This window comes from Mustelus asterias, chromosome 1 (genome assembly GCF_964213995.1).
Source record: "Mustelus asterias chromosome 1, sMusAst1.hap1.1, whole genome shotgun sequence".
NCBI lineage: Eukaryota > Metazoa > Chordata > Chondrichthyes > Carcharhiniformes > Triakidae > Mustelus > Mustelus asterias.
In genome coordinates, this window is record NC_135801.1 from 151,430,895 (window position 1) to 151,502,983 (window position 72,089).

At 43.8% G+C, this 72,089-nt stretch overlaps 2 protein-coding genes across 2 annotated transcripts; one reads left to right on the forward strand and one right to left on the reverse strand.

The window, feature by feature from the left end:
- Positions 1 to 8,718: 8,718 nt before the first annotated feature.
- dctn3 (dynactin 3 (p22)) lies at positions 8,719 to 24,062 on the reverse strand. The gene is made up of 7 exons (XM_078220622.1): positions 23,939 to 24,062; positions 18,567 to 18,651; positions 15,774 to 15,860; positions 12,404 to 12,487; positions 11,993 to 12,051; positions 11,172 to 11,231; positions 8,719 to 10,531 (listed from the first exon to the last, which is right to left on the reverse strand). Exons 1-7 carry the CDS (start codon positions 24,020 to 24,022, stop codon positions 10,442 to 10,444), a joined length of 549 nt encoding a protein of 182 aa, XP_078076748.1. The 5' UTR covers positions 24,023 to 24,062; the 3' UTR covers positions 8,719 to 10,441.
- A 180-nt stretch (positions 24,063 to 24,242) lies between these two features.
- On the forward strand, positions 24,243 to 28,169 carry rpp25l (ribonuclease P/MRP 25 subunit-like). Its single transcript, XM_078225899.1, has 2 exons — positions 24,243 to 24,345; positions 27,520 to 28,169. Exon 2 carries the CDS (start codon positions 27,563 to 27,565, stop codon positions 28,115 to 28,117), a length of 555 nt encoding a protein of 184 aa, XP_078082025.1. The 5' UTR covers positions 24,243 to 24,345; positions 27,520 to 27,562; the 3' UTR covers positions 28,118 to 28,169.
- Positions 28,170 to 72,089: the final 43,920 nt, after the last annotated feature.

Genomic DNA, 72,089 nt, shown 5'->3' on the forward strand with positions numbered 1-72,089 from the left:
TTAGAATATTCATGGAAGACTTGACAAAGTCAGCTGGAACATTATGTCTTCTAATGTTACAAATACACTTCATTGCAGTGTTAATGTAAGACTATTTGTGACACCAATAATAAACTTAAATAATCATTGCCTGGAACTTGTGTTGGAATTATATTTTATCCGCTGCCTAGCTCTTATGCAAGTCTTTATGTAGACAGCAAAGGAGGGAGAAAATAGATTGACCATGTTCTATAAAATTTGGAATTGACTGGTGGGAACCAATAGATGCGAGTATCTGGTGCCCTGCAGCAATGACAAAAGATGAGGTAGCCATTCAGACAAAACCTTCCAGTGTTGTAGATATAACTGGCACATAGGAAAATGGTCATAGTTACCAGAGGCCATTCATCAGTCCAAGGACATTGCTGTTGTCAGGGCAGCGCCCTTGGCCAAACTATCCTCTGATATTTTATCAACAATTTTATCAATGTCCATAGTTCAGGGCTGATAATTCATAGAAACATAGAAGATAGGAGCAGGAGGAGGCCATTCGGCCCTTCAAGCCTGCTCCACCATTCATTAGGATTGTGGCTGATCGTCCAACTCAATAGCCTAATCCTGCTTTCTCACCATAGCCATTGATCCCATTCACCCCAACTGCTATATCCAGCCACTTCTTGAATACATTCAATGGTTTGGCATCAACTACTTCCTGTGGTAATGAATTCCACAGACTCGCCACTATTTGAGTGAAGAAATGTCTCCTCATCTCCATCCTAAACGGTCTACCCTGTATTCTACGATTGTGACCGCTGGTTCTGAAGACCCCCACCATCAGGAACATTCTTCCTGCATCTAGGTTATCTAGTCCTGTTAGAGTTTTATAAATCTCCATGAGATCCCTCCTCATTTGTCTGAACTCCAGTGAAAACAATCCTAACCTAGTCAATTTCTCCTCATAAATCAGTCCCGCCATCTCTGAAATCAGCCGAGTGAACCTCGAGAGCAAGAAAATCCTTCCTCAGAAAAGGAGACCAAAGCTGCACACAATATTCTAGGTGTGGCCTCACCAAGGCCCTGTGTAATTGCAACAACATATCCCTGCTCCTGTACTCGAAACCTCTTGTAATGAAGGCCAATATACCATTTGCTTTCTTTACCGCCTGCTGTACCTATATGCTTCCCTTCAGTGACTAGTGCACAAGGGCACCCAGATGCCACTTTACAGCCATTCAGGTAGTAATCTGCCTTCTTGTTTTTGCTTTCAAAGTGAATAACCCCATACTTACCCAAATTATACTGCATCTGCCATTGATTTGCCCACTCACCCAACCTGTCTAGATCATGCTGAAGAATCTCTGCATCCTCATCACAGTTCACCCTCCCACCCAACTTGATATCATCTGCAAACATTGAGATGTTACATTTTGTTCCCTCATCCAAATCATTAATAAATATTGTGAATAGCTGAGGTTCCAGCACCGATCCCTGTGGCACTCCACTAGTAACTGCCTGCCAATGTGAAAAGGACCCATTAATTCCTACTCTTTTTTGGTACTCAGCTTGATTCAGAACTTCTCTGATAATGGCTCTGCTTCCATTGTGGGATTATCCTAGGAGGTGGGTTTAACTCAGTTGGCTGAACAGTTGGCTTGTGGTGCAGAGCGACACCATGTTCAATTCCTGTACCCACTGAAGTTATCCGTGAAAGCCCCGTCTTCTCAATCTTGCCCCTCGCCTGAAGTGTGGTGATCTCAAGTTAAGTCACCACCAGTCACTTCTCCCCCTATAAGGAGAGAGCTGCCTATGGTCATCTGGGACTATGGTAACTTTATCTTTATCCCTGGGAAGGAAGATTGTGGGAAAAAAATGATCTTTGTGTGATCAGAGAAGTTCTGAATCAAGTTGAGTTTTACGTTTTTAAATGGGCACAAACCCGAAGATACTTAGCCACAAATAGGAATGGCTGCAGGGTGTTTCTCTAAGGGACAATGGAACCCCTCCCTGTGTTTTCAGACAAGGTACTTCTAAAAGCATCCAAACACTGATTACCATCTTCGGTAAAAACAAAGGAATGTAACAACTATATCATCTCAAAGACCCTGGGTGTAATTGCCTAGATCGATTAGTGTATTCCAGTTTCCTCTTGAATTATACAAAGAATAGGGTTAAAAGAGAGCTACCCCAGGCCTGTCTTCTTGCCTGTCAGTCTATGTGTGTTCTGTGAGGAAAAGCAACTGGATATTTTCCAACTGTAGGTCAGTGATACAGTAACCAAAGCAGGACCCTTACAAAAATAGCCATCTTTTGCAGGAATATTTAAAACTCTCTCTCTCTCTGACTGTGGAAGTCAATCAGCTCGCAAAAAAAGGATTGCAGCTGGAAAAAGGAACTGAAATATCTCAACCAAACCACAGAACACATGAATCAAAGAATCATTTACTTGGCTACAGGAGTCAACTATAACGCCTCACAAGTCAAGGACTGTTCCGTATAACTTTTAAATTATATTTACTTACTATTCGACTCAATTCTTACTTCTAATCTGTATGAATGTAGGTGCATGTGTTTTATTATTTCTCTTTACCTTTTTAGTGATTAATGAGCTTACTCTATCTTAACTCAAGAAAACATGGTTAAAATGGCTTCTTTTTAACCATAACTATTGGGTCTGGAAAAGGTACCCAAGGGAAAGGGAACCTTGCTAGATTAAAACTTATCTGCAGAGGGTCAGTTGAATAAAGGCATGGAGACAGTCTTCTCTCCTCCCCAGAGTGTGAGACAATCTGGGGGTAGCCCAGCCAGATGGTGACAAATCGAGGAGTCTCACCTGGGTCAACAACTTTTGGGGAACCTCAGTTGGGGCTAGTTGTTACACTACTTGATTATTTGCTTTTTCAATCTATTATACTGACCCTGTGCTGAGTCTATCGCCTCCTTCAAATTGCTTCTCAGTGTCCAACACCTCTGCTCTTTGGAAGGGCCTGTGACTTAGGAGAAGGCAATTGGTGCTGTTGCTCGTGTTGCAGTGATTTTGACCTGAAGTTAGTTTTCCACACTGTACTCTCCTGAACTCGCATCTCCCAGGCTGGGAAATTTCTCCCCGCTGTATCTGCAGTTCACACTGTCACAATGAATTCTTTATTGCCACCTCCCAGCTGTAAGTGCCTCCCCTAGGAATCGATGGCTTGCTTTGCACAGGGTCTCACTTGCCTGATAATCAGAAGGTGGTGGGGTGGGGGTAGCATTGACTCTCTGGGTTCAGAAATAACAAAAGGGGAAAAGTGGGAGTTCAGGAGCACAGCATTGGGGCCAGGGCTTTCATTGTCTGGGTATATTCTGCTTCCCACCGAGAGGATTCATTGAAAATCAAGAGTGAGAACTTTGGCAAATTATTATAGTCCTGACCCTGATATACTGTCAATCTGGCTCATTATAGCATTCTTGCTGTCTGCGGTCAGCTATCGCAGAGATTAAACTTGAAACCTACCGCTGAACCAAACAAATCCCATATTTATGAACTGAAGGGAAGTGAAAAATATAAGTTTGTTTTTTTTGAAGTTGACAAATTATAGTAACATTATAATAGTATTGACCTTACAGCCAATATTTTTGCTGTAAAGTATATTTGCATCAGCTACATAGTCACTGAGGATTTCAATACAACCTGATTTCTCATTTCAATCAGATTGTTATCCCTTTGACAGCAAATCTTTTAACTTACCATGATTACTACTACAGTGCCAGTCTCTGTATTTTATCTGGAATAATCTCCCAAGAAATAGTTTGACTCCGAGGCAAAAGCTGTCTGCGTTTGATCTCTGTATCTGAGGAAGTGTGACTCCATCCTGCGTGAGGGCAAGAAGCAGTGGTTTCCAGATGGAGCAGATTCAAAGATTACATGAAAGAAACAGAAAGAACAATGCTTCTCCAACCATTTCCTTCTGAAATGCTTAATGTTCTTTGAAAATTGTTGCAAGAGGTTACTTGTTCAGCTTTCACATTTGACCTTTTAATACATAGGCACAGCTAACACAGAATTGTATCCATCTTCCAAAAATATACATACCCAAAAATTTCCATCAAACTGCAATACTGTCAGCAGGGGGTTTCTTCAAATGTTATTGATCACAGTAAACGCTTTTGTCCAAATAAAACATTACAATACTTCAAAAGTTTTTTCCAAGTTAAAAATGTACGATTTTTCCTGAATAACAAAGTTGCTATAGTAAGAATTCAGTTTCATGTGATCAGATGTGAAATGTGTTGCAGTTTTTTTTTAAATCCATTTACAGCTTATGAATGTCTCAACATTTTGAGATGCAGTTTTCTCAAAATTTGGAGTGATTTAGTGCTTCAACAATGTTGCAATTCATCACGTTTGAACCTAGAATGTTAGGGCCAACTGATCCTGGAGGACATCAGAACCAAAGCTAATCCTTACACATGCAATAAATGTTTCTAAGAATGGTTATGTAACTCCATGTTTGATTCTCTCTAATTATGTTGCCCACCACAGTACTGAAATGGTTCTTATCAAAGTCACGAACGAGCGTGACAAAGGTAAACTATCCTTTCTCCTTCTTCCTGACCTGTCTGCAGCCTTTAACTATATCTTCCTCCAATGCCTCCCCTATGTTGTCCAGCGGTCCAGTTCCATTCTGTGCTGCACTGCCCAGTTACCTTATCTATCCAGTTGTAGCCAGAGAGTCACTTGCAATGGCTTCTCTTTCCACTTTTGCTTCATTACTTCTGGATTCCCACAAAGGCCTTGGTCCCCTTCTATTTCTCACCGACATGCTATTTGTCAGCAACATCATCTGAAAGCACATCAGTTTCTACATTTCTGCTGACGACACCCAACTCTACCTCACCACCATCTCTGTCTATCCCTTCACTGTCTCTAAATTAACAAAATACTTATCCAACATCCAGTACCAAATGAGAAGAAAGTTCCTGCAACTAAGAGAGCCAAAGCTGTTGTCTCGGGAAATACGTCAGGTCAAACGAGATGATTTGCAACCTTAATATTGTATTTAACCCAGAGATGACCTTCCAGCCACCTTTCCTCACCATCAACTGTTCACCTCTGTGAATTCGTCTAACTCTGCCCCTGCCTCAGCTTGTGCCTCATTCATCCTTTTCTTACCTCTAGACTTAATTATTCCAGCACACTTAGAGACATACGTAGAAAATATAAGGAGGAGTAAGTCTAGGATCCAGCTGCAGAGGGAGGAGCTAAGCCCCAGGCCATGAAGTTTGGAAGTGAGTCTTGTAGGAATAATGGAGCTGTAGTGTCTGAAGAGGAGTCTGACGTAGGTATCCTTGTTATCTAGGTGTTCCAAGGTTGAATGTAGGGCCAGGGAGATAGCGTCTACTTGTTGCGACAATAGGCAAACTATAGTGGATCCAGGCTGTCTGGGAGGCAGAAATTGATTTATGCTATGACTAACCTTCCGAAGCACTTCATAATGATGGATGTCAGAGCCACCGGACGGTAGTCATTAAGGCACATTGCCTGACTTTTCTTTGGTACTGGGATGATGGTTGTTTCCTTGAAGCAGGTAGGGACCTCAGACTGGTGTAAAGAGAGGTTGAAGATATCTACGAAAGACTCCGCCAGCTGGTCCGCGCAGGACCTGAGTGCCCATCCGGGTACCCCATCTGGGCCAGTTGCTTTCCATGGGTTTTTAGAAGGCAGCCCTGATGTCGGATACAAGTTAATCCGAGGCTTCCGGGATGGAGGGCGTACTCTCGCTGATCTCTTGCTCAAAATGGGCATAGAATGCATTGAGCTCAACATAGCAGCTGGTGTAGAATTTAAATTCAATTTCTAATTCTGGTACATAAAGCTAGGCATGACGTGGAGATGCCGGCGTTGGACTGGGGTAAACACAGTAAGAAGTCTCACAACACCAGGTTGAAGTCCATCAGGTTTATTTGGTAGCACAAGCCACTAGGTTTCGGAGCACTGCTCCTTCATCAGCTAAGTGGGAGTTGTGCTACCAAATAAACCTGTTGGGACTTTAACCTGGTGTTGTGAGACATAAAACTAGGCTCAGTAATGGTGACCATCAATTGTTGTAAAAACCCACCCGGTTCACTAATTTCCTTTAGGGGAGGGAAGCTCCAGATCCACAGCAATGTGATTGACTCATATCTACCTCCTGAAATGGCCTAGCCAGCCTCTCAGTTTAAGGGCAATTGGGATGGGAAGCAAATGCTGACCATCAGTGACACCAACATCCCATGAAAGAATACATAGTTTTCTTATGCATTCACCATGATAATGTTTCAATCAGAGCCGATTATGGTGTTGACTTGTCAACCAATACACACCCCTTCTCTCATATAGCACAAAGTTTTTTTTTAATTCCTTCATGGGACATGAACATCACTGGCTGGCCAGCATTTATTGCCCATCCCTAGCTGCCCTTAAACTGAGTGGCTTACTCGGTTATTTCAAAGGGCAGTTGAGAGTCAACGACATTGCTGTGGCTCTGGAGCTGTTCCCTTTGTAATTTGGCATTCTTGAAACTGCCCTGATGAGTACAAGATGAAAAGTCTGTACAGCTTTTTTTTTCAACAATACTAAAGTCCTGTGTACTTCAAAGGTAATGCATGCAAGTGCTTTGAGGCAGAGAAAGTAACTAAGTACAATGTACTTCAAAATCAGGTTTTTATCTTACAATTTTGTTTGAAAACTAGTTTGGTGAGTCATCTCTCATTGGAATGTTACTGACATTGACACTTTAAAGCAAGGAAGTTAATTGTAACCCAGTGGGATTAAGTTTGCTATTTACAGTTAAATTGATCAAATTAGAATAGGACCTTCTCATGCAACTACATGGAATCTTGTGTTTATAATTTATTGGATTCGATTTGTGTATTTTAGGTTGTGCATTATCCTCTTAAAGATTGGTTCACAGCTGCTGAGAAGAACTTGGCGTTTATAGTACTTGAAACTCTGAAGGTGAAAGTAAATAGTGTTAGGATGTACTGGCTGAACAACTAAATACAAAATAAATATGACCCTTTCTCAAATCAGGCAGTCATCTTAAATATTCTGTTTTGATTCCCTTACATGGTGGGCGATGGAAGCCTCAGAAAAGATTCAGATGATAACCAGTAGATTGCTGCACAGCTTTAGGGTCACCAATTACCATAACAGAGCAGACTGGGACTTTTTAAACAGTAGAATCAGATCTTTAAAAATGACAAAAATTACACAGTCCAATTGTTAACATTATTTGAGATAGGCAGACAAGGAGGGAAGCAGGGAATTTAATTATTAGCTACACAAGCAGAACGCTTGGTTAGTCTAAAGTCTGAGACCATTGGAACAAGCTGCTAGCATATGCATTCTGTGGGTTCACCACAATTGAGTTGAGTGATCAGCAGAACTGAAAACAGGAAGATACTTGCAGCTGTTGGAAGACAGTTGTCTCAGGCCCAGGATATTGCTAGAGGTACTATTGGGTCGTGCCCCAGGCCCACCGATCTGCAACTGTTCTTCAATGACCTTCTCATCATCATAAAATCAGAAATGGGAATGTTTGCTTATGATTACACAATGTTCAGCACCATTCACAACTTTAGATACTCAAGCAGTCCATTTTCATATGCAGCAAAATCTGGACAATGTTCAGGCTTGAGCGAATAAGTGGCAAGTAACATCCGTGCCACAAGAGTGCCAAGTAATAACCATCTCCAGCAAGAGAGAATTTAACAATCTTCCATTCAATACCATTGCTAAATCCCCCACCATCAACATTCTGGAGATAACCACTGACCAGAAACTGAACTGGACCAGCTATATAAATACAAAGGCAGGTCAGAGGCTGGAAATTCTGCAGAGGAAGCTGCCTTTTGATTTTCCAATCTCTTCCACCATGCCCAAGGTACAAGCCAGGATTTTGATGGATTACTCTCCATTTACCTGAGTCTAACTCCAGAAACATTCAAAAACCCTAACACCATTCAAAACAAAGTAGCCTGCTTGATTGACATCCCACCCATCATGCACAGTGGTGGCAGTGTGTCCCAGCTCCAAGATGCATCACGGCAATTTACCTAGGTTTCTTTGAAAGAACTTTTCAAACCCCTGACCTGGACCATCCAGAAGGACAAGGGCAGCAGGATGCATGGGAGCACCACCATCTGTAAATTCCCCTCCGAGCCACTCATTGTCTTGACTTGGAACCATACTGCCATTTCTTCACTGTCGCTGGGTCAAAATCCTGGAACTCCCTCCCCAAGAGCGGTTAGCACCACCTTCTCAAGGGCAATTAGGATTGTACAATAAAAGCTGGCCTCACCAGACATTTGAAAACATATTTTCTTTCAAAAAGTGGGTGATGGGAGTGAGTTGTGCTTCACAGTCAGAGCCACAGGAGGCAATTCAGCCCATCTTGTCCATGGCAGCCTGAGGAAAGCAGGTGTCCTTTGGTCTGGTCTGTGGTCTCCTGTGACTTACTTGATCGCCTTTAAGATCAGAGGGGAATTTTCTGTTTTCACATCCTTTAAATGATTCCTGGCAGGGCCGGGTGACACAAACCTACAGATCCTAGATAAAACTCCATTTAAACTGCAGCCATTTCAGCAAATTATTCTTGCATAAATTATTGGGGGGGTAGGGACAAGGCAGAGTTGGAAGCTTTGTTACAATTTAAATGTTGATACCTGCCATTGCAGTTCACACCTTAGCATTTATTTGTTCAGAAATGAGTAGCCTCAAACGGCAGTAATAATAATTTTTAATAAATAAAAAAATGCTCCAAACATAAAAGAAACTCCATAACAAAGAAAGGGAAAGTTGATTTTAACTTAAGGCTCCAGTTGCTAGGGGACTGACATCCCACTGTGGCACCACTCCTTCACATCTTGAATATTTCTTCATCTAGTTTATCATACTTTACATTTTAAATGGATAGTACAGTACAGGGGAAAGAGAAAGAATTAAGCAGGGACATAATAACAATGGCCAGGACCTCAAGGATTTCTGTTCCTGCTTTGGGAGTCCAGGTTGTGGTCTCTTATTTCTTAACATGTCTGCCTAGCTGGGGAGGAGGTGGGATGATGGTCTGCAAGAAGCTACACCAAGCCCGTACACAATTGTTTAATTCACCAGCTGGTCTGATCTTTTTTTCATACATACATATTATACCTAGTTGACCCTAAAGTGTCACATGCAGCACCTATAAACTCAATAGATGCCTCATGGTTTACTGCCCAGAACTTTTGTGATGGCAGCCTGTAAAAGGCTACCGCCACAATGACTGAATCTAGTAGATTCAGTGAACAGAATTCCTCAATGACCTCTGGGAATCATGCAATTATAATAATAATTTGGTTATTTTATATTTAATTGTTTTATTTAAAGCGAGATTGTGTTGGTCATAACCACTTCACAAGTGTTTAGTGTTTTTATCCCAATAGGTAACACTAGATGCATCGCAGTAAAATTGGATTAATTCCACTATTCCCATAGGCCAATTTTAAAGTAGGATCCTTTCATGTTAATCCGTGACTGCTACATGGAGAATGCTTGCTCTGGTCTTAAAATCTGAGCTCGGTCAGGGTTAGTCACCACTCTGCTGGGAAACTGCCTGAAAGTATCAAACTTTCAAACCTTCCCGATTTACTCAGGAATGCCCTCTGTTAGAGGGGACACCTGATATATACCCATGGGAGTGGACAGTGTGGAATTTCTTGACAATGTCTAATTCAAAGACAATCCTTTCTTAGCATCACCCGGTGGCCTTATTAGCTATTTTTGTTCAAGATTTTAAAAGGAAGCATTTGATGTATTCTGGTGATGTTGTGCTTAGCCCAAAACCAACACCCTTTCAAATTATATTCAGTGGATCCTCGTGGTGTCTGTCCACAATTACTGGAACTTTTGTTCATTTCCCCCGTCCGTACCATTGTATTGGTTCTCACAGAATACATATCAATTACCAAAGTGATACACAAAACAGGCAAGGATTTAGTATATACATATACAATCCTCTTCACAAATTCATCCAAAGAGATAGTAAACTGCAAAAATTCTATGTTACATAGGTTGCACAAGAAAAGCTTTGCATCATATCTGCACTAATCACCCAGTCTTTTAACACTGTAAAAGAATGGCAATAATTGGCAAATGTGAATGACCAATTTTTTTTTGAATATGAATAAAATTACATTTTATGGTCAGCTTAAAGTTTTAAATATTAGAATGTAAATCTAGGGTTGTGACACTCAGAATCAGGACATTCATGTTGCCACTCTGATTACTATCATACAATGCTAGCTCTCCCATCGCAGGAGACTTTAAAATATATCATTGTAGGGAATATATTTTCAAACAATATTATTTTTAATATTACTAATTACATTTACAATACTATATAGATAGCAAAAAGAATGGTTTGCTCCGCCACCACATAACATTTCGATCCTCCCGTGCTATGCGATATCAGTCGGCAAGTGGCTTTATTTGCTTTGCGGCTTCAAGTTTGGTTAGCAGTTCTTCCCATTGAACAAATTGCTTTGAGAGGAGTAGAATCTGGGAGTTGCTGTTAAGGTGAAAGTTGCTGCAGAATCTTAAAAGAACTTGAATTTTAAATTTCAAATGTTTAATCCAGCATTTAATAAACCAAGATGATAAAGTTCCCCACTTATTCGTTATTGAGACATTCACTTCCAAATTAATTAATTGGCATCCAAATTAGTTACATGTTAATAGTGACTGAAATTCAAAAAACACCACGCAGAAAAATATGGAGTTAGGCGCAGGAGAAAATAACTCCACTCTCGTTTCCTTCTCTATGAACGGTATGTTTTGTCTGTATAGCGCGCAAGAAACAATACTTTTCACTATGTTAATACATGTGACAATAATAAATCAAATCAAATTCGGGATAAGGTAAATATGTTTTTTTTTTAAAAACTCAACGTTTCAACTCAAATACAAAACATACGATAATCAGTTTCTTACCAGAACCTTTAAGTTCGCAAGAAATGCAGTTACAAGTTCAAGACTTTAAAAAAAATCCACCCCAATCCAAACTACACCAGTTGCTCATACCAGCCTTTAAACTGCAGAAAGGAGTTAATGCAACTGCATTGAATGAATATGAATTGTATATAGTTAACATAATCTGGAAGACCAAATGAAAATTTGGATCATAGAAACCAAAGGATACCATTTTGTTATACTCATCAAGCATCTTGCTTACATCCTCTGTGATTGCGTTACATTGATCCTACATAAAAGACACGAAGAAAAGATATAAGGGTATTAAAAACTCATCTATACCGAGGAAAATAAAGTGATCAATAAAAATTATCAAAGAACTGGCAGATTAGTTTACTCATTGGTTGCATTAACTTAATTTCAAAAAAATTAAAATAATGGAGTGGCATGGTAGCACAGTGGTTAGCACTGCTGCTTCATAACACCAGGATCCTGGGTTCGATTCCTGGCTTCGGTCACTATCTGTGTGGAGTTTGCAAGTTCTCCCCATGTCTGCGTGGGTTTCCTCCAGGTGCTCTGGTTTTAGGGCGGCACAGTAGCACAGTGGTTAGCACTGCTGCTTCACAGCTCCAGGGACCTGGGTTCGATTCCCGGCTTGGGTCACTGTCTGTGTGGAGTTTGCACATTCTACCATGTCTGCGTGGGTTTCCTCCGGGTGCTCCAGTTTCCTCCCACAGTCCAAAAATGTGCGGGTTAGGTTAACTGGCCATGCTAAGTTGCCCCTTAGTGTCCCGGGATGCGTAGGTTAGAGGGATTAGCGGGTAAATATGTGGGGATATGGGGATCGGGCCTGGGTAGGATTGTGGTCGGTGCAGACTCAAAGGGCCGAATGGCCTCTTTCTGCACTGTAGGGTTTCTATGGTTCTATGAATTAAGAGAGCACAAGAAAGTCTATTGTAGCACAATTTTAATTAGAATTAATCATGAAAATTCATGCCATGCAATAAAAGTGATTTGAGAAATGCTAAATATTTGCAGTGCACACAGTACCTGCTCCTGAATTTGAACCTGGGTCAGTGCTTGCACCTTTGAGGAGTAGTTTGGAACAGCTGCAGAAATACCAAACAACAAATTGGATTTTTGCATAATATACAAACTTATATCCCGTTATGTTCAGGAGATTACAACCTCCAAATATTCACAGCAGTGTGGGGTGGAAATGAGAGCAAAAGAAGGATGGAGAGACAGGAGGATGGACAGACAGGAGGCTGAAGGGAAGAGTGGGAGAGGGTGAAGACAGTTTCTGTGCTAACTAACCTCTTCATATTCTCAAATTGTGGTTTTAAGAACAGACTAGTGCTCAGGAGGCAGTGAAGAAAATCAGAGACATAGTGCTACTTGATTTATCCAGACAATGATTAAAAGGATTGCAATGGATGGGATGGTTTCTCTCGAACCTACCTTTAATGTGCTCACTCTCAAGATATGGCTGATGTTTTTTCACAGATTCTAAAAGACGCACTTGGGAATGGATAAAATGCTCCTCTATAGTGCAAGAAAAACAAAGTTAAGAAAGTTTCTTCCAAGTACTCCACAGCATAGTCTTTTCTCAGAATAAAATGCCAAATATTATCAGATTTAAACTCATGCTGTATAGAAACCAAGAAGTGTACATTTTATTCATAATAGTCACTTGAATTGTAAATGTTTAGGATGCAATTTTCATGTTGCCAATTTGGTTTAAAAATCAGGGGAGATGGTGAAAAGCTACATTATACTCTTGCTGTAGTGCGCTACTATAGTGAATGAACGCATGCTCTATCCCTCAAAGTTCAGTTGTACTGGCAGCGCTATGACCACAATTACTCGTCAGTTCACTGCCGCCTTCAATTTCACTAACATCTGGAAGGAGATGATAAACTTGCATAAGTAATTAGCACAGCAGCGGATACCTAGGAACACCACCACCTGTGAGCTCCCCTCTAAGCCACTCACCATCCTGACTTGGGAATATATCGCTGTTCCTTCGCAGTCACTGGGTCAAAATCCTGAAATTCCCTCCCTAATGGCATTGTGGGTCAACCCACAGAACATGGACTTCAGCGATTCAAAAAGACAGTTCACCGCCGCCTTCCCAAGGGCAACTCAGGATGGGGCAATAAATGCTGACCTAGCCAGCAATGCTCATGTCCCACGAATGAATAAAAGAATTCTGACTACAACTGAAATGTTTGCAGATATGACATTTTGGGGTGCATGGCTATCACTGAATACTCAGCCAGACCCAGCCATAACATCACAAGTATAAGTAGTAAGCCCGAGTAAATCCACTGTCAAGTTATGATTGACTGCAGCTTGCTAAGAGGAGCACAGTAATCCTGGTACAAACCGCGTTTTGTATTTGCTGCGTTACACTTATGACAATTTAGCCTACAATGAACATTTGATTCATATAAAATTCTTAAGGGGCTTGGCAGCTGTTAGAACTATCAATATATTCAAAGCAAGGACCTGGTCATTTAGGTCTCAGGTGAGAATTGCGAACTTTAAAAATTCTCTACCCGAGAAAGCTGTGAGTGCTCACATTTCATGAATGTATTCAGTACCCAGATTGGAAAATTTCTAAATAATAGAACCTAGAATCTACAGTGCAGGAGGAGGCTGTTTGGTCAAACGAGCCTGCTCTGACAACAATCCCAACCAGGCCTAACCCTCTAACCCCACATATTTACCCTCCTAGTCCTCCTGACACTAAGGGGCAATTTATCGTGGCCAATCAACCTACCCTGAACATATTTGGAGTGTGGGAAGAAACCGGAGGTTTAATAATAGATTCACAAAAGGAATGTGGGGATATGGTGGATAAATGAAGTTGAAGTAGATGAACAGCCATGATTTTACTGTTCAGCGGAGCAGGTTTGAGGGGTAGTGTGTCCCACTCCTGCTGCTTTTTCTTATCTCCTTATTGATGTCCCTTGACATGTCTGTTACAGTAAGGCCTCGTTGGATTTTCACTATGAAGAAGCATTTTTATTTACTTCTTTATTGTATGAACTCAAAGGATCAAACAATAATTTGTTTGAAATTATTTTGAAGTAAACTCTCAAGTAGACAATAATCTCTGAAAGCAAAATTATCTGTGCAAGACTGCAAGAAACTACAAAAGGTCGTGAATGTAGCCCAGTCCATCACGCAAACCAGCCTCTCATCCATTGACACTATCTACACTTTCCGCTGCCTCGGAAAAGCAGCCAGCATAATCAAGGACCCCACGCACCCCAGACACCTCTTCCACCTTCTTTCGTCGGGAAAAAGATGCAAAAGTCTGAGATCACATACCAACTTACTCAAGAACAGCTTCTTCCCTGCTGCCATCAGACTTTTGAATGGACCTACCTTGCATTAAGTTGATCTTTCTCTACACTCTAACTATGACTGTAACACTACATTCTGCACTCTCTCGTTTCCTTCTCTAATGAACTGTGTGCTTTGTCTGTATAGCGTGCAAGAAACAATACTTTTCACTGTATACTAATACATGTGACAATAATAAATCAAATCAAACTCAACATAAATGAGTGGTTGTAGAGGATTGCCAGGTGGATGGTTCACCCTGGCCTCCACCTCAGATGCAAGTCTTCAGCCAATTTGATTTATTCCACATGATATCAGAAAACAGATCAAGGTATTTGATGCCACAAAGGCTATGGGCCCTGACAACATTCTAGCAATTGTACTGAAGACCGGTGCACCAGAACACGCTGCCCCAACAACCCCCCAAGCCAAGCTGTTCCAGAACAGCCACACCACTGATATCGACCTGATGTGGAAAATTCCCAGTTATGCCCTGTCCACAAAAAGCAGGATAAATCCAATCCAGCCAATTATCGCCCTAGTCTACTCGATCATCAGTAAAATAATGGAAGGTGTCAACGACAGTGCCATCAAGCAACACTAAACTCAACAATAATCTGCTCACTAATGCTCAGTTTGAGATTCACCAGTCACACAACTCCAGACCTCATTACAGCCTTAGTCCAAACATGGACAAAGCTTATCTTGAGAGGTGTAGTGAGTGATTGCCCTTGACACCAAGGCAACATTTGGCAAAGTGGGGCATCAAGGAGACCTAACAAAATGGAAGTAAATGTGAATCAGGGGGATACTCCACTGGTTGCGGTCATGCCTAGCTGAAAGGAAGATGGTTTCAGTTGTTGAAGATCAATCGTCTCAGTCCTGGGACATCATTCTGAACAAAGCAGCCTGCTTGATTGGCACCCCATCCACCATCTTTAACATCCACTCCCTCCAACACCGATGCACAGTGGCAGCAGCGTGTACCATCTACAAAGATGCACTGCAGCACTCACCAAGGCTCCTTCGACAGCATTTTCCAAACCAGTGCCCTCACCCACCTAGAAGGACAAAGGCAGCAGATGCATGGGAACACCAACACCCGAAAGGTCCCCTCCAACTCACACGTCATCCTGACTTGGGACTATAGCTTCACTAAAGCTAGGTCAAATCATAGAACTATGGGCATTCCATACCACACTGACTGTTGCGGTTCAAGAAAGTGAATCACCATTTCCCCTCGGACAATTAGGGATGGGGCAATAAATGCTGACCTATCCAGCAACACCCACATCCTGTGAACGAATAAAAAAATTCTAAGTGCTTTTTGACATTTTAAAATGTTTTAAATGTGCTTTAGAAATTCGCTTTCTGTATCAGTTTCCTCTATCAAAATATACTTCCAATTGGCTTAATAAGTATTATTTCTGCAGTTAACCTTTCAGACTTAGTTACTGATACCTGCTAGCACAGTTACCTGCTAGGATGAACTCTAGTTTCATGGCATCTGGGATAGCAATTCTGTCAATGTATTGAGGGTCCAAGTACTTTATCAGGTCATCAACTGAAATTATAGAAACACTACAATAAACAGTCAAATTCTATATTAAAAGGGAAAGGATAAAATGTAACAAAATTACATTGGTTTCCAGAAACAAACTGCTTTCATTACTTTTAAAACAGCAAACTCAAGATTGAATGAAGTGTGATCAAACCTTAAAGATGCCCAAATTATCATTAGACAATGACAGCTGTGGCCAAGATTTTGCTTCTACAAGTGGCAACAAGGCGTAGTTGAAAAGTCACTTGGTTGATTACATATCATAACCCAAGGCTTCAACTTAATTTGCTTTGATGAACAAATGTTACTAGATGACCACAGGAACAGAAAAATGCCATTGAGTCCCTTGAACCTATTTAGATCAGAAATAGCACGCAGACTAAAACGGTGCCCAACAGCTTCTTGCATCTTCCAAGAAATCATGCATCAACGTGCAAAAACTCAAAAAAAATTAAAATTGAGTAAAATTAAGGTATAATGTGCACATCTAAATAAAAGATGAGATTTGCCAAATATCACAACTGTTATACCACTACCTGAAGCGTTCTAATAAAATGTATAAACTGTAATACAGTAAGAAGTTTAACAACACCAGATTAAAGTCCAACAGGTTTATTTGGTATCATGGGCTTTTGGAGCGCGGCTCCTTCATCAGGCAAGTCACTCACCTGATGAAGGAGCAGTGCTTCGAAAGCTCGTGATATCAAATAAGCCTGTTGGACTTTAACCTGGTGTTGTGAGACTGCTTACTGTGTCCACCCCAGTCCAACGACGGCATCTCCACATCATGGCTAAACTGTAATATGCATTGTACAATAAAACAAATGGTTACCAGAGATTATAAGATAAGCTGTTGCTCTATGTTGGACCGCAAAACATTTGTGCTCAAACTGAAAAAAATCTTTTTAAAATAGTATCCTGTATGAAGAAACTGAACTCTCTACTAACATGGCTATTACGAAGCACCTTGGTAAAAGATTTTAAACAAGGTACTAACTAGATTCTAAAAGAGCAAATGGAGATTTCTTTCCCTTCAGATCATGGATAGATAGCTGGGAGCTATTGCTTTCAATTCCAGTGCCATATGGGAGCTTCAGATCACTTCATGTGCATTGGGAGACCAGAAGTTGAAGTGTCTACAAATGCCTGAGCACAAGCTTAGGATTTCCAAATTTGAGGTGCAGATGGGAGTCACAGGAAGCGTGAGAATTGGCCTGGATTCTATGTTCCAAGAGCTGGCCACCCCACAGGCAGCAGGAGCTCAGGATAGTTGATGGATAGCCACCTAGAAGAGTAGGAAGCAGGAGGAAGTGTAAAGGTCTTCAGGGGGTGCGCCACTCAAACTTATACTCAGCATTGGAGACAACGAATGATGCCACTTGAAGTAAGGGAGGAGGGCTTTTAGCTGCAAGGTTAGATTGATCTCCTTGGAGCAAAGCAGGTAGAGGTGCAATCCAACTGAGGTGTACAAGATGGTGACAGGTTTAGATAAAGGTGGACAAAGAGAAGCTGTTCACATTAGCTCCTAACTTTTGTGCACCTAGTAAATCCTGAAAAGCCCAGTCTCGGAGATGCCTAGTACTGTGTAGGACTATAACTGTATCTTTTCCAATGCATTAACTGAACTTCAAAAACCTTTGCTGTATCCACAGTTCCCACCTGAATTTGCCATGAGGAATCCCTCAAGAATTCAATGGCTAAGATGACTTCCTTTGCAATATCATAAAGGTATTTCACCTTTCTTGCAGTATCTCCACTTAGTAGGTTTATCCAATCTACTTGTCTTAAGTAGATCCAGTTTCTTCGTGCCTCTAGCAAGTCTAACACCAGCCAACTCTTACCCTTTTAATTTATTGTTCTTGGCTTTACTATCTCCTGGCCTTAAAACAGATTTCCAGCATCTTCTTCACTAAGGTTGCCACCTACAGGTTAATCCCCAATCTTCAGTTCTCTAGAAAGGCTAAAACAGGCCAAGATTGGTTTTAGGTCTAAGGAGATTAACACCATTCGACCGCACAGACTCCCAAATTCTTTTCCTCAGGATCTCAGAATTTTGTGCCTACATTTCCATCAGGTTTTCAAACCCAAATTTGCAGGGTTACTTGACTATCTTGGGGGAGGCGATGGCCCAGTGGCATTATCGCTAGACTATTAATCCAGAATCTTAGCTAATGTTCTGGGGACCCAGGTTCGAATCCCACCACAGCAGATGGTGGAATTTGAATTCAATGAAAAATATCTGGAATTAAGAATCTACTGATGACCATGAAACCATTGTCGATTGTCGGAAAAACCCATCTGGCTCACTAATGTCCTTTAGGGAAGGAAATCTGCTGTCCTTACCTGGTCTGGCCTACATGTGACTCCAGAGTCACAGCAATGTGGTTGACTCTCAATTGCCCATGTCCCACGAATGAATTTTAAAAATTCTTAATCTACCTTTTTGCAATTTCTCTCAATTTTCTTTCATTTACTCTGTTTAAACTCAGGTGGTGTACTGCAATGTGCCCACTGCTCTTCACCTTAACGCCAAAATAAAAAAAGCTTTTTAAAAAAAAAAAGTGGATCTGGAGAAACTTTTCCTCGCATAAAAAAAATAGGATTTCAAAATTAAGGGTGAAAAAAACTTGAAAACAAAAAATGTAAGCTTTGATACAAGTGCAACCTACATAACTCAATCTTGCTTTGAATACAGTAGCCTGTACTTACTCTTCTTATACAAGGTTTTTATCCTCTCTCTTTTGCTGGAAATATTCCCCAGAGAAGCCTGGACTTTTACAATAGCATCTGTAAACTGGAAAACAAGGTAGCATACTGGATGAATAAGCACAATAAATCTTGGGTCAAGACTATTTTTTATTCTAACATTAAATTTGTTTTTTCCCTGTAATCTTAGTCAAAAAGCCGAGACTGATCTTTGCCCAACACTGAATCCAACCAATCTGCCCCACTCCTCTCCAACTGCATTAACTTGAAGGCAATCGAGGGGTATGGGCATTGGGAGGGGGGTGAAATGGAGCTGAGGTAGAAGATCAGCTATGATCATAATGAATGGCAAAGCAGATTCAAGCTGTCATGGTCTAACATCCACAGTAAACAAACAGAAACAGAAAATGCTGGAAATACTCAACATTGGAGGGCAGAAAAACAGAGGCAATGTTTCAGTTTTGTGACCTTTCATCAGAACTGGGGTAAGTTAGAGGTATAACAATTTTGAGCACGGGAAAGCGAGCAGAATGAGAGAAGACTGAAAGGGTAAGTCTGTGATAGAAAACAGAAAATGGGAGTGATAACTGGTTTGGCAGTATCTGTGGAGAGAAACAGTATTCACATCGAGTCCAATATGACTCTTCTCCAGTCTGTGATGTATTGGAGGGAAGGGCAGATTAACTGACAAACCTGTTTCATTATAAAAATGAAGTGGAGATGCCGGCGTTGGACTGGGGTAAACACAGTAAGAAGTTTAACAACACCAGGTTAAAGTCCAACAGGTTTATTTGGTAGCAAAAGCCACACAAGCTTTCGAGGCTCTGAGCCCCTTCTTCAGGTGAGTGGGAATTCTGTTTGTGAACAGAATTCCCACTCACCTGAAGAAGGGGCTCAGAGCCTCGAAAGCTTGTGTGGCTTTTGCTACCAAATAAACCTGTTGGACTTTAACCTGGTGTTGTTAAACTTCTTACTCATTATAAAAAGCCAAAGGAAGTGGCAATGTGACAAGTTAAGAACAAACAAGGTGTCTAGATGAGGTGGCAGGATAGCAGGCAGCCCAATATAAAGTAAATGGATCGAGAGGGGAAAAACAAACCAGGGAAGAAAACGGGGCTGAGCTCATGATCTAAAATTGTTCAATCACTGTTGAGTCCAGAAAGCTGTAAAGTGTCAAACTGTTCATGGAGCTGGTATTGAGCACGAAGACAGTGGAGGTGCAAGATAGTGAACTGAAATGACAGGGGACAGGAAAACTCAGTCAAGATTACAGACTGAATGAAAATGTTCTGCAAAGCTGTCACCCAGTCTGTGTTTGGCCTCCCCAATGCAGAGGAGACTTCAGCAGTGAGCACAGTATTCTGATTGTAATAAGAATAATAACAAGTAGTTGACTGCTTCACTTGGAGAAGTGTTTGGGGCCTTGAATGGTAAGGAAGGAGGTAAAAGGGTAGGTGGTGTATCTCCCATAGCTGCATGGAAAGGTGTGAGGGTGTGACTGAAAGGTGGACCAGGGTGTCATGGAGGAAAGCAGAGGGGAAGATGTGTTGGCAGGGGCATCACACCGGATGTGATAGAAATGGCAGAGGATGCACTGAATATGTAGATTGGTGGGTTGAGGATGAGGGCTTGAGCAACCCTATTGTGACTCTGGGAAATAGGGGGTGAGAGTTAGAGCAGGAGTGTGTGAATTAGAAGAAGCTAATGGCCTATTCCTATTTGTGATGATGTGTATATACTTATATATTTCTAAGCTTATTTATTTATTCTGTGTAGAAAAGGATAAAAAAGTGCACACATGTTCTGGTTAATAAAAGAAGAGATTGTTGGAATCAGATTGTCTGTAGAGTCTAAGGGATGAAAGGCTAAAACTTATCTTTTTATATTTTTTAATGAAGCTTAATGGCGCATTTTAACTTACAAGTAAACAGTAAATTTAAAATTGGCATTGGGGATAGGTGTTGAAATTGATGTGTAGTTCAGAGTGATTGAGCACCGAAAGAGGTCCTTTGGTCCATCGTGTCAAGCTGTTGCATATCAAAGAAGTCAAAGGCGATTAAGAACAGTTGCATTTTAAAGGAGATTTGTGGGCAAGAGTAGGCATTTTAAATTTTATTGAAAATTGGAACAAAAACAGTTTTAATATTTGGGAACCTGAGTTTTTAGAGAGATATTTAAAGATTATGAAAAGCTAAGATGAAAGAGATTTTAAAAAAAGGATATTTATGACATCAGGGTCTTGAGCCGCAGAGTTGCTGTGGGGAAGTCCTGCTGAAAGCTACCTCCTGTATCTTTGCAGTGTGCTGTGAAAGCATTTTAATTAAAGAAAACCAACTGAGGTCTTGGGCCAGGAAACTACTTGACCTGAGAAAGTGGCAAATCACTTCAGTGTGCGTTTATTCTGGGAAGTCATGGATTACAGATCTGTTTAAAACAAGAACAATTTATCAGCTTGGATAATATTTCCTGAATTTTATGGTTAAGAATCTATAAGCGCAGTTGACAGAAAAGACTGTTGTATTGTATACCATTGATAAAACATTTTGGGGCTGTTTCGAAAGATTTTTCTAACTGTGTATCCTTTATCTTGTGTGTTTAAGTTTTATTTTAATAAACATTCTAATTCTTCAAATTATTGAAGTCATCACTGTGGTCGTGTGTTTTTATGTTCAGTAACTATCCCTCTCCATTTCTACAATATCAAAAATTACTGATCAGCCAAGATATATTTCAAGATATCTGGCTTGTTCAGCATTGACACTAGCTGCGGTCACAAAATTCCTTAAGTTTAGTTGGCACACATTTCACATCCTTATTCTTTTAATATTTTGTTCACTTATTCCATTAGTAAGATATAGAAAAAAGATTGAAAGTCAAAACACACACTGGCTCTGAAACAAATAGGCAGCCTCTGTAATACAACCTGGACTTTCCAAAAGGCATTTGAAAATCCTTTAACAGAATTACCTTTTTATGGTAATTATATTTTCAATATTAACAAAATGTATCTCAACACGTTTCTTTTCCTTTCATAGATTTTGACATAAATTTTGTAAAAGGTGTGCTGGTTAGATGTATTAGCCATGTTAAATTCTCCCTCAGTGTACCTGAACAGGTGCTGGAGTATGGCGACTAGGGAATTTTCACAATAACTTCATTGCAGTGTTAATGTAAGCCTACTTGTCATAATAAATAAACTTTAAACAAAATCTGGATGGGGCGCAGTAGCACAATGGTTAGCACTGCTGCTTCACAGCTCCAGGGACCTGGGTTCGATTCCCGGCTTGGGTCACTGTCTGTGTGGAGTTTGCACATTCTCCTCGTGTCTGCGTGGGTTTCCTCCGGGTGCTCCGGTTTCCTCCCACAGTCCAAAGATGTGCGGGTTAGGTTGATTGGCCATGGTAAAATTGCCCCTTAGTGTCCTGAGATGCGTAGATTAGAAGGATTAGTGGGTAAAATATGTAGGGAAATGGGGGGGGGGGGGGGATTGTGGTCAGTGCAGACTCGATGGGCCGAATGGCCTCTTTCCGTACTGTAGGGTTTCCATGATTTTCTATGAAAATTCACTGAGACCTCCAAATAACAGTATAAGGTGATCCATGTATGGTTTCTCATTCTTAAGTAAATTTATCTTCCTCCTCTGGAATTATTTGTTAAGGTATATTGGTGCACAAAGCCCAAGTGCAGAAAGGATCATAAACTGACAAATGAAGACAATCTTAAAAGCTGCAATACTTAGCTGTGACCACAAGAGCCTGCAAGTGAGCTATAAACAAGACAAACATTATTTTATTTTCAGAATTAATGGAGTGTAATGCAAGACAGCAAATAAAATAGGAAATCAGAAAAGTCATCCCCAGAAAAATAATGGCTTCCAAAAAATCCATCCATATAAATATCCCTGGGTAATTATGTATCTATTGTCCTTTCATAACAAATAAACCATTCACTGAAGTCACCTATTAAAACTGATATTTGAGAGCTCCGTTCTCTGTAGCTGCAAATGGGAGAGAGCGGGTAAATGGAGTTGAAATCAACCATGATTGAATGGTGGAGTGGACTCGATGGGCCGAATGGCCTTACTTCCGCTCCTATGTCTTATGGTCTTATGGTCTTATGGAGTGCTGAAGTTTGTATTGTTTGCCAAGTGCCAGGTTTAAAGGCATGTCTTTGTAGCTCTGTGGGAGGAGGATCCAGTTATCATGGCCTACATGTGAACAAAGAACATGGGTTACCCAAGATTCAAATGCAGAATCTCTAAAGGTGGTGATCTCTGCATTGTTACATGACCCACGAACCTACTGGCACATGGTTCAGCAGAGAATCAATCAGGGTGGTGTAAGAAGGGATTTTCATGTATAAGACATTGGCAGCAGTACCAAGGAAAAAGGGAGCTGTCTGGATGGGATCCGAGTCCTGACAAATAATAGATATTAAGTGCAATAGACTGCGTAGAGGGTTGTAAACTACAGAGGGGGAGGGGGTCAGGTGAAGAAAATGGAGCAGTGTAGCAATTTGGGTACAAAGATGAGCAGAGTGGCCAAGAAGGGTCAGAATTTAACTGCAATAGTACATCAGCAAATAAAATCCATGCAAAGAACGTAAGAAAATGAAATGAAAAGGTGCATTCTCTGAATGAATAAAGCATTCATAACCAGATGAACTAGTACAGATAGAAATAAATGGATTTCACTGAAATGTCTTTACAGAGACATGGTTGCAAGGTGACCAAGGTTGAGAAAAAAATATTTCAGGAAGGACAGCTGCGTTGGAGGTAGTACAGCAAAGGTTCACGAGATTGGTCCCTGGATTGAGAGGGCTGTCTAATGACCAGAGACTGAGTTAATTGGGTCTATATTCTGTGGGGTCTAGAAGAATGAAACATTCTCATTGAAGCACACTGGATTCAAAGGGTTTTGATAGGCTTAACCCATCTCCGTGTTCACTCCAAATACCAATTCAAATTGAATCCAGTTCAAACCTCACTTCTCCCTCTTTCCATTTACCCCCTCAGTATTTGACTAACCCAGATCACTCCTTTTCAGTAGTTCTACCCAACCACACACTATTGCTCCATGTCCAGCCCATTCTTAGAGAAACATAAAACTAGGAGCAGGAACAGGTCATCTGGCCCCGAAGCCTGTTCCGCAATTCAATAAGATCATGGCTGATAGTTTTGTGGACACAGCTCCACTTACCTGCCCGCTCACCATAACCCTTAATTCCTTTACTGTTCAAAAATTCATCTATCCTTGCCTTAAAAACATTCAATGAGGTAGCCTCAACTGCTTCACTGGGCAGGGAATTCCACATACTGGCCCTGCCTCTCCATCTTTCCCTGGCCAAGCCTGCCTTCCAATGTTTCCCCCCCTTACCTGGCCGGCCTGTCTCGTTCTTTCTCCGTACAGCCGAGTCTCCAGCTTCCCCAGCCGTTTCTGCAGCTTCTTCAGCTCCGCCATTGTCACCGCCACTTCCGGCCCGCCTGCGCGGCGCACGGGAAATGACGTCAGTGGGACGGGACAGGACTCGGAGCGGAAAGGGGGAAAGCACCGGGGTGCGCATGCGTGCGGGGCTGGGAGCGCGCGTGCGTGCGGGGCTGGAGACTCGGATGCGCGCACGCGTACGGGGTTGGGGCGGGAGAGCTGGGAGTGCGCATGCGTGCGGGGTTGGGGCGGGAGAGCTGGGAGTGCGCATGCGTGCGGGGTTGGGGCGGGAGAGCTGGGAGTGCGCATGCGTGCAGCAGACTGCTGTTGGGCCGAACAGAGCCTGGGACTGGATTAAGGTGAATGAAACTGTGTGGAAACAGTCCAGTAACTGAATCCGAAACAGGAAATACCCTGTGAGTTAGGTAGAGAGCGAATTAATGGTTCAGGGCGGTAACGTTTCAGCAGAAACGAGGAAGGTTAGAGATGTGAGGATTGAGGCAGGGAAAGAAAGGGGAGGGAGGTCTGTGATGGGTTGAGAAGTAGGACAGTTTCAATGGTGCAAGGAGGAAGGCAGGTGGTAACAGTCAGTAAAGAAACGAAATGTGAGTCTAAAGGAGGATTAAATGAATCCTGGTGCACTCAGTCACCCCCTCCCCATCCCATTGCACCGTCTCATATATTGGAGATGAACCACCCGCTCTCCCAACGTGCAAAACCCCAAACACCCCTTCCAGGTGAAACAATTTAATATATTGTCATTGCTGCTCACAGTGCAGTCCTCTCCACATAAGGGTGCTCCGGTGTACATTGTGTGGCTGTGAGAAACGAAGCTCACTCTTTAATAATTTTACACGAGTCAAATTCTGAAGAAGCGTCTTTTAATCGATCTTGCAAGAAAGGGTGTCGCTGAGCAGGCACACTTTAACATAATTACAGTATGTATTTTGTACAGTTTCTCCAAAGCCCCCGGTACCTCCCCCCCCCCCCCCTCTTGATTATGTTATGTGATTATGTTTCCTTTGTCAACGTTATGTGATTATGTTTCTTTTGTCAACGTTATGTGATTATGTCTCCTATTTCTTGCCTATGTGGTAGTTTCTTAACTGCTGCTATGTTCAGATAAGCCACTTTCTTTGTTCCTTCTTGTTTCGGTCCCATGTTGTGTATCTTCGGTGGTTTCTGTGTTAAGACTGATGTTTGCACACTATAGCCTGCTTTAAAGCCTGCTTATGGTTCTACAATTCAGCTTCATGTAGAAGCAACATTATGCCATATCTCACAATGGCCACTTTGGACAACTCAGTCCACAAGCAGGACCAGAAGCCTTAGATCATCCTTCATTTTAATTCTCCCATTTGACCGTACCACCATCCTACACTGCTCTAAGGAAGCTCGATGAACTGCAAATTATTATATTTGATTAGGCAGTTTCTGGTAGTATCAATTGCAGATCATTAACATTATTCCCTTTTTTTTCAGACACCGTAAACTGGTCATAATTCTGATACAATTTTCACCTCTGGACCCATCTTTTGTTGTACCATACCACTCGTTTTTCTTGGTCGTTTAATCCCTCCTGCTGGCCACCCTATCATCTGCCCATTTTTGCTCTCTTTTCCTTTCCTTGCCTCTAAACATACTCAAAACTGATTTTACATCTCCAACTTTTGTCACTTTTGATGAAAGGAAATTTACTTGAAGCATTAACTTTCTTTATCTTTCTACAGCCTGACCTGCTGAATGTTTCCAATATTTTTTATTACTTTAAATAAAAAGTATTCATAGCACGCTTATTTAAGTGCCAACCATAGTTCAGTCTCAGAGTCGGACGGATGTAGGTTCCAGTCCCACTCCAATTATTTGAGCTTAATGTCTAGACTGACATTCCATCTCCACATCAGTACTTAGAGAGTCAGTGCTACTGTCTTTTCAATAAGATATTAAATCAAATCCCTGATTGATTCTCTGTGAGTAAAGGATTCTATTTACCTATATCAGAGAACAGGAGGGGAGCTGCTTCTATATTTGCGGCCTCATATGGATTCAGCAATATTCCTGACTCGAATGGAAAAATTATTGTGTAATTCTGTGTCAACCATGCCTGTAGAACACAGTTATGTGACTGGGATTTACTGCTTCACTAATGTAATTGTACGTAATTATGCTCCACGTCATTCTGTTGGCAAAGTCACTCTTCTATCAGGAGGAGTTGCTGCAGTTTGGTGGTGAGTTCTCTTTCCTGTGTTTTGCAGAAAATCTTTCCAAGTAGACACTTTGCTGTTGTGCACTGATTTATGTCAAACCTCACTTCCAGCTCATTAGTTGACACTGTTGGCGATAGGTTCTCCGAATATGGGTCCCAAATACTGTGTGAATTAGAAAACTGAGAAAATGTGTGGTGGCACAGTGGTTAGCATTGCTGCCCAACAGTGTCAGGAACCTTGGTTCAATTCAGGCCTTGACTGTCTGTTTGGAGTCTGTGTGTCCTCCCCGTGTCTGCATGGGTTTCCTCTGACTGCTCCGGTTTCCTCCAAAGATGTGCAGGTTAGGTGAATTGGTTATGCTAAATTTCCCCTTAGTGTCCAAAGATGTGTAGGTTAGATGGATTAGCCCTGGTAAATATGTGGGGTTGCGGTTATAGGATGGGGGAAAGGGCCTGGGTAAGGTACTGTGTCAGAGAGAGTCGATGCAGACTTGATGGACTAAATGGCCTTCTGCACTGTAGGAATTCTATGATTCTCTGGGGTTTGGACACATGACGTTCTGACTCTAAGGCAGGAGTGTGAACAGCTAAGACATGAACAATTCATACTCAGATATTTCTATAAAATAAACAGAATATACAATTCAGTCATTCTGTAGGATATAGGAAAGTGGAAAGCAAATGGATTGGCTGTAAAATGGTTAGAAAATAGAAAATTTCCAATGGCTATAGAGGTACAATTGACATTCACAAAATTTAAAATATGGGCTGGGTGAGAGGGGTGTAATGTGAATAGTATACACAAAGTACTTTCTGCCACTGTAGTGCCACCCAGTGGAATTCCAGAATGAAATGTTTTGCCTTTTAAAGTTATGCACCACGTGATTTGTGGTTGAACTCTAGATCAGAAAGGGCTAATTCAGTCTACTGTGTTGTGCTGTTGATCTGTTCCTGCAGCAGAATGGATAGAATTGTTGCCTTCAATCTCCTAGGTAGGTTGGGAAAACATCGAGCACACCCGATTGTTATCTCCTATCTTCAGTTCACATATGTATATATATGGATGTCAGGCGAGGACAGAGTTAGGTTTTGTACGCTGCATTCATTGTCAAGTAACTTGCTGTTTCGCATGGCATAGCCACCTGAATTAACTGCTGGAACATTGTCAATGTCTGCTTAGGATAAGATAGCGTTTTGGGAAAGGGACAAAAATAGAATGCATTTTTGACTATTTTACAGTAACTTTAGAGTGACAGACAAACTGAGTCCTTCAGGTTTTTAATTTTGCAGTTGTAACTAATTGATATTGAAACATTTATAATTACAGGTTCTGATTTCCATCAACTCATAATTACAAGAAGTTTCTTCAAATGGAAAACTACCAAAAAACAAAAATCACAGAACTACCTTGTCCGCAGCCAATTGCCAACCTTCCAAAAGACATCATTGAAATGAAGGTAAAGGAAGGTAGCAAAATAAGAAATCTCATGGGATATGCAATTGGAAAGATGGAATCTGCCAGTACCAGAGAGATCCTTTTCACTGGCACAGGAAAAGCAGTCAGCAAAACGATCACCTGTGTGGAAATCATGAAGAGAAGATTAAAAGGCCTCCATCAAATTACTAAACTGTTTTATAAACATGTTGAAGAACTCTGGGAACCTATTGTTTCAGAGGCAGGATTGGACAGTTTAACTGTGAAAAGAAACCTTCCTGCCATTTGTGTTCTGTTGTCTAAAGACACTCTGCATACCAATGAGCCAGGCTATCAGGCTCCTGGGTCTTTTGATGCTTTGTGGATACATTCTTTAAAAGAGGAGGCACTGACTCAAAGGAAAAAAAGACGTGGAGGAGATGGGCTGGGTAAAGGGGGTAAACATCCTGGATCTGGAAGAGGAGAGAGGCCCAAGAAATCCAGAAGCTGAGGGAGGGAGAATGCTGTAATTTTATTTTCAAATTAAAATCTCATCAAGTAGCTTCAGTTTGTTTGCCTACTTCAATTTATTCCTTCCTTTCCTAAAAACATTATGTGCTTCCATTCAGTAGCTTTTTTTCTCAAATGGCCATTCTTAATGTGTTAAATTTAACCTGTGACAGCGGGCTTTTTTAATTTGCTAATCGGACGACTGCAGCTCTGGCAAAGCCAGCATTAATTGCCCATCCCTAACTGCCCTCAAGAATGATGGTGATGAGCCACCTTCCAGAACTACTAATGGGCGGGGCAGAGACACTGGTTAGCACTGCTGCCCCACAGCGCCAGGGACCCAGGTTCGATTCCCAGCTTGGGTCACTCTGTGTGGGGAGAACGTGCAAACCCCGTGTCTGCATGGGTTTCCTCCGGATGATCCAGTTTCCTCACATAGTCTGAAAGACGTGCTGGTTAGGTGCATTGACCTGAACATCCATCGGAGTGTGGCGACTAGGGGTATTTCACAGTAACTTGTTTGCAGCGTTAATGTAAGCCTTATGACTAATAAACTTTAAACTTTTACTGCAGTTCTTGCCATGTAGCTACACCCAAAATACTGCTAGGGGCAAACTTTGAGGATTTTGAGAGTTAACAAATGGTGACGTGTTTCCAGGCCAGGGTAGTGTATGAGTTGGTGGGGGCTTGCAGCTGGTGGGGTTACAGGCCACCCTTGGTCTTTTAAGTGATAGAGTTCTCAGGTTTAGTTATTCAACCATATTTTCACAGCAAATTCTGATCCTGTCTCCCTTGATATTCAAATTCATGGACTTTCCAACAAGAATCAAGTGCGATTGGAAATCTTGATTGGTTTCCTTCCATAGCTCAGAAGCTCTGTTTCTTGCCTGTTAAAGATTATTAACACAGCAAGAACCGGGTTTTTATTCAGAACAAACTAAGTTGTTTCAGCACATGAATTAGGATCAGGAGTTGGCCATTCGGCCCCTGGAGCTTGCTCTCCATTTCAATAAGATCAAGCAGATTGGATTGTGGCCTTAACTCCACATTCTGTGCACCTCCAATTACCTTTGACTTCCTTGTTAGTCAGGAATCTAGCTCCCTCTGCTTCAGAAATATTAATTAACCTCCCTCCACCGCTCTTTACGGAAGAGAGTTCCAAAAATTCACAATCCTCAGCGAAAAATCTCTCATCTGCCTTAAATGGGAGATAGAGTTATAGAACCATAGAGGCTTACAGCATGGAAACAGGGCCTTGGCCCAACTTGTCCATGCTGTTCAGTTTTTACCATTAAGCTCGTCCCAACTGCCCACATTTGGCCTATACCCCTCTATACCCACCTTACCCATGTAAATGTCTAAATGTTTTTTAAAAGACAAAATTGTACCTGCCTCTACTACTACCACTGGCAGCTTGTTCCAGCCACTCACCACCCTCTGTGTGAAAGAATTGCCCCTCTGGACCTTTTGTATCTCTGCCCTCTCACCTTAAACTTATAGTTTTAGACCCCCTACCTTTGGGAAAAGATGTTCATTATGTACCTTATCTATGCCGCTCATTATTTTATAGACCTGTATAAGATCACCCCTAAGCCTCCTAAGGTCCAGGGAAAAAAGTCCCAGTTTATCCAGCCTTTCCTTATAACTCAAACCATCAAGTCCCGGTAGCATCCTAGTAAATCTTTCCTGCACTCTTTCTAGTTTAATAATATCCTTTCTATAATAGGGTGACCAGAAATGTACACAGTATTCCAAGTGTGGCCTTACCAATGTCTTGTACAACTTCAACAACATGTCCCAACTCCTTTATTCAATATTCTGACCAATGAAACCAAGCATGTCGAATGCCTTCTTCACCATCCTGTCCACCTGTGACTCCACTTTCAAGGAGCTATGAACCTGTACCCCTCGATCTCTTTGTTCTACAATCCTCCCCAGTGCCCTAATAACAGCAAATCCTGCCCTGGTTCGATCTGTCAAAATGCATCACTTTGCATTTATCCAAATTAAACTCCATCTGCCATTCATCCACCCCCTGGCCTAACTGATCAAGATCCCGTTACAATCCTAGATAACGTTGACTGTCCACTACGCCACCAATCCTGGTGTCACAATAACCATGCCTCCTAAATTCTTATCCAAATCATTAATATAAATGACAATTGTTACAACACGGAGGTATTCCCCCTATTTGAGATGTAATGTCAAATCCCCCAAAGAGGAATACAGCGCCTCGTAATCTGTTAAAAGTAAGTGCGAAGGTGTGAACTGTTCTTCAGTAACACTTCATGGTTATCTAACAGAAAAGTTGATCTTTCTCTACACCCTAGTTATTAGAGTAACACTACATTCTTCACTCTTGTTTTCTTCTCCAAGAAAGGTGTGCTCTGTGCAGCGTGCAAGAAACAATACTTTTCACTGTATACTAATACATGTGGCAATAAGAAATCAAATCAAACACTTAACACCCACTTTAAAAGGAACACAACAATTTATTTATTTAACTAACAGGGAACTTTAAACAAGTAACATACCGAATAAAATAAGAATGCTATTCAAATAAATACGATGCCCATTCACTAACAAAAAAAGTAATAGAATTTAGTCACAATCAAAAAGTATACAATAAAATTTTGTGTTTTTCGGAACCTTCTGGAGTTTCTCGTTTGATTTCTCTGTAAGTTCTTTCTGATTTGGTACCTTTTCCTGGTTAGATAATGTGTTCTCTTAAGACATACATAAAGATGGCAGAATGGAGAGCTGAGAACTCTTAGCTCTTGACAACTGGCATTTGTTCTCACCCTCTCGAGGCTTGAGAGGTGGCAGTTGCTATCTCCTGTTTTTCCCCTCTGCACTCTCTTTTATACCTGTGATGGCCTATCAATTTTTCTACAATAGGATTGGCCTGCTGTTGTCAACATCATCAAATTCAAATTTTATAGGTTCTTGGTAGCTGATTTAAGTTGATTGGGCAAAATACAAACAAAAACAGCTTGTCTTGTCAAGACTACTGCTTGACCTTTTGATACAAATGTTTCCGTTTGGACTCTGGATGTATTTTGCATTTTAAACCCCCAAGCGCTAAAACAAAACACCAGCTTTTAAAGAGTCAACGCAATTTTTTTCCCCTCTAGCATTTTTACAATTTTTTACATCTTTACCAACATCAAATTCCAACTTCTCAAACTCAACTTCGCAACACAATTAACAGTGGAATCAGCACCGGTCCCTGAGGCACACTGCTGGTCACAGGCCTCCAGTTTGAAGAACAACGCTCTAAAACCAACCTCTGTCTTCTGTCATCAAGTCAATTTTGTATCCAATTAGCTATCTCATCCTGGATACCATGAGGTTTAACCTTGTACAACAATCTACCTTGTGGTACCTTGTCAAAGGCCTTGCTAAAGTCCATTAGGCAACGCTGATTGCACAGCCCTCATGTACCTTTTTGGTTACCCCTTCAAAAAACTCAATCAAATTCATGAGACATTATTTTCCACTCACAAAGCCATGTTGACTGTTTCTAATCAGTCCTTGCCTCTCTAAATGCCTGTAGATCCTGTCTTTCAGAATACCTTCTAATAACTTACTACAGATGTGAGGCTCACCGGTCTGTAGTTCCCAGGCTTTTCCCTGCATCCCTACTTAAACAATGAACATTTGCCACCCTCCAATCTTCAGGCACCTCACCTGAGGCTGTCGATTATTCAAATATCTCTGCGAGGGGGGCCACAAATTACTCCCTAGCCTCTCACAACATCCTGGGATACACTTAATCAGGTCCTGGGGATTTATCTACTTTGATATTCTATCTCCTTCACGATAGCATTGGAAAGAGATAGGATCAGGCAGGCTAGGAAAGTGTTTCTCTGGAGTAAAGGGAAATACAGTGTCATCAGGGAGGAAATTAGACGGGTAAATTGGAAGGAGGCATTCTTGGGGAAAAGTACCGAAGGAAAGTGGAGGATTTTCAAGGAATGTTTGTCTGGAGCTCTGCATGACAACGTTCCGATGAGACAGGGGGGTGTTGGTAGGGTACGGGAACCGTGGTGCACGAAGGTTGTGATGAACCTGGTGAATAAGAAAAGAGAGGCGTACAGAAGGTTCAGAGAGCTAGGAGGTGTTAAGGATTTAGAGGAGTATACGGGATGTAGGAAGGAGCTTAAGAAGGAAATTAGGAGAGCGAGAAGGGGTCATGAGAAGACCTTGGCGGGTAAGATTAAGGAGAATCCCAAGGCTTTCTACAAATATGTCAAGAGTAAAAGGATGAGATGTGAAGGCATAGGACCCTTAAAAGGTGAAGGGGGAAAAGTTTGTGCGGAACCGTTAGAAATGGCGGAGGTGCTTAATGAATACTTTACCTCGGTATTCACGGTGGAAAGGGATCTGGGTGGTTGTACTGCTGGTTTGCGGTGGACAGAAAGGATCGAGCATGTGGACATAAAGAAAGAGGATGTGTTGGAACTATTGAATGGCATCAAGGTTGGTAAGTCGCCGGGACCGGATGGGATGTACCCCAGGTTACTGTGGGAGGCGAGGGAGGAGATTGCGGAGCCTTTGGCGATGATCTTTGCATCGTCGATGGAGACGGGAGAGGTTCCGGAGGATTGGAGGATTGCAGATGTGGTCCCTATATTCAAGAAAGGGAACAGGGACAGCCCGGGAAATTACCGACCGGTGAGTCTAACCTCAGTGGTTGGTAAGTTGATGGAGAGGATCCTGAGAGACAGGATTTATGATCATCTAGAGAAGTTTAGTATGATCAAAAGTAGTCAGCACGGCTTTGTCAAGGGCAGGTCGTGCCTTACGAGCCTGGTTGAGTTCTTTGAAAATGTGACCAAACACATTGACGAAGGAAGAGCGGTGGATGTGGTCTATATGGACTTCAGCAAGGCGTTCGATAAGGTCCCCCATGCAAGACTTCTTGAGAAAGTGAGAGGGCATGGGATCCAAGGGGCTGTTGCCTTGTGGATCCAGAACTGGCTTGCCTGCAGAAGGCAGAGAGTGGCTGTGGAGGGGTCTTTCTCTGCATGGAGGTCAGTGACCAGTGGAGTGCCCCAGGGATCTGTTCTGGGACCCTTGCTGTTTGTCATTTTCATAAATGACCTGGATGAGGAAGTGGAGGGATGGGTTGGTAAGTTTGCTGACGACACCAAGGTAGGTGGTGTTGTGGATAGTTTGGAGGGATGTCAGAAGTTGCAGCGAGACATAGATAGAATGCAAGACTGGGCGGAGAAGTGGCAGATGGACTTCAACCCGGATAAGTGTGTAGTGATCCATTTTGGCAGATCCAATGGGATGAAGCAGCAGTATAATATGAAGGGTACCATTCTTAGCAGTGTAGAGGATCAGAAGGACCTTGGGGTCCGGGTCCATAGGACTCTTAAATCGGCCTCGCAGGTGGAGGATGCGGTCAAGAAGGCGTACGGCGTACTAGCCTTCATTAATCGAGGGATTGAGTTTAGGAGTCGGGAGATAATGCTGCAGCTTTATAGGACCCTGGTTAGACCCCACTTGGAGTACTGCGCGCAGTTCTGGTCACCTCATTACAGGAAAGATGTTGAAGCCATTGAAAGGGTACAGAGGAGATTTACAAGGATGTTGCCTGGATTGGGGGGCATGCCTTATGAGGATAGGTTGAGGGAGCTTGGTCTCTTCTCCCTGGAGAGACGAAGGATGAGAGGTGACCTGATAGAGGTTTACAAGATGTTGAGAGGTCTGGATAGGGTAGACTCTCAGAGGCTATTTCCAAGGGCTGAAATGGTTGCTACGAGAGGACACAGGTTTAAGGTGCTGGGGGGTAGGTACAGAGGAGATGTCAGGGGTAAGTTTTTCACTCAGGGTGGTGGGTGAGTGGAATCGGCTGACGTCGGTGGTGGTGGAGGCAAACTCGTTGGGGTCTTTTAAGAGACTTCTGGATGAGTACATGGGATTTAATGGGATTGAGGGCTATAGATAGGCCTAGAGGTAGGGATATGATCAGCGCAACTTGTGGGCCGAAGGGCCTGTTTGTGCTGTGGCTTTCTATGTTCTATGATATGCTTTATGACTTCTAGCACCACCTCCTTTGTAATATGTACACTCCTCAAGACATCACTATTTCCCCAAGTTCCCTAACATCCATGCCTTTCTCAACAGTAAATATTGATGAGAAATATTCATTTAAGATCTCACTTATCTCTTGTGGATCTGCACACAAATGACTTTGTTGATCCTTAAAAGGCCCTATTCTCTCCCTAGTTACTCTTTTGCCCTTTATGTATCACTGATACTTAAACTGTCTCCTAGTTCTAGTCTCTCCCACAAGTGAAAACATCTTATTAGCATCCACCTTATCTAGTCCCCTTAAGATCTTACATGTTTCAACAAGATCACATCTCAATCTTCTATACTTCAATGAATATGAGCCGAGCCTGTCCAACCATTCCTCATAAGATAACGCCTGACACATCTCAGGTATCAGTTGAGTGAACTTTCTATCAGCTGCTTCTAACACATTTATATCCTTTCTTGTATAAGAAAACCAAAACTGTACACAGTACTTTAGATGCGGTCTCACCAACACCCTGTACATATATAGTAAAACATCCGAACTTTTATATTCCATTCCGCTTTCAATAAATTACAACATTCCATAGACTTACTAATCACTTGCTATACGTGCATACTAGCATTTCCTGATTTGTGTGCTAGGACACCCAGATCCCACTTCCTCAGAGTTCTGTCCATTCTGTCTATCTATTTTTAAAAATGCTGCTTTTCTCTTTTTCCTGCTGAAGTGGATAAGTTTATATTTTCACAGATGGTGCTCAATCTGACAAAGCTTTTCCAATGCACTTAATCTAGCTATCTATGTCCCTTTGCAGACTCATTATGCCCTCTTCCACAACTTACCTTTCTACCTATATCTGTCATCAGCAAATTTAGCAAACATACATTTGGCCCATTCATCCAAGTTATTAGTATCAATTGTAAACAGCTCAAGCCTCAGCACTGATCCTTGTGACATTGCACTCGTTACACCTTATCAACCTGAAAAGGCTCATCCATTGACTCTGTCTACACTTCCCAGTGCCTCGGAAAAGCAACCAGCATAATTAAGGACCCACGCACCCCGAATGCACTCTCTCCCACCCTCTTCCATCGGGAAAAAGATATAAAAGTCTGAGGTCACGTACCAACTGTCTCAAAAACAGCTTATATCCTGCTGCCATCAGATTTCTGAATGGACCTACCCTGCATTAAGCTGATCTTTCTCTACATCCTACCTATGACTGTAACACTACATTCTGCACTCTCTCCTTTCTTTCTCTATGTATTTTATGCTTTATCTGTATAGCATACAAGAAACAATGCTTTTTACTGTATACTAATACATGTGACAATAATAAGTCAAATCAAATCAAAAATCTATTTATGCCAACTCTTTACTTCCTGTTAGCTAACCAATCCTCTATCCATGCCAATATTTTACTGCCTACATCATGAATTCTTATTTTGTGTAATAATCTTTGTTGTGGTACCTTGTCAAGTGTGTTCTAGAAACCTAAGTACACCACATCCACAGGTTCCCCTTTATCGAAGTTGCTTGCTACTTCCTCAAAGAACTCCAGTAAGTTAGTCAAATATGATTTCCCTTTCACAAACCATGTTGACTCTGCTTGACTGTATTGAGATTTCCAAAGTGCTCTGTTGTGACCATAAGACCATAAGACATAGGAGCGGAAGTAAGGCCATTCGGCCCATCGAGTCCACTCCACCATTCAATCATGGTTGATTTCAACTCCATTTACCCGCTCTCTCCCCATAGCCCTTAATTCCTCGAGAAATCAAGTGACCTCCTTAATAATCATAGAAATCATCATAGAAACCAGAAAGAGGCCATTCGGCCCATCAAGTCTGCACCGACCACAATCCCACCCAGACCCTACTCCCATATCCCTACATATTTACCCACTAATCCCTCTAACCTACGCATCTCAGGACACTAAGGGGCAATTTTAACATAGCCAATCAACCTAACCCGCACATCTTTGGACTGTGGGAGGAAACCGGAGCACCCGGAGGAAACCCACGCAGACACGAGGAGAATGCGTAAACTCCACACAGACAGTGACCCAAGCCGGGAATCGAACCCAGGTCCCTGGAGCTGTGAAGCAGCAGTGCTAACCACTGTGCTACCGTGCCACCCAATGGATTCCATCAATTTCCCTAAATACAATGTTAGGCTAACTGACCTATTATTTTTTGCTCTCTGCCTCACTCCTTTCTTGAAAATAGAAGTCACATTTGCTATTTTCCAATCTGATGGGATTTTTCCAGAATCTAGGGAATCTTGGAAAATTAAAGCCAACGCACTTACAATCTTAGCAGCCATTTCTTTAATGACCCGGGGACTTGTCAGCTTTTAGTCCTAATGGGTTTTTCCGACAATTGGCAATGGTTTCATGGTCATCAGTAGATTCTTAATTCCAGATATTTTGTATTGAATTCAAACTTCACCATCTGCCATGGCGGGATTTGAACCCGGGTCCCCAGAACATTAGCTGAGTTTCTGGATGAATAGTCTAGAAATAATATCACTAGGTCATCGCCTAGTGCTGTGACGGAAGAAAATGGAAGAGAGTATGTCCACGGTGTGTGGAGTCCTTGATTATGCTGGCTGTTTATCCGAGACAGCGGGAAGTGTAGACAGTGTCAATGGATGGGAGGCTGTTTCACATGATGGACTGGGCTTCGTTCATGTAGTTTCTTGCAGTATTGGACAGAGCAGGGGCCATGCCATGTTGTGATACTATCAGAAAAAATGTTTTCTATGGTGCATCTGTAAAAGTTGGTGAGAGTCGTAGTTGACATGCCAAATTTCCTTAGTTTTCTGAGAAAGTGGAAGCGTTGGTGGGCTTTCTTAATTATAGCATCGGCATGGAGGGACCAGGACAGGTTGTTGGTGATCTGGACACCTCGAAACTTGAAGCTCTCGACCGCTTCCACTTCATCCCCATTGATGTAGACAGGGGCATGTCCTCCACTATGCTTCCTGAAGTCGATGACTATCTCCTTTGTTTTACTGACATTGAGGGAGAGATTATTGTCGCTGCACCAGTTCACCAGATTCTCTGTCTCATTCCTGTACTCCATCTTGTCATTGTTTGAGATCCGACCCACTACGGTGGTGTCATTATCAAACTTGAAAATCGAGTTGGAGGGAAATTTTGCCACACAGTCATAGGTGTATAAGGAATATAGTAAGGAGCTGAGAACACAGCCTTGTGGGACACCGGTGTTGAGGATAATCTAGGTGGTACAGCACAGTCCAACCATTTGAAGTATCAATGATTTTTTAAAAATTACTCCATCCTTAAAGTTACAAAGCCGATGCGTGGAGTGGACCTGGCGGACCGAATCCATTCCTTGCTCGCTCCAAAAATAAAATTCCAATTGAATCCAATTCATAGTTCCCACAAGGGAGACAAACAAGATCCAAGCTGGCAAAATAAGGCATTTCATCCCATCTTGGGCTTGATCTGACGCTTGATCTTAGCCAAAAGGCCAAGAATCAATGATTTTTAAAAAATGTTGTACTCTATCCTTACAGTTACAAAGCCAATGCTCAGAGTGGACTGGGAAAACTCAAATCCATTCCTTGCTTGCTTCAAAGATCAAATTCAAAATCCAATTGAATCCAATTCAAGGTTCCTCTCAGAGACAACAAGATCCAACGTGACAAGATAAGGCATCATACCCCATCTTGGGCTTGATCTAATATCTGATCTTGGCCAAAAAGCCAAGAACCAATGATGGTTACTACCCCTTTGTCCTCTTTTCACTTGCTCTTTCATGTGCTGCTGACTGTCTCTGCGTTCTCTTTTCACCCGCTCTGTTGCTGCTGGCTATTTCACTGTACATTGAATTTTGCTGAACTTTGCCAGTTTGCCCTGATTAGAATAGAATTGAAAGGCTGACATTACTACATGATATACACTGGGATGAGTTGAAACTTTGTTCCAAATGTTGTTCGATCAATTGTCCCTTTTTTACTATAAAAAGATAGTAGCTACCAGCAATATACATGAAGAACATTTACTTTCAAGCACAAACAAAATAGCCCTTCGTAAAAGATGGAGGCTTGCAAACAAAATACCTCCCAACTCTTTGAGGGTGTGAACTCAATATCATTGGAATGGTGTTTTATAACAACCTGCTTCATTTAAATGTAACATTTGAATCAAACAGCATTTTTTGGAGCAAGTCCTGAAAGATGCATTCCCAACACTTGTTTTTGAAAACTTGTTTTTGCACCAAAGTATGTTTCAAATGTCAGAGTTTATATTTTCCAATTGAGAGGCTGAACATCATGTTTTGATTATGAGTGGAACTGTTTTTGCCCTTTCCTCACAGAATGTGAACCAAGACGAGGAGAGGGAGCATAAGCTGCAGTTACATTTGTAATCAAATGCGTGCTTGTCATCTTGATTTTAAATGAAAACATTTGCAGAACATAAGACAACAGAGCAACTATTTTTGACAGCTGTGATTTGTCAGATGCAGTGGTGAATGGGCAATGCGAGCTAATTGTTAAATTTTAATCCCAGTTGGAGCCTTTTGCACCACACCCTAACATGCCTGCATCCTACCCAATATTCATGTACCCTTTAGTCATACACCACAAAAAGACAATGCTGCAACTATCTACTGAGCTTAAAGCTTAATTAAAATGCAAGGGGGTGTCATCAAAAGATGATGTATGATATAGTTCAAAATAACGACACAGTAAGCCTCCGTTTTCAGTCATTTTGATTAAGTCATTCCATTTTAATGTTAGCCAGTTTATAGATTCTGTATTCGTAGTTAGCATTGAACGCTTCATTTTAAAGTCATTTCATGCTCAGTTCTGATGTGGGACCTTGTGACTTCATTGGCATCCTCCTTGCAGGCGAGACCCTGGCCCATATTCAATATTAAGTTCCCTTGGGATGGCCAGCATGCTATCCTGTTCCTATAATGTAAATGCTGACAATATAATTACACGACATGTCTGCTGTTTGCTTATTTTTGTTAAACACATCACTGTGACTAGTTTTCAAGAAATCCACATTTTTTCTACCATTGTCTTTTTCCCAATAAAATTTTCAAAACGTTTGTGTTGACTTTTACATCTCGTGTAACTTTTGTTTCATGCTTCGTTTTTGTAGTTCTTACTATGTATTTAGTCACCCTTTTTGTTCTTTGTGTGTCTCCAAGACCTCAGGATCTGTGCTTTTTAAAAAATTATTGTTTTTTGTCTTTATACTTGCATGGGCTGTGGGCACACCCGGTAAGGCCAGAATTTGTTGCCCATCCCACATTGCGGTTGAACTGGTTGGCTCTCTAGGTCATTTCAGAGCTCGAATAAGCATTGATTAACAGAAGGCGGCACTTCAGCCCATCACCAAGATGAAATCCAGCCTTGGAGAGCTGCTGATAAATCATATTGAATGGCAGCTCTTTCCAAGAACCATGCTAGAGTGGCCAGAAAAGACAAAGCAGCTAGCTACCTGGAACTAAGTGCAGGGAACCGGGGGAAAGCAAAGTCAAGGGGTCAAGGTAGGAGTTTGGGGAAGGCATGGGGAAATTTTGAAAAAAATGAGGGAAAATTCTGTGGTTTCAAAGGATAGTTTGGAGGGAGAGAGTTGGTGATGTGAAGATCACTAAGGGAAGGGCACATCCCAGTCAGAAGTGGGCTTCCCATGGAGGTGGCACCCCACCTTCCCACTTAAGATATATCTTTGTTCAGTTGTGCCCCCCCCACCCTCCTCCAATCTGTCATCCGCCTACCAGCCTAAAAATGGAGGCTGAGCAGGAAAAGATCCTTAATTAGCCACTTAAGGGCCTTAATTGGGGCAAGGTTGGGCTTCCCGTCCGAGGCTCTGCCCACCTTGGTGTAAAATCATGACGAGGACAGGGCAGGCAGAGTCCTGGAGGGAATCCCAGCCATGCAATTTTCTGCTTCCCCCACCCCCCACCCTGGCCCAGATTTGTATTATCAGTTGAATTTAAACTCACCAGCCACCATAGTGGGATTAGGGCCCATGTCCCAGAGCGTTAGCCTGGGCCATTGGATTACTAGTCCAATGCCATTACCACTATGCCACCATCTTCTCCAAATGGATACTTTTGCACGTTTTTTCTTTTACTTTTATGCTGTACTTTACTTTGGTGGCACAGTGGTTAGCACTGCTGCCTCACTGCGTCAGGGACCTGGATTCAATTCCTGGCTTGGGTCACTGGCTGTGAAGTTTGTACATTCTCCCCGTGTCTGCCTGGGTTTCCTCCGGGCGCTCCTGCTTCCTCCGACAATCCAAAGATGTGCAGGTTAGGTGGATTGGCCATTATGAATTTCCCCTTAGTGTCCCAAGACTTGTAGGTTGGGGTTACAGGATAGGGCCTGGGGTGCGATTCTCTGTCGGAGAGTCGGTACAGACTCAATGGGCAAATAGCCTCCTGCACTCCAGTGATTCTATGATTCTTTAGCCATTTATGGCTGTTTCCTAATAAGGATGAAACAGAGCACACATAAAAAGTTAGAAACCGTGGAGGCCCAAAGAGACTTAGAGGTCCATGTCTGTAGGTCATTAAAAATCATGAACATGTACGAAAAGATAAGCGCTGGCCTTTGTATGTGAAGAACTAGAATACGAGGGCAAGTTGGGGATTGGTGGGGCAGAGAGGGGAGGGGATGTGGGGTGTTTGCGGGCAGGTAGATGTTATGCTAATGCTATATAAAGTCCTGGTTTGACCACAGCTAGAATACTGTAAGCAGTTCTGAGCACCACATCTTGGCAAATAAATACTGACCTTGGATGAAGTGCAGAATATATTTAGCAGAATGATAGCTGGATTCCAAGTATTTAATCCCACGGAGAGATTATGCAAACTTCCCTGGAATTTTGGAAGTTAAGGAGTGACTTGATTGGTGTTTTCAAGATATTAAATGAAATTGTCAGTCTAGGACTGGAGGATTTAGTCTAATCATTAGAGCTAAACTTTTCAGGAGTGAAATTTAGGAAATAGTTCTACAAGCAAAGGGTAGTTGAAGTTTGAAACTTTTTTCTGAAAATGGTCATTGATGCGAGATCAGTTGTAAATTTGAAACCTAAGAATAGTAGATTTATTAACTAAAGATATTAAGGGATATAAGGATTAGGCAGTCATATTGAGTTAGGCTGCAAATCGGCCACAATCTCATTGAATTGTGGAACAGTGGGTGGAACAGTGTGGAATTGTGGAACAGTGGGTGGCACGGTGGCACAGTGGTTAGCACTGCTGCCTCACAGTGCCAGGGACTCCGGTTCGATTCCTGGCTTGGGTCGCTGTCTGTGTGGAATTTGCACGTTCTCTCTATGCCTCTGTGGGTTTCCTCCAGGTGCTCCCATTTCCGCCCACTGTCTGAAAGACATGCTGGTTAGACGCATTGACCCGAACAGACGCCGGAGTGTGGCGACAAGGGGAATTTCACAGTAACTTCATTGCAGTGCTAATGTAAACCTTACTGGTGACTAATAAGTAAAGTTACTTAAGTGGCTAAATGGCCTGTCGCTGTTCTTATGTCCCTGTGTTTTTCTTATGGAAAAATGTTAAATTCTTCTTCATCGACAGCCTTCGCCTTCTTGAACAGTTGCCTGCATAACAGCATTCTGATTCCCACTAGACGCCATAATAAAATCTGCACCAGCTAATTCCACATTCTGAATCTTTTCATTAATTCTGCTCCGCACATCAGTGCTCAGCGGAGGCCAAGAGGGAACAATGAACAAGTAGCTGAATGATTTCTCATTCAAATGTAAATATGGTATTGCATAATTGTACACTAATGAGGATATTCCTTCATTTCCAGCATTTTATTTTATGATTTGCTGCATGGTTTCTACAGCAATGATTAAAGTTGTGTCACTGAAGATATAGCTGATAACACACTCATTCACTCATTTATTAATTACAGTTAACAGCATTATATTCGCTGCCTTTTCAGTCTAATTGAAATCAGTAGAAATAGAGGTTGATTTGTTCTATTCTCTTGTGTTCCTGGACATACAAGGTTGGGCCAAGAGCCAGGTCTTCATCAGCCTTCAGTCTCCATTGTTTGAATATTGACAAAGTAGATCTGCAGTAACGTTTGTTATGTTTCCTTTGCAGCCGTTACATGACCACGTCACTCATGACTGGCATAGAATCCTTTGGGAAGGACATAAAGGCTCTGGAGATGGTACAGAAGAGCTTTTCTAAATTGGTTCCAGGACTGAGGGATCACAGTTACATGTGCAGACTGAAGAAATTGGGATTATTTTCTTCAGAGCAGAGAGTTAAGTAGAGATTTGATATAGGGCTTTAAAGTCACGATGTGTGGTTCGAATTTGAAATGCACTGCCTCAGAAGATTCTGGAGACAGAATCAATAGCAGCTTTCAAAAGGGAATTGGACAAACACTTCAAAGAGAAAAGAATTGCGAAACTGTGGTGAACCATAGATGGTTACCACTATGGGTACTTGTACATATGTTACTCTTGTTACTGTTGGGGTTAGGGTTGGGGTGTTCCATCTGTTAGCATTGTTCTGTGGTACACTCCGTTTGGCTCCGCCTTCTTACAGGAGTATAAAGGTCACTGCTACTTCCTAGTAGCTCTTAGTCTGGGATAGTATTGTTAAACAGTATGCTCTATTCTTGTTGTGAATTTATTCCCGGGTACGTCCAAGCCTCCCGTGTGAATTAATCGCGCATCAGAAACTATGGGAAAAAAGTCGAGAAGTGAGGCTAACTGCATTGCTGTTTGAACTCAGACTGGATTGAATGGCCTTCTATGCTGTATTAACTAGCTGGTTAACTATTAGTTTATCTGCTATAAGAGCTGTGCATCACTGAAGTCAACAACAGGATGTGGATTCTCCCATCACTTCAGATGCATGTTCAGCCAGGAGACCATTTGTTCATTGCCTAGATTGTATTTCCTCTACTGTGACAGCAAACCTTAATTTTCAGATCTGATTGCAAATATTACATTTGAATAACTATCAGAGGGGTGGGTGAAGACACTGGCTTTGCAGCACTTGTTCTCTCAGGGCCGAAATTTGTTCTTCTCAAAAGTCGAGATTGCTTGATGACAGACACTTCTCCATTTGGATCTGCCTAAAGTTTTTTTTTTCTCATGTAGTGGGGTCAGATTTACAGGCTCTGAGATTGGCTTTCAGAATGTCTTTGTATCTGAGTTTGGGACATCCTATGGTGTCCATGTTCAGATGGCCACATTGAGCATGTGGAAATCTGAAACATGAACCGCTTGTTCGAACTACCCAGCAAAGTTGAGCTCTGATGTTCATGCTCTGTATGCCAGCTATGTAGTACGTCACAAGAATTTTGGTATCAGGGATTTTGTCCTGCCAGTTGATATTGCAGATAGATCTTAAGTTACAAAGGTGGAATGCATCTAGCTCCTGGATGTCGTGCTGGTAAGTTGTCCAAATCTTACAGTCATAGAGGGGTGATATGACAACCGGGGTCTGATTAACTTTGATCTTTGTTTTGAGACAAAGTCTATGCTCTCTCTAAAATCTGTGGATGAGCCTGCCGAATACAGAACTTGCTTTTGTCAGGCAATGGGTGATTTCATCATCAAACATGGTGTTGGATACTCCTAAGATGGCAGCATTCCTGAATTGAGTTTGAGGGGTGTATGTGGCTGATTGCAACTATGGGGCTTTGGAGTTTGCAGCCAGGGACAAAGATTTCTGCAATTTAAGACTTATTGTCAGTCTGAAGCATTCTGAGACTTGAGCAAAGTGATCCATAAGCAGTTGGATATCCTCTGGAATGTGTGCTATGAGAGCAATCATGAGCAAATAAGGTTTCACTTTGCATTTGGCCTGTGATGTTAGTGTGAGCCTTGAGCCTTTACAGATTGAAGAGGTTGTCATCTGTCCTGAACTGAATGTGTATTCCTATCTGGAGATCTTGAGAGCACACAAGAGCTTGGATGAAAAGTAGATCCCAAATAGAATTGGGGCCACTCTACAGCCCCTATTGGTGCCATTGGTGACAGGAAAGACATCTAATAAAACACCATTCTGCATCACACTGGCCATCATGCTGTCATGAAATGTGTGGATGACCTTGATCATCTTTTCAGGGCAGCCATATTTGTATAGCAGCTTCCACAGGCCTTCATGGTTCATGAAACATGTACTGCGAAGATTGTGTCAACTTTCCCTCATCCAGCCTGACAGCCACATTGTGATTCTGGGCACACCTGTTGGGAATAACCCTTGCCAGAATTTTTCCGGCTGTGAATATCACGATGATTGTCACAGGTGGGCTTGTTTCCCTTCTGTTTTGTATAGGTGAGTTATGGCAGTGTCCTTTCGGTCCTGGGGCACTCTGCCCTGGATCCAGATTATGCAGAAGAGGCTCCTGAGTTTTTGAACCATGTGAGCTCCACCATATTTTGATCCTTCAAGTAGAATGTCATCAGTTTCCAGATGTTAACTCACAGACAATTCCTTCAACTTGGGATGGATCAAGGGCAAGATCATTCAGAATGTGACGCTGTGGAAGTGATTCAATGGCATCATCAAATGCTATCAATTCTTGGCCAATGTGAAAGAATCCCATGCCTACTTACTCAGATTGCCCTCTGTTGAGATGATGTGTTGTACTGTTCTTTTTGGGTCCACAGACAAACAGGAGGCCTTCAGGTTGGGGTTATTGGCAGAAATCTTGCAGCCTTCTTCTTCCACCATTGGTTTTTTCATCTCTCTTAGTTTAGCCTGCAGATGTGTTTTGCTTGATGGTATCTAGCTTTTCTTGCTGGCAGTCCTTTTTGGTTATGACAGATCTATGAGAATTGTGCACAACTAGTAGCTTGGTTCTTGAATTCCATTTTTGCCACTCTGTGTCTCCCCTTTAAGATGCTCCATAAAACTTACCTCTTTGACCAAGTTTTTTGATTTACCACAGCATGGTGGCACAGTGGTTAGCACTGCTGCCTCACAGTGCCAGGGACCCAGGTTCAATTTCTGGTTTGGGTCACTGTCTGTGCGGAGTCTGTATGTTCTCCCCGTATCTGCATGAGTTTCCGCCGGGTGCTCCAGTTTCCTCCCAAAGTCCGAAAGACATACTGGTTAGGTGCATTGACCATGCTAAATTCTCCTTCAGTGTACCCGAACAGGCACTGGAGTGTGGCGACTAAGGAATTTTCACAGTAACTTCATTGCAGTGTTAATGTAAGTCTACTTGTGACACTAATAAATAAACTTAGAACTCTTCCCATCCACTTTTGTATCTGTCCCTCACATCATGCTTTTCCTCCCTCCTCTTCTCGCCTCATTGACTAGATTGTTTGGCCTACAGAATTTTCCTTTTTCTACATAGTCCTATGTACTTGTAAATTAGATATAATGATATGCTCCCTATATTTTCCACTACACTTAATATAAGTTTGCTGGACAGCTCATTACCACTGTTTGCAATTTCTAATACTTACTAATTTATATTGAAGCAGTACTGAGAACTAAATTCTCATAATGTGTGACAACCCACTAACAATAATGAACAGCTCCAGATATAGTTTAAACAGGCAATTTAAAGGGAGGTTCAGTATTAGTTCATTAAAATATAAAATGCACAAGCATGATTCTGATATTGTTTTCAGTGAATAATTTTAAATCCAGTGGTTTTGGGGAGGATGGATCATGAATGGGTATCTCAAAACTCATTGGTGCTTTTGAAAACAGAGATACCCGGACATCATAAGAATCTCACAGATGGATTTCCAAACCAACTTGCTGACCTGCTGGAAAATATGAACATTCCAGGAGTGTGATTTCCAATATGACAGCAAGAAGTCTATCTAAAGATTCAATGTACCTCTTAAAGTGATGCCTTCCGCCCTCGGGATAAACTTTACTGAGCAGAGAAAGGTAAAGTCAAGTGTCAAGAAAATACGTCCTCACATTCTCTAAAAAATCAGAGATCAGACTGAGGAATCTGTTACCAGCCAGCCACAGAAGAATCTCCAAACACCATCCATCAAAGCATACCTTCAAGAAAATCTGCATATATTTAACTTCTATGTATTAAAAAAAAATTTCCTTCTATTCCTTCTATCTCAGCTTTTAATTATCTCCACGTCTGCCTGCTTCCTTGTTACCTGGCTACTCATGCTCAAACGTTGGGCCTGTTGTGTCCCATATGTTGACCTCAACCTTCCTCTCTTCCTCTCAAGCTCCTGCTTTGCCAATTTTCTACCTCTGATCCCTGTGGCCTTCCCTCCAAAATCCCACCACACCTGACTCTTCTAGTTCCCTTTGATCTTCATTGGTCAATTAGCCTTTCTTCAAACATTGCAATGATGCCACAGACTCAAAACACCATAGCAAGTATTGCATTGTCCTGAAGGTGGCAGCATATGAGCTATGATCAGTTATTCCACAATTCAGCCGACATGGTAACAGAGAGCAATGTAACTGGTTGAAGCTTACAGCTACGCAACATTCTTCCTTCTGAAAAGCCCTGAATAAAACCCTATCAACTTGAATTTACTTGAATAAACTGAATCTTGGAATACAAATCAACACTTATATGAGATGACATTTCTCGCCACTTTTGTGCAATTACTATGCAGAATTGGTACAAGGAACCTTTGAAATTCAAATGAAAAACATTTCTGGCTCTTAACTTCTACTGCACAGGGTCATTCCAGAGCAGCTGTGACTGACAGCCTGCAATCTCAGCCCGGGAGCAGTGCGGACATAGGGTTGTTACTTCACTGTTGTTCTGTCCAGAATAAGAGTCCAGTAAGAAATCCATAAGACTGTAGTGAAATAGAACCAGACAACTTTTTGCGGAAACTGATTTCCTCAAGGCTCAGGGTACAATCAAAGCTTCCATGTTACTTTGATGGTACCTGCAGAATAAAGATTCAGGTTTATGAACAGGATGGGGCACTGCTGTTCCAAATGATGGTAATCATGCAAGTGGACTGCAGTTGTCAGCAATCTATTGAGCCCTGCATTTGTGACCCCATGACGTGGAGATGCCGGCGTTGGACTGGGGTAAGCACAGTAAGAAGTCTCACAATGCCAGGTTAAAGTCCAACAGGTTTATTTGGCAGCACAAGCTTTCGGAGTGTCGCTCCTGCATTTCTTTCAGTATTTTATTCAACTTTGGTACCCACGTGCATTTTCACATAGGATTTCCTCATCTCCCGTCAGGCTTTGGAGCCTTTCTCCATCACCAGATTCAGGAGAACTTTGGAACTGTTCATCTGGTTTCACTTCTCCACGCACTCAGTGATTTTCCATCATCAGTTCAGCCTCAGCTGGAGCAGTGAGTCCAATCTAGCTCCCATAACTATCTCTGTTCCCATCGACTCTCCTGTCTCCATCACTCAGGAGGAGCTAGCCTTTGTGACCCCACTCATCAGTGCAATACCAGCAAAAACAGAAAATGCTGGAAAACCTCAGCAGGTCTGATAGCATCTGTGGAGAGAGAATAGAGCCAACGTTTCGAGTCTAGATGACCCTCCATCAGAACTGAAGACAATAGAAAATAGAATCATACAGTGCTATATCTCTTGGGGCTAAAGGGATCAAGGGGGAAAGTGGGATCAGGATATTGAAGTTGATGATGAGTCATGATCAAAATGAATGGTGGAGCAGGCTCAAAGAGCTGAATGGCCTCTTCCTGCTTCTATTTTCCATGTTTCTAAGAGGCCCTTTGGTCCATCAAGTCGGCACCGACATGGGAGAAACACCTGACCTCCCACCTAATCCCACTCTCATTCTGCATTCAAAGGATCATCCTCCACCATTTCTGCCAAGTCCAGCACGATGCCATCACCAAACGCATCTTTCCCTCCTCCCTCCTCCTCTCAGCATTCCACGGGGACCGTTCCCTCTGGGATTCCCTGCTCCACTCCTCCATCACACCCAACACCTCACCCCTTGCCCACGGCATCTTCCCTTTCAATCATTGAAGGTGCACCACCTGCTCCTTCACCTCCTCCTTGCTCACCATCCAAGGGCCTAAACACTTTTTTTCAGAAGAGGCAGTGCTTCACGTGCACCTCCTTTAATCTAGCCTATTGCACTCCCTGCTCCCAATGCGGTCTACTCTACATCGAAGAGACCAAACGCACAGTGGGCGATCATTTCGCAGAACACCTTTGGTCCGTCTGCAAGCAGGACCCAGACCTTCCTGTCGCTTGACATTTCAACACACCACACTGCTCTCCTGCCAACATGTCCGTCCTTGGCCTGTTGCAATGTTCCAGTGAAGCCCAACGCAAACTGGATGAACAGCTGCTGACCTTTCGATTAGGCACTTTACAGCCTTCTGGCCTTAGCATTGAGTTCAACAACTTCAGACCATGAACCCTCCCCTCCACCTTCACCCCATTTCTATTTATTTTATTTTATTTCATTTCATTTTATCCTATTTATATATTTTTTAAAAATTTATTTCTTTCATTGTTTCATTTTTCAACTTTTTAAAAATCTCACTTTCTATCTTTTTTAACTCCCAATGGTCTCACCCCCCTGCCCCCCGCCTCCCCCCCCCCCCCCCCTCCGACCCCAGCAGAGCCACCTGTCATGTGTCTCAGGTTGTCCTTTGACCCTGCCATTTACACACTCTGATCTCTTAATGGTCGCCAGCAGCCCCCTTCTTAACCATAATTACCACCATTTAAAAATGTCTTTTTCTCGATGACATTTTTGTCAATTCCCCCCTCCCTCCCTCCTCACTCGAACAGCATAAATCTCATCCTATTTTCAGTTGCCTTTTAGCTCTGACAAAGAATCATCCAAACTCGAAACATTGACTCTATTCTCTCTCCACAGATGCTGTCAGACCTGCTGAGATTTTGCAGCATTTTCTGTTTTTGTTTCAGATTTATTTATTTAAAGTTTATTTATTAGTCTCAAGTAAGGCTTACACTGCGATGAAGTTACTGTGAAATTCCCCTAGTCGCCACCCTCCGGCGCCTGTTCGGGTCAATGCATCTAACCAACATGCCTTTCAGACTGTGGGAGGCAACCAGAGCACCCAGAGGAAACCCACGCAGACACAGGGAGAATGTGCCAATTCCACACCCACAGTGGCTCACGCCGGGAATCGAATCCGGGTCCCTGGCGCTGTGAGGCAGCAGTGCTAACCATTGTGCCACCGTGCCGCCCACAGATTCCAGTATCTGCAGTAATTTACTTTTATCATTTTTCAATAGTTGGTCTAATAGAAGCTATTAGAACTTGGGAGCCCTGAGAGACAGTTATCACCATATTGTGGGAGCCACAGTTCATAATGCACTCCATATCTGTTCTTTATTATCTCTAGAGCTGTAGCTTATTCTCTATGGAGGTGTCGACGCCAACTGCTTCTTAACTGGGCATTTATTGTGCCTTCTAGTGAAGCTGCCATTCACTTTATTGGCCCCTACAAAGGAAGACAAAGTTTCTGTGATGTTGCCATACAGGACAGCTGTAAAATTTTGAATTGCAGCACATCTTCAGTGACTGATCCAACAGCCTGCATGGGGATATGACCTCCCTCAATCATCCTTCTTATCAGGCGAGGTTGCATAATTGTTGTTTCCCATAGTGCCAAATCTATAGGCAGCTTTTCCCTCAGACTTTAGTGGGAAGTAGGCACATTCCCAACCAATTGCGCTTATTCTGTGAAGGATCCGCGTCACGTGCTCACTATCATTACTTTTCCCAGGGAAGGGAGTCTGTGCCGGTGAATAAGAGCGAGGAAGCAATGGCACAAGGTGAAAAGTAATTAGGCAGTAGTTGAGACAGGAGAACAGGGCAGAGTACAGTAGCTGTGCAAAGAAGGTGTTCTCAGTTCTCACACCCTCATCCTCATCATTATTGTCATATAATGACAAGGAAGCTATATTCCCCAACCTGCTCCTAGCAAGGGGTAAGAGTATAGAGGAGGGGAGGCCCCCTTTGATAGCCTGCTTTTGACAGATGGATGTGACAATTTGAATCACATAAAGATTGGGCTTATGAGGGTAGTGAGTGCTCGAAAATTGGAATGACGGAAGTGACGTCAGAGATGTATGTTCTGAGACTGTTGTCGTGGAGGTAGGAGAGCTGTGTAATCATGGATCAGAATTCGAGTCACCCTTTACCAGAGTGTGGTGTGAAAGATTCAATGAGGATGTGCTGTTCTGACAGCACGACGATTGGGTTGGGGCAGGATGGGCAAGGAGGAAAAAGGAGAGAATGCCCGGTTTGTTACCTTGTCAATCCTGGTGAGGTTGGTAAACGTTATATGGAATATCTGCAGCCTGAGGGATGAGGGGGTTGGCACCATCTGGCCAACAAGAAGTTATTTTATTTGGAGGCTTCTTGGCATTCATAGACAGCAGTCTGTGCCAGCTGGCTATTTTTCTCAGGGACCTGAATCATTAAAGTTAAATCCCTTGGACCAACCCTGTTTTTCTGTCCTCTGATATAGTGTTTCAGTGGCAAAAAAAATTCCTAAGACACACAGTGAAGTTAACTGACTGTGAAGAGGGAGTGCTAAGTGTCTGTCTGTCTCTCATTCTGCTGCTGAATGCTTCCTAATGTTATCATAAAATGGACTCAAAAGGGCTGGTGTTGATATCCTTTGCTTTCTCCTTCTCACCTACGTTTCTGCCCTTTCCTCAGGCAGCCTTGCTGAAAATCTGTAAGCCACAGTGAATAACTTCACAGCTCTATTGCTGATCTGCAAGATGGTAAATACAAATCGATCATCATTTCATGTACAGATCGGCATGTAGACTAGCTGCCATTCAGCGCTGCGGCAGTGCGACAACTGGGTGGGGACTGGGGGAGTGAGTGGATATCAGGGGAGTGGGGAGTAGTTGGGGATCACTGAGAGGATGTGAATGGGGATCAGGGGATCGAAGGGTGAGTCGGGATGATTGGGGGAAACAGTTGGGGCAGTGGTCAAAATGAGAAGTGTCGGTTGCTGAGTGCAATGCTCATTGTTAAATTTAACCACAGAAATTCTGTCGATTTGCATAAGCATTTGGAGTGTTTCACACAGTTGAGATCATTCAAGGTGACTGCATTGCCCACGTCAGCTGTCGCCATTAATGCAATGACTGCCAAAACAACCAAGATCATCTGTCCATCAACAATGTCCAAAGCATTTTCTTTAGTCTTGATGTTTTGACTTTTGAGAGGCAATTGTACGTTAATTCTCAGCATCCCTTAGCAGCACTGGAGAATCAAAGTGGCATTCTTTGTCATTGTTAATATCGGCTGTATTTTAAGCTTATTAATTGTACTGCTTTGTCTAACCAGCTAATCTATACTTCATTAATTATGTGTTTATACATTAAACTTTGAGCAGTTAAATCTTTAAAACTCACTTCTTTAGGCTTTGCAAGTCATAGTTACAAACAAAATCATAGTTATAACAAATAATTCCTTGATTAACTCAGCAGTTAATCAAACATGCATGACAAATAGATTGTATGTAACACTGCAGCTTAATCCGACTTTTAAAACTCTTTGAATTTGCTTAATCATACTCTCATGTCTCCTTCACCCTCAACTCCAGCACAAGTGAAGCAGCTCATGAACTTTGTCACTAAGATTGAGACCATCCAATCAGCTTGCTGCTGCTATTTTCATCCCTTTCCCTAACGCACTGGGCTAAGTTTCCTCTAAAGATTCCCTTACCCCCAGCCCTGAACGTTTATCCTTCTCCAGTTTCTTTCCTATCTCTTTTATGTGCTGTCTGAGCTCACTTTGTCCATGAGACCCTTCCTGAGCCTTTTCCCACCGAACTGTTGACCACCCACTTCCCCTCCTGGCCCCCATGTTAGCTGACTGAGAGTTTACTGCTCCTTCTCTCCTTTAAATCTGTCATCATCTCCCCACTCCTAAACAAGACTTGACCCCAAATGCGTAAGAGCTATCGGTGTAGATATTAGCCCTCTTTCCCTCGGCTAGTCTCAATGCCTCCATTAGGGCTATCAGTTCTGCCACTTGAGCTGACTCGATTCCTGGGATCTGGCTTCCCTTCAGTACAGTGCCTGTTCCATCCACTACCACCCATGCTGTACATGGGACTCATGATACTTCCTAGATCCATCTACATATAATTCCATTACAACTTCTCGTTCTAACGCTTCTTCTGCTATCCTGCCGCTCTCGCCTTCATCAACTTCCTCTAAACAACAATGTTCCGTACCTTCGCTAACTAACATGGATGCAGGGTTGAGGCCAGAGTCCTTTACTATTTGTGTGCGCTTATCCACCGGGAGTTACATACTCTCCCACTTTGCTCAGTGGCTGTCTGAAACTGCCCTTAGCTTTCCTGCTTCTAGGAGCTGCACCACAGAGTGAGGGGAGTGGAGTATAATCGGTTCCAGAAGCATTACCTGTTCTGATGTCACTATTGCCCATGTGGCGCAGTCCAATGCCTGCACGCACCAGTGTAATCCTGCTACTATAGAAGTCCTTTTTGCTGAATAATGCGCTACTGGCCACATCCTGTCCCCATGTTTCTGGCCCACTACTGCTGTGTAGTGTCCCCCCTCATTGTGGCAATATATGTGGAAGGGTTTGGTCAGGGGATACATGCGCCTTGGTAGATATGAAAGGTTCGCTGAGGTGGAAACACTATACCCAATTAAAACAGCAGAAATAATCCAAAGAGACCTAACCTTTCCCCCGACTGGCAAGGGATAATGTTACCCTTTTCCCCCAGATTCATTACTTTCATTGATGAGCCGTACGGGGTCGTGGGAGACACTAACGGCCCACATGGAGGGGGACATGCCTGCATCTGGGACAATATGTCCAGCTCCCCATGAGGAGGACAGGCGAATGGATTAAGAAACCAGACACCTGGATTTTGGACTGAGTGACCCCTGCTAGCCACCAGACGCAAGTGATTACGCCAGTATGGGGAAAAACCATGCTAAAGCGCACTGCCTACATGCCCCTCGAGAGACCCGGAATGCCGATTAGGATCAAAAACCTGGGCTGCGGATGAGCCGACACGGACTGGGGATCGGACGTTTTGAGACACTCTACAAGATGGTCTTCCTGCACGAAATACGAAGGGGACATTGGTTCTCCACACCTTCTGAAATGGGACTCAAAACAGAAATGGACTCAGAGGGACACTTGGTTATTAAAGGGATATATGATGCACACACGGGGTTGGGTATGTGGGCTTATATGTGTCACATTATGGGACCAGGACGGGAGATGTGGATATTCGGTCCATATTTAAATTTAACAGTGGGATGGCCTAATCTCCCTCCCTTCGTATGGGAACCCAGCCTTGAAAGTCAGTACTATCAGGAATACTGTGATGTGGAGATGCTGGCGTTGGACTGGGGTAAACACAGTAAGAGTTTTAACAACACCAAGTTAAAGTCCAACAAAGGAGACAATACACATTTCTTTAACCTGTGCCTAATGCTCCCTCCACTCACATTGTCTGTATCTTCAAGATCTGATCAGCTGTAAAGATTTGCGTTCTAATCAGCATTCTGTACTTGATTTTGTGTCTCTGTAAGCCTTGTTTGAGAGCAGATATCCACTCCATCTGACGAAGGAGCAGCGCTCCAAAAGCTAATGGTATTTGCTACCAAATAAACCTGTTGGACTTTAACCTGGTGTTGTTAAAACTCTTACAGGAATACTGTGCCCATGTAATAGATAGACTTGGGTGTAGGGAGATTAGATAGTATAACCTTAGTACTTGTGGATATCAAACACCTACCCGATGCCCTCAATTGGCTGACCTCCCCTCGGACGGATTAGTTAGGATGGGGAAACCTAAAACTCTGGGTTGTTGGATGTTTTACTCTCCCAAGTGCCACGATCACCCCAATGCCATTAAATGGGCAAAAATTAGACAACAGGAGACCTTAGATTACTATAATTCCGGATAACCCCGGAATCTAGGGTACGCAGGCAGAGTAAAAGGAGCACTTTAGGAGAGATTGCAGGGTTATTTGGCAGAGCAAACTCAGTCATGAATTCGGTGCAGCTAGCTGAGATAAACAGTTTTGCCTCCTGGGTAGCCGCGAAAGGGGACTTTCACAGTAAGTTCATTGCAGTGTTAATGCAAGCCTTACTTGTGACTGATGAACAAACTTTACTTTAAAAGTCAGAAAAGGGCTACAATATGGGGTGTATGAGACCGAGTGTGCACTGACTGCCATAGGCCTACAAGGAGAGGGATTCCTGCAGGCCTTGGACAAGGACAAGGACGGGTATAATTAATACCACCCAAGCACAGGCGAAGGGGAGCGAGACTGTGATACTCTTGCTAGAGATTTGATTGATAGTATCCGGGCTGACATTGAGGACTTGAGATTCAGGACTATCCCACGGCACCTATTCACCTCTCCATACAAAGTAAATCTCCTTAACATACACAGGGATAGGCATGAACCGGTGGTCACAAGACCAGTAGAGGGAGGGATGAAGTTTATTATTGCAGTGCCACATCCAAAGGAATCTTTAGGGACAGCTATCAGTTTGAGTAATTGGGAACAGTGCAGGAGGGCTGGGGTTTTTTTATACTTTTCCAATTCAATCAAATCAAATCCAATTCAGAGTCTCAACAAGTTGAGACATTTCAGATCCAGGCTGACAAGACAGGACGGGAGACCAAAACCACCCTGTCCTGGGCCTGATCTACATGAGTCAAGCTGATTGGAGAAGGGGGAGGATCCTCCTCCAAGACTTGAGCTCATTTGCATCTTAGCCAAAAGGCCGAGATGCCGCTTTTAAAAATTGCTTCATATGAAACATATGAAGCCTCAGAGGGCTGGGTTTACCAGACTGGATCCAGGGATATATAGCACATCAAAGTGACCTGGCATACATGAGCACTGCGGAGTGCTGTTCAGAGTCAGCACATTACATAGTGTGTGCCTGTCAGACCCTTGAACCCTTGTCAAATAACAGCAAGGTAATAGTTGATGTTCTGCCTTTAAAATAAGCTTTTAAAGTTATACAGGTCAGCCCGACGCAGTGGTGTTTCATCATACCAGAGATGGAGATAATCACGGGGGGGTGTCCTGTGTGGTAGCAGTCACAGCTTCTGTCTGCAAGTAACAGACTCTTTAACAGTGGGGGAATTTCACCCCCCCCCCGGACAAACGTCAGGCTACCTATTTGGGGCCTAGTGAGATGACTCACTGTACATTGACAAAACACTGGGCAGAATAATCCATGCACAAAGCAACAGAGCTCACTCAGGAGTATGTCAGGCAATCGACAGATCAGGTAAGCAAGGGAAGGATCAGGTGGACTTAGCTATCCAGACCGCCACCCGGGTGGGACTCTCCGGGACACAACATTGTTGGGATATATTCATTCCAGGGTCAGCAGATGGATGGGAGATAATTAGAATAGGGATGACTATCGGTACGGGCATAATGCTGGTGTGGACCACGGTTATGTGTTGTCTACAACGGAAAGTGGGTAAAACTCAGACTGTCCTTCAACATAACCCACCAGCAGCCCTCAGCATACGGGAAGGGGAGAAGCTAGTGGCTGTTACTCACAGCAAGGTGCTTTAGGGCACTTTCCGTCATCTGGAGGGTTGGCCACCTTAAGGATCCGATACCGTGTCCTCAACAATGACCAAGGCAGGAGAGCTTCCATGTGGAAAGGCAATGATATCCACAAGCTATAGTTTTGAATACAAAAGGGTACACGGACACCAATAGATGTCTGTTAGTGGCTTTCTTGGGTATGACCAAGAGCCATCAGGGGGAATTGTTGCAGGGCAATATCAGGGATCATGTCTTTTATATTTTAATTCATATGTCCATTCATATTTTGTTTGATTTCAGTGTAATACATGCAGAGTTACATAGAGCAAGCCCAGAGAGCCAGGCCTCACCAGAGGGAAGAAAAGGGTTAACGCAGACAGTTATACGCCTGCTCTGCCAACAGATAACGATTAACATATGCTATCAACTTCTAACAAGAGTAATGCGCAGGAGATCTTTCCGAGTTATCACGACAATGGGAGAAGCGGCATTAAGACAGCCAGGCTCCATACAGTCTGGGGAGGTTATAGTCTTCTGGAAAGCATGATCACCTAGCAGAAGTGGGGGGAGCGAATGACACATCATTGTAGATCGGCAGAGCAAACACAAAGCTTTGACATTATAATCGGGTAAATGGAAATGCCCAGAGAAATGATTAACAGGGATGTACTGAACAATGTATTTTACATAATGAGATTAGAAGAACTATCTTGTATCCAACTCGAGGAATTAATATGATAATGTAAAACGTTGTGACTCAGAAAAGTATAATAGCCTGTACAAATCCACGATGGGCAGAGAGAACCCGCAGGCAACCTGAGATTTCAGGCCCGAATCCATCTCTCCCTCATGCATGTGGAATAAAAACTTGAAGTCCGACACGGCCTCCAAGACTCGACTCATTTTATTTCCCTCCTACAGCGAGAAATCATTTCAAAACTGATATTGGAAAGAACCTCTCTCAAAAGGTGATAAATGTCTCGAAGAATATATCACTGCCATTGGGTCAATACCTTGGGGATTCCTTGTTGTTATAAATACGGATCTGCTGCAGATATATTCTCAGCCTTGATTTTTGTAGCTTTTGTGCCTCTGAGGCAGATACAAAACTCTGGTGCGGCCGCATTTGGAGTATTGCGTACAGTTCTGGTCGCCGTATTATAGGAAAGATGTGGAAGTGTTGGAAAGGGTGCAGAGGAGATTTACCAGGATGTTGCCTGGTATGGTGGGAAAATTGTACGAGGAAAGGCTGAGGGGCTTTGAGGTTGTTTTCGTTAGAGAGACGAAGGTTAAGAGGTGACTTAATAGAGGCATACAAGATGATCAGAGGATTAGATAGGGTGGATAGTGGGAGCCTTTTTCCTCAGATGGTGATGGCTAGCACGAGGGGACATAGCTTTAAATTGAAGGGTGATAGATATAGGACAGATGTTAGAGGTAGGTTCTTTACTCAGAGAGTAGTAAGGGCGTGGAATGCCCTGCCTGCAGCAGTAGTGGACTCGTCAACATTAAGAGCATTCAAATGGTTATTGGATAAACATATGGATGATATAGGAATAGTGTAGATTGGAGGGGCTTTCGATTGGTTCCACTGGTCGGCGCAACATCGAGGGCTGAAGGGCCTGTACTGCACTGTAATGTTCTATGTCCTATGTTGTAGTTGTTTGATTCAAGCATCATTGCAGAAATTGAGCATGTAATATAGGCTAACATTCCAATGCCACACTGAGGGAGTATGACATTGTCAGAGTGGTCAGTCTTTCAGATGAGGCATTAAATGAAGGCTCAACTTTTCATGTGTTCACTAAGGATCCCATGGAACCTTTGCAGAAAGAACAAAAGAACACTCCCAGTGTTTTTGCCTTTTTATCCCTCAACCAACATCACCAACATTTATGTTTCTATTAAAGGGATCAAAGGATATGCGGGGCGAGGCGGGGGTGGGGGGGAGGCGGGGAAGGTGGGATCAGGATATTGGATTTGATGATCAGCCATGATCACAATGAATGACAGAGCAGGATCAAAGGGCCGAATGGCCTTTTCCTGCTTCTAGTTTCTATGTTTCTATCACCAATAAAAATACTTATGACCTGGTTTAACTCTTTTTTATCTTGGTGGGTTCCAGCTCTGTGCAGATTGGCTGCCACGTTACGACTACACTCCAAAAGCATTTCATTGGCTGCGCATCATCTTGAGATAACCTGAGAATGGGAAATGCACCAGTCTCTCTCAGAAGTGACAACTTTAATTTCACGGGAGTTGAATCATTTGGTTAAACATCCATGTGTGTAATGATGTAATCTAGGAATGTAATGTGCGAGATTACATATATTTTTCTAATCTCTCCAGAGGCAGACTGAATTAACACTAAGTGAGGGGAGGCTTGGGCATAAGTCATTAGGCTGTTTAGCTTACAGTGAGTGGATATACAGAGCAGATGCTCTCAGATCAATCAGTGTAAGTAATCTTTGCATTATAACCAGGCTGTTGTCGGAGGCAAGGGAGGAAATTGCAGGGGCTCTGACCCAAATTTTTAATTCCTCCCTGGCCACTGGGGAGATGCCAGAAGACTGGAGAACAGCTAATGTGGTCCCACTATTTAAGAAATGTTGTAGAGACAAACCAGGGAACTACAGACGAGTGAGCCTCAAGTCTGTGGTTGAGAAACTACTGGAGAAGATGCTGAAGGAAAGAATCTATCTCCATTTGGAGAGGCAAGGTTTGATCAGGGATAGTCAGCACGGTTTTGTCAGAGGGAGGTCATGTCTAACAAATTTGATGGAATTTTTTGAGCATGTAACCAAGTGTGTGGATGAGGGTAGTGCGGTTGATGCAGTTTACATGGATTTCAGAAAAGCCTTTGACAAAATCTCACATGGGAGACTTATTAAGAAAGCTAATGCACATACAATTCAGGCTGATCTGACAAGGTGGATTCATAAGTGGCTTAGCGGTAGGAGGCACTGTGTGGTGACAGACGGCTGCTTTAGTGACTGGAGGCCAGTGACCAGTGGCGTACCACAGGGATCCGTGCGGGGCCCCCTATTGTTCATCATTTATATAAATGACATATATGATTATGGGGGGGATAGGGTCAGTAAGTTTGCCGATGACACAAAGATTGGCCGGCTGGTTAACAGTGAGGTTGAGTATCTTGGGTTACAGGAAGATATTGATGGTCAAATGGGCGGATAAGTGGCAGATGGAATTTAACCCTGAAAAGTGTGAGGTGATGCACTTTGGAAGGATTAATTTGACAAGTGAGTATACTATGAGAGGTCTGACACTGGGAAGTTCCAAAGAACAAAGGGACCTTGGCTTGTTTGTCCATAGATCTCTGAAGCTGGAAAGGCAAGTAAATAGGGTGGTGAAAAAGGCATATGGCGCATTCGCCTTTATCAATCAAGATATAGATTACAAAAGCAGAGAGGTCATGATGGAGTTGTATAGAACTTTGGTGAGGCCACAGCTGGAGTACTGTGTGCAGTGCTGGTCGCCACATTATAGGAAGGATGTGAACCCACTGGAAGTGTGACATCTCATCCCCTGGGGGCGGGGGGGAGGAGAGGGGGTGTAACGTATCATTCCCTGGGGGGGTGGAGAGGGGGTGTGACGTCTCATCCTCTGGTGGGGGGGGGGGGGGGGGGCGGGTTCCGCTGCGTGTCAATTGAATGGGAGGAGATTTACCAAGCTGCTTCCTGGGATGGAACATTTAAGTTATGAAGAGAGGTTGGATAAGCTTGATAAAAGCAAATTACTGCGGATGCTGGAATCTGAAACCAAAAGAGAAAACGCTGGAAAATCTCAGCAGATCTTGCAACTTCTGTAAGGAGAGAAAAGAGCTGACGTTTAGAGTCCAGATGACCCTTTGTCAAAGCTCCGACAAAGCTCCGACAAAGCTTTGACAAAGGGTCGTCTGGACTCGAAACGTCAGCTCTTTTCTCTCCTTACTGATGCTGCCAGGCCTGCTGAGATTTTCCAGTGTTTTCTCTTTTGGATAGCCTTGAGTTGTTTTCGTTGGAGCAGAGAAGACTGAGGGATGACCTGATTGAGGTGTTGAAGATTATGAGTGGCATGGACAGGGTGGATAGGGAGCAGCTGTTCCCCTTAGTTGAAGGGTCAGTTATAAGCAGACACAAGTTAAAAGTGAGGGGTGGGAGGTTTAGGGGGGATTTGAGGAAAAGCCTTCTTACCCAGAGGGTGGTGACAGTCTGGAATGCACTGCCTGGGAGGGTGGTGGAGGCGGGATGCCTCACATCCTTTAAAAAGTACCTGGATGAGTACTTGGCACGTCATAACATTCAAGGCTATGGGCCAAGTGCTGGCAAGTGGGATTAGGTGGGCAGGTCAGGGCATTTCATGCGTCGGTGCAGACTCGATGGGCCAAAGAGCCTCTTCTGCAATGTAGTATTCTGTGATTCTGTGAGATAACAGATCATGCCACACTTCCCCACACAAGTGGGTTATCTTATCTGAATTATACAAGTCAGGAATTTATGCTACAGAGATGGATAGTAATGGAGAAAGGGTGGGGCTGTAAAATTGAATGGGTGGGTGGTATGGGGTAGACCACCACTGCCTCCCCAAATCACCTCCTACTCACACTCCCGAATCCCTCTTCAGGAAGGCCAATCATGTTTCCTTTTGTGGAGGAGTCTAGAATCAGGGGACACAGTTTAAAAAAATAAGACTGAGACAAGGAGAATTTGTTTCTCTCAGAGGGTCTTTAGTTTGTGGAATTCCCTTTCCTCAGTGGAGAGTGGGCCATTGAATATATTCAAGGATAAGTTAGATAAATCTTTGACCACCAAGGGAGTCAATCACGATGGGGCTGGCCTCCAGGAAAGTGGAGTTGAGACCACAATCAGATCAGCCATGATCTTATCGAATGGCAGAGCAGGCTCGAGTGGTCAAATGGCCTATTCCTGCTCCTAATTCTTGTTTTCTCACCTGTATTGGCTGTTTCTTCCCACTTCAGCCATCCAGCCAAATAAAGATTCACATTCCATTAACACTAATACCAATCACCTCCGCTGTGAACCCAGTCTGCATCAGCCACTAACCTGGTATTTCTGCATTGTGAAAATGATAAGCACGCATGGCATGTTTACTCCTAGCCATTCATACAACACCAGAGGCCGCCAGCACTGGATAGAAACTTATAGAAACCAAATCAGACATTTATTAATCATCATGCACACAGAGGGCCTGATTTTAACAAAACTTCACGCCCGTTTTTGCATGCATTTAAATCGACTGAATGAACCGTGCGCCCAACTCTACCGTCAAATCCCACTTTACCGTCTTCTGGCCTGATCCGCGTCCGCGCTGTTACCTACCTGCAAAATAAAAGTCTGAAGTCGCCGCTGCAGCCTCCGAAGAGCGGGGTCAGAGACTGCAACGGCTCTCTGACCCAGGTCATCCTCTGGTTGGGGCGGGAGGGGGGTGGGAGGAGGAGAGGGGGTGTGATGTCCCATCCCCTGGGTGGGTGGGGAGGGGGGGGTGTGGTGGGAGGGGAGGGGGTGTGACGTCTCATCCCCTGGGGGGGGTGGCGGAGGTGGGAGGGGGGGGGTGTCACGTCTCATCCCCTGGGGGGGGGGCGGGGTGAGGGAGTGTGACGTATCATCCCCTGGGGGGGGTGGGGGTAGAGGGGGTGTGACATCTCATCCTCTGTTCGGGGGGGTTCCGCTGCCTGTCTGCGGCCGATCCCTCCTGGCACCATCACTGGTACACTACCAGCCACAGATTACTCTTCCCTTCAGGTACGAGAGAGCCGCTTTCAACTTTTTTTTTTGCGCCCGGGCGCTCTGTCAGATTTTTTTCGAACTGCGCATGCGCAGTTCAGAGCTCCGATCGGTCCGCCAGCGCTAAGCCCCGCCCACAGCGCGGATCAGGCCAGAGCTGGCAAAGCACGTATGGGCGCGCTGGAAAGAGGATTCCAGGCTCAGATCTATTTGACGCCCAGATCCGGCACTTCGACTCAAAATGGTAAAATTCCCCCCCGAATCATTAACTTTCTAATTGCCCATGAGGACCATTTGCATCCAGTGTACTTTTCTTAATTCATTTACATATACACCAATGTGGAGCTCCCAGTTCACTGCTAGCTGCGGTGGTGGCTGGCTGCTAACCTTCCTGTGTCAGGGGACACTTCCCGTTGGCCTGAGAATGATGAGGACTTGATGGAGACTCCAGGCACCTTGGCCTCACCGCCCCCACCACCTCTCACCTTGTTACCGCTCCAGTGAGTCAAGGTGATGATATGGAGGTCTGCATTCATCTCCAGCACGCATTGACTGCTTTGCTGAATCTGGTTGTCCAGGAGAGACACCAATGGAAGCGACTATCCACACAGAGGAGAGGAAGATCGCAGCACTCCTGATCTTGGTGGACACATTCACTGTCTGGGTGTGGATACCCTCTGACAGCTCGATCGGATTTCACACACTTCACATTATACTTCCAGCATCTGCCCACTCAGTCGACTCCAGAGCTGCATCATTAGCCTGGAGCTCTTGTGTCGGACTCCCACATTCCTCTGATTGCCAATGGCTTCAGATATCACAACTCAGGCATGTGTGTGGAGCTCATACCAAGTTGGACCTTGAGTCTATTTGCAAACGCATATCCACCGACGTGACAGCTGGTGGATGGTGTGACACTGAACCTCCTGAGGTCCTCTCTTCCAGAGGATGTGTCCTCCAGAGATGGCACTGATTGTTCCTGTGATTGGCCTGAAAGAGAGAACAGAATAATTAGCTTTACTCACTGGTCTAGACGGGAGCCTCACATCATTGACTGCACATTGAAGAACACATAAACACCACCCCTAATACTCATGTCGTGCCGAACGACCTACAAAAATTATATAAAATTGAACTTTCTTTTAAAAATGGGCGATGCTGGATTTAAAAAATGACTGCCACATTTCAATTGACTTTTGGAGTCGCAAGTTAGCCAAGCCACTGAAAATACTAAAAATGTATTACATTGACAACAGCGCTGTGCAATGTTGAACCGGCCATTGAGCGAAAACATCCCAAAATAGCAAGGCCAATAAAGCGTCAATCATCCTGTCTCCAGAACTGCCAAATAGCAAAGGGAAGCGACCAAAACAAATTATGTAAAAGGATGTGCTAAAAGCGCCTATCTGCCTCCATTTTATGCCAATGGTTTTGACCATAGGAAATGGAAGCTACCTCATTAATAAGAACAGGCTGTTGATTGTTTCCCATCTTGCATCATTGCCAGCTGTCACATGACTAAAACTACTTACTATCTGAAAGCCTATTTTATTATAAATCCTGCAGACAGCACTGAAAAATATAAAAGTAACACATCACTGCATAAAACCTGGCCATAACACCTATCTTTTTTTAACAAGCAGCAAGGCTTAAAGTTTAAAGCCTCCTCGAAACTTGATAACAAGAGATCTTAAATTCACCTGGAAAAAATAATTGGTCCCCTGGCTACAAGCTGCCCCTCTCATCTTGCTGTGCTTCTCTTCTTCCAAAGAAAACTCCAGAAATCAGGTCTTCAGCTGCCTAGATTCATCTGGGTTTTAATGAGATTCACGGGACTTGTTAACTGTTCTGTTTTGTGTGTGTGTGTGTGTACACGTATGCATGCATGCTTGCGTGTTCTTGTGCGAGTACGTTCCAAAGGCCAGAAGAATTGAAGGATTCAGTCTGTCTCTCTCCCCTGTCTGTTGCAATCACCATAGTTTTTCCGTGTGCCCAGTGCTGAGGTGGCCCTCTTCTCCTATGGGAACACAGAATAATAACCTTGGTCACGACACTAGAGCAAACACAAAATTTAATCGCATTGCACGGTAGCACAGTGGTTAGCACTGCTGCTTCACAGCTCCAGGGTCCCGGGTTCGATTCCCGGCTCGGGTCACTGTCTGTGTGGAGTTTGCACATTCTCCTCGTGTCTGCGTGGGTTTCCTCCGGGTGCTCCGGTTTCCTCCCACAGTCCAAAGATGTGCGGGTTAGGTTGATTGGCCAGGTTAAAAATTGCCCCTTAGAGTCCTGGGATGCATAGGTTAGAGGGATTAGCGGGTAAATATGTGGGGGTAGGGCCTGGGTGGGATTGTGGTCGGTGCAGACTCGATGGGCCGAATGGCCTCCTTCTGCACTGTAGGGTTTCTATGTTTCTATGCATGCATGCTCCTGCATCAACTGCCAATGGCATGCAACCTTGCAAGGGAGTTCCAGGGTTCCATCCACTGATGGAGCCTCAGGCATTCCTTTGGGGGGGAGGCGATGGCCTAGTGGTATTATTGCTAGACTATTAATCCAGAAACTCAGCTAATGTTCTGGGGACCTGGGTTCGAATCTTGCAGGTGGTGGAATTTGAATTCAATAAAACTTATCTGGAATTATGAATATACTGATGACTGTCAAACCATTGTTGCTTGCTGGAAAAACTCATCTGGTTCATTAATGGCACTGCCAGGGAGGTGGTGGGGTCAGGTATGATAGCAGCATTCAAGGGGCACGTAGATGAATACATGAATAGGATGGGAATGGAAGGATACGGACTTCATGAGTGCATACGGTTTTAGTTTAGGCAGGCATTGTGATCGGTGCAGGCTTGGAGGGCCAAAGGGCCTGAACCTGTGTTCCACTGTTCTTTGTTCTTTGTTAATGTCCTTTAGGGAATGAAATCTGCCATCCTTACCTGGACTGGCATGCATGTGACTCCAGAGCCACAACAATGTGGTTGATTCTCTGAAATGGCCGAGCAAGCCACTCAGTTGTTCAAGAAGGCAGCTCACCTTCTCAAGGATGGGCAATAAATGCTGGGCCGCCAGCGATGCCCATGTCCCACAAATGAATGAAAAAAATTGGTGAAGCCTCCTTTCATCCTCCTTAGTATTCATACCCTCACATTTATTCATTGGCTGTTCCCTGAAGGGACCTGAGGTATGTGGGATACTCACTCGAGTGAAACTTTTTATTCACTTGCTTGCGGTACTGCAGCTCGGTTTTCCCTAAGACCCAAAGAACAAAGAACAGTACAGCACAGGAAACAGGCTCTTCGGCCCTCCAAGCCTGTGCCGCTCATTGGTCCAACTAGACCATTCGTTTGTATCCCTCCATTCCCAGACAGCTCATGTGACTATCCAGGTAAGCCTTAAACGATGTCAGCGTGTCTGCCTCCACCACCCTACTTGGCAGCGCATTCCAGGCCCCCACCACTCTCTGTGTAAAAACATCCCTCTGATATCTGAGTTATACCTCGCCCCTCTCACCTTGAGCCCGTGACCCCTCGTGATCGTCACCTCCGACCTGGGAAAAAGCTTCCCACTGTTCACCCTATCTATACCCTTCATAATTTTGTACACCTCTATTAGGTCTCCCCTCATTCTCCATCTTTCCAGGGAGAACAAGACCAGTTTACCCAATCTCTCCTCATTGCTAAGACCCTCCATACCAGGCAACATCCTGGTAAACCTTCTCTGCACTCTCTCTAACGCCTCCACGCCCTTCTGGTAGTGCGGTGACCAGAACTGGACGCAGTACTCCAAATGTGGCCTAACCAGCGTTCTATACAGCTGCAACATCAGACTCCAGCTCTTATACTCTATACCCCGTCCTATAAAGGCAAGCATACCATATGCCTTCTTCACCACCTTCTCCACCTGTGCTGCCGCCTTCAAGGATTTGTGGACTTGCACACCTAGGTCCCTCTGTGTTTCTATACTCTTGATGGCTCTGCCATTTATTGTATAACTCCCCCCTACATTAGTTCTTCCAAAATGCATCACTTCGCATTTATCTGGATTAAATTCCATCTGCCATTTCTCCGCCCAATTTTCTAGCCTATCTATATCCTGCTGTATTGTCCGACAATGTTCATCGCTATCCGCAAGTCCAGCCATCTTCGTGTCATCCGCAAACTTGCTGATAATACCAGTTACACCTTCTTCCAAATCATTTATATATATCACAAATAGCAGAGGTCCCAGTACAGAGCCCTGTGGAACACTACTGGTCACAGACCTCCAGCCGGAAAAAGACCTTTCGACTGTTACCCTCTGTCTCCTGTGGCCAAGCCAGTTTTCTAGCCATCTAGCCACCTCCCCTTGTATCCCATGAGCCTTAACCTTCTTAACCAACCTGCCATGAGGGACTTTGTCAAATGCCTTACTGAAATCCATATAGACGACATCCACGTCCCTTCCTTCGTCAACCGTTTTTGTCACTTCCTCGAAAAAATCCACCAAACTTGTAAGGCACGACCTCCCTCTTTCAAAACCATGCTGTCTGTCACTAATGAGATTGTTCTATTCTAAATGCACATACATCCTGTCTCTAAGAATCCTCTCCAACAACTTCCCTACCACGGACGTCAAGCTCACTGGCCTATAATTACCCGGGTTATCCCTGCTACCCGTCTTAAATAACGGTACCACATTCGCTATCCTCCAATCCTCAGGGACCTCACCTGTGTCCAATGAAGAGACAAAGATTTCCGTCAGAGGCCCAGCAATTACATCTCTTGTCTCCCTGAGCAGTCTAGGATAGATGCCATCAGGCCCTGGGGATTTGTCAGTTTTAATGTTACCTAAAAAAACTAACACTTCCTCCCTTGTAATGGAGATTCTCTCTAACGGGTCAACACCTCCCTCTGAGACATTCCCAGTCAACAAGTCCCTCTCGTTTGTGAATACCGATGCAAAGTATTCATTTAGGATCTCCCCTATTCCCTTGGGTTCTAAGCATAATTCCCCTCCTTTGTCCCTGAGAGGTCCGACTTTTTCCCTGACAACTCTTTTGTTCCTAACATATGAATAAAATGCCTTAGGATTCTCCTTAATCCTATCTGCCAAGAACATTTCGTGACCTCTTTTTGCTCTTCTAACTCCCCGTTTGAGTTCTTTCCTACTCTCTCTATATTCCTCCAGAGCTCCATCTGTTTTCAGTTGCCTGGACCTAACGTACGCCTCTCTTTTCTTTTTGATCAGATCCTCAATTTCCCTGGTTATCCACGGTTATCCAATGCTTGCTGACCTCCTCTGTAAACTGTGTCCAGACTTGTATGGTTCGGCAAGGAGGTCTCCTCCCTCTGACCCTGGGGTAGAGGAGCTCCCACCTTAACCCTATAACCTTGAGGAGAATGTACAGAGAATCATCACTGATCTGTGGAGCCACCCGGAATCTTGCTTCTGCCACATCCATAGCAGTTTGCTACTTTTCTTGCAAGGATGCTGGGGAAATAGCTTGGACTTGGATAGAAGCATAAAATTCCTACAATGCAGAAGGAGGATATTTGGCCCATCAAATCTGCACTGACACTATCCCACCCAAGCCCTATTCCTGGAACCCCACCTATTTACCCTGCTAATCCCCCTTACACTAGGGTCAATTTAGCATGGCCAATCAATCTACCCAGCACATATTTGGACTGTGGAAGGAAACCGGAGCACCTGGAGGAAACCCACGCAGACACATGGAGAATGTGCAAACTCCACACAGACAGTGACCCAAGGCCGCCCCATGGATGCTGGGAGTGGGAGGAGTTAAAAGTTCCTGGAATCTTGCAGTTCTTAGACTTTCCAGGATTGTTTTAAGGGGGATCACTAAGTCAAAGACCATTTGCATCAGGGCTTGGGTGTTGTCGGCCTTTTGAACATGGTGCAAGAACTTCCTCCTGTGTCAGGTGATTACGTGGCTGCCAAATCAATCCACGCCTCTGGAAGCTGAGTGGTTGGCCATCCTATCACTCAGCCATTAATTGGCTTGCCAGCATGAAATTGCCATAGGCCTCTGCTAGCTTTTTTGATGCTTTCTCAATGTTGTTGCCAAGTGTTAATGAGCTTTCAATAATAGAATAATAGTTGCTGTGGAGAAAGGCAGAGCTGTGACTGGTGACAGGATTTTTGGGGTAAGAATTAGTTTTAAGTACTTTTCCGCGGGTGTTATTTATTTATTTAATTTAGTTTTAAATTTTGGCGCGCAACCGGCAGTGGCCGCGGGGTTTACTGGGAAGGGTCAAAAGTTCTATATAAGTCAGTTAGTTGGGAGGTTAGTCCTCTTGTTGCTGTGGAGAAAGGCAGAGCTGTGACTGGTGACAGGATTTTTGGGGTAAGAATTAGTTTTAAGTACTTTTCCGCGGGTGTTATTTATTTATTTAATTTAGTTTTAAATTTTGGCGCGCAACCGGCAGTGGCCGCGGGGTTTACTGGGAAGGGTCTCTTGAGTTTTTTTTTTAGTGCACAGGAGGTTTAAAAGGCAGGTCCCACTGTCTAGCGTGCAGCGTTGGGAGCGGGCAGCGGAGTGAGACGGAGCTGAGTGAGAACTGAGGGGCTTTGGCTCATCGGGCTTAGGCAGAAAGGGCGAGCAGGGGTGAGTTTCTTATTTTTAAAAAATTTTATTTATAAGTTACTTTTCTCCGGGTACCTTGGTAGAAATAATTTGGAACAGAGAGGAATAATCTTCATTCACTTTTTTCCCTGTGTTTAAAAGGGCAATTATGACTGTCAGGCCAGTATGTTGTTCCCAATGTAGGATGTGGGAGGTCCTGGAGGCTCCTAGCCTCCCGGACGACCATATCTGTGCTGGGTGTGTTGAGCTGCGGTTCCTAAGGGACCATGTTAGGGAACTGGAATTGCAGCTCGAGGACCTTCGCCGGGTTAGGGATAGTGAGGAGGTCATTGACAGGAGCTATCGGCAGGTGGTCACACCGGGACCACGGGAGGAGGGTAACTGGGTAACAGTGAGGAAGGAGAAAGCTCGGGTGATGGTGAGCACCCCGGTGGATGTGCCCCTTAATAATAAGTACTCCTGTCTGAGTACTACTGGGGTGGACAGCCCACCTGGGGGAAGCAGCGGTGGCAGTGTCTCTGGAGCTGAGCCTGGCCCAGTAGTGCAAAGGGGTAAGGAAAGGAGGGTAGTGCTAATTGGGGACTCTACGGTGAGAGGGTCAGATAGGCGTTTTTGCGGACACAGACGGGACTCTCGGATGGTGGTTTGCCTCCCTGGTGCAGGGGTCCGGGATGTCTCTGGTCGAGTCCCAGAAATCCTGAAGGGGGAGGGAGAGGAGCCCAAGGTCGTGATGCATATAGGTACTGCTGACATCGGTAGGAAGAGGGAAGGGGTCATGAAAAGAGAATATAGGGAGTTGGGTAGACAGCTGAGAAAGAGGAATGCAAAGGTAGTAATCTCGGGATTGCTGCCTGTGCCGCGGGAGAGTGAGAACAGGAATCGGTGGAGAATTAATGCGTGGCTGAGGGACTGGAGCAAGGGACAAGGATTTGGGTACTTGGATCATTGGGACCTCTTTAGGGGCAGGTGTGACCTGTTTAAAAAAGACGGGTGGCACTTGAATCCCAGGGGGACCAATATCCTGGCGGGAAGGTTGGCTAAGGCTACTGGAGAGACTTTAAACTAGAAAGGTTGGGGGGAGGGAATCGAAATGAGGGGACTGAGAGCGAGGAGGTTAGCTCGCAAATAGATAAGGAATGTAGACAGGGTAAGAGGGAGGTTAGACGAGTGAGGGAGAAGGGAAGTGCTCAGGCTGAAGGTCTGAGATGTGTCTATTTTAATGCCAGGAGTGTAGTGAATAAAGTGGATGAGCTTGGAGCGTGGATTGCTGCTTCGAATTGTGATGTGGTGGCCATTACGGAGACTTGGATGTCTCAGGGACAGGACTGGGTGCTTCAGGTGCCAGGTTTTAGATGTTTCAGGAAGGACAGGGAGGGAGGCAAGAGAGGGGGGAGAGTGGCACTGTTGATCAGGGATAGTGTCACGGCTGTAGAGAAGGTGGACGCCGTGGAGGGACTGACTACGGAATCTCTGTGGGTGGAGGTTAGGAATAGGAAGGGGTCGGTAACTTTGCTGGGTGTTTTCTATAGGCCGCCCAATAGTAACAGAGATGTTGAGGAGCAGATGGGGAAACAGATCCTGGAGAGATGTAGGAATAACAGAGTTGTCGTGATGGGAGATTTTAATTTCCCAAACATAGATTGGAATATCCCTAGGGCTAGGGGTTTGGATGGAGAGGAGTTTGTTAGGTGTGTCCAGGAGAGTTTCCTGACACAGTATGTGGATAAGCCTACTAGAGGAGAGGCTGTTCTTGATCTGGTGCTGGCTAATGAACCTGGACAGGTGGAGGATCTCTCGGTGGGTGAACATCTTGGGGATAGCGATCATAATTCTATCTCCTTCACGATAGCATTGGAAAGAGATAGGGTCAGGCAGGCTAGGAAAGTGTTTCTCTGGAGTAAAGGGAAATACAGTGTCATCAGGGAGGAAATTAGACGGGTAAATTGGAAGGAGGCATTCTTGGGGAAAAGTACCGAAGGAAAGTGGAGGATTTTCAAGGAATGTTTGTCTGGAGCTCTGCATGACAACGTTCCGATGAGACAGGGGGGTGTTGGTAGGGTACGGGAACCGTGGTGCACGAAGGTTGTGATGAACCTGGTAAATAAGAAAAGAGAGGCGTACAGAAGGTTCAGAGAGCTAGGAGGTGTTAAGGATTTAGAGGAGTATACGCGATGTAGGAAGGAGCTTAAGAAGGAAATTAGGAGAGCGAGAAGGGGTCATGAGAAGACCTTGGCGGGTAAGATTAAGGAGAATCCCAAGGCTTTCTACAAATATGTCAAGAGTAAAAGGATGAGATGTGAAGGCATAGGACCCTTAAAAGGTGAAGGGGGAAAAGTTTGTGCGGAACCGTTAGAAATGGCGGAGGTGCTTAATGAATACTTTACCTCGGTATTCACGGTGGAAAGGGATCTGGGTGGTTGTACTGCTGGATTGCGGAGGACAGAAAGGATCGAGCATGTGGACATAAAGAAAGAGGATGTGTTGGAACTATTGAATGGCATCAAGGTTGGTAAGTCGCCGGGACCGGATGGGATGTACCCCAGGTTACTGTGGGAGGCGAGGGAGGAGATTGCGGAGCCTTTGGCGATGATCTTTGCATCGTCGATGGAGACGGGAGAGGTTCCGGAGGATTGGAGGATTGCGGATGTGGTCCCTATATTCAAGAAAGGGAACAGGGACAGCCCGGGAAATTACCGACCGGTGAGTCTAACCTCAGTGGTTGGTAAGTTGATGGAGAGGATCCTGAGAGACAGGATTTATGATCATCTAGAGAAGTTTAGTATGATCAAAAGTAGTCAGCACGGCTTTGTCAGGGGCAGGTCGTGCCTTACGAGCCTGGTTGAGTTCTTTGAAAATGTGACCAAGCACATTGACGAAGGAAGAGCGGTGGATGTGGTCTATATGGACTTCAGCAAAGCGTTCGATAAGGTCCCCCATGCAAGGCTTCTTGAGAAAGTGAGAGGGCATGGGATCCAAGGGGCTGTTGCCTTGTGGATCCAGAACTGGCTTGCCTGCAGAAGGCAGAGAGTGGCTGTGGAGGGGTCTTTCTCTGCATGGAGGTCAGTGACCAGTGGAGTGCCCCAGGGATCTGTTCTGGGACCCTTGCTGTTTGTCATTTTCATAAATGACCTGGATGAGGAAGTGGAGGGATGGGTTGGTAAGTTTGCTGACGACACCAAGGTAGGTGGTGTTGTGGATAGTTTGGAGGGATGTCAGAAGTTGCAGCGAGACATAGATAGAATGCAAGACTGGGCGGAGAAGTGGCAGATGGACTTCAACCCGGATAAGTGTGTAGTGATCCATTTTGGCAGATCCAATGGGATGGAGCAGCAGTATAAAATGAAGGGTACCATTCTTAGCAGTGTAGAGGATCAGAAGGACCTTGGGGTCCGGGTCCATAGGACTCTTAAATCGGCCTCGCAGGTGGAGGATGCGGTCAAGAAGGCGTATGGCGTACTAGCCTTCATTAATCGAGGGATTGAGTTTAGGAGTCGGGAGATAATGCTGCAGCTTTATAGGACCCTGGTTAGACCCCACTTGGAGTACTGCGCGCAGTTCTGGTCACCTCATTACAGGAAAGATGTTGAAGCCATTGAAAGGGTGCAGAGGAGATTTACAAGGATGTTGCCTGGATTGGGGGGCATGCCTTATGAGGATAGGTTGAGGGAGCTTGGTCTCTTCTCCCTGGAGAGACGAAGGATGAGAGGTGACCTGATAGAGGTTTACAAGATGTTGAGGGGTCTGGATAGGGTGGACTCTCAGAGGCTATTTCCAAGGGCTGAAATGGTTGCTACGAGAGGACACAGGTTTAAGGTGCTGGGGGGTAGGTACAGGGGGGATGTCAGGGGTAAGTTTTTCACTCAGAGGGTGGTGGGTGAGTGGAATCGGCTGACGTCGGTGGTGGTGGAGGCAAACTCGTTGGGGTCTTTTAAGAGACTTCTGGATGAGTACATGGGATTTAATGGGATTGAGGGCTATAGATAGGCCTAGAGGTGGGGATGTGATCGGCGCAACTTGTGGGCCGAAGGGCCTGTTTGTGCTGTGACTTTCTATGTTCTATGTTCTTTCTAGAAACATAGAAACA

What these genes read in the sequence shown, in the direction of transcription:
- dctn3 (XM_078220622.1), bottom strand. Translation starts at nt 24,022, where the DNA reads ATGGCGGAGCTGAAGAAGCTGCAGAAACGGCTGGGGAAGCTGGAGACT. An exon ending in GAACGAGACAGGCCGGCCAG is followed by an intron (nt 18,652 to 23,938) that starts GTAAGGGGGGGA and finishes CTTGTTTTCCAG; the next exon opens with TTTACAGATGCTATTGTAAA. An exon ending in ACTAGAGTTCATCCTAGCAG is followed by an intron (nt 12,488 to 15,773) that starts GTAACTGTGCTA and finishes CTTGCACTATAG; the next exon opens with AGGAGCATTTTATCCATTCC.
- rpp25l (XM_078225899.1), top strand. Translation starts at nt 27,563, where the DNA reads ATGGAAAACTACCAAAAAACAAAAATCACAGAACTACCTTGTCCGCAG.